Source organism: Oncorhynchus clarkii, chromosome 30, assembly GCF_045791955.1.
Source record: "Oncorhynchus clarkii lewisi isolate Uvic-CL-2024 chromosome 30, UVic_Ocla_1.0, whole genome shotgun sequence".
In the NCBI taxonomy this organism is placed as follows: domain Eukaryota; kingdom Metazoa; phylum Chordata; class Actinopteri; order Salmoniformes; family Salmonidae; genus Oncorhynchus; species Oncorhynchus clarkii.
Genome location: NC_092176.1, coordinates 46,884,866 through 46,956,954, shown reverse-complemented (window position 1 = coordinate 46,956,954; position 72,089 = coordinate 46,884,866). Strand labels below are relative to the sequence as shown.

At 52.5% G+C, this 72,089-nt stretch overlaps 3 protein-coding genes across 3 annotated transcripts; all 3 read left to right on the top strand.

Annotated features, from left to right (window-relative positions):
- The first annotated feature begins 39,622 nt into the window (after positions 1–39,622).
- On the top strand, positions 39,623–42,620 carry LOC139389568 (DNA-directed RNA polymerase II subunit RPB1-like). The gene is made up of 4 exons (XM_071136386.1): positions 39,623–40,362; positions 41,165–41,463; positions 41,585–41,704; positions 41,926–42,620. Exons 1-4 carry the CDS (start codon positions 39,623–39,625, stop codon positions 42,618–42,620), a joined length of 1,854 nt encoding a protein of 617 aa, XP_070992487.1.
- Positions 42,621–49,804: 7,184 nt separating this feature from the next.
- On the top strand, positions 49,805–54,338 carry LOC139389567 (uncharacterized). The gene is made up of 6 exons (XM_071136385.1): positions 49,805–49,862; positions 49,984–50,706; positions 50,828–50,946; positions 51,651–51,830; positions 53,257–53,395; positions 53,737–54,338. The coding sequence occupies exons 1-6, from the start codon at positions 49,805–49,807 to the stop codon at positions 54,336–54,338; spliced, it is 1,821 nt and encodes a 606-aa protein (XP_070992486.1).
- A 101-nt stretch (positions 54,339–54,439) lies between these two features.
- Positions 54,440–58,734, top strand: LOC139389566 (DNA-directed RNA polymerase II subunit RPB1-like). Its single transcript, XM_071136384.1, has 6 exons — positions 54,440–54,677; positions 54,779–54,937; positions 55,179–55,636; positions 56,160–56,399; positions 56,541–56,739; positions 57,911–58,734. Exons 1-6 carry the CDS (start codon positions 54,440–54,442, stop codon positions 58,732–58,734), a joined length of 2,118 nt encoding a protein of 705 aa, XP_070992485.1.
- The last annotated feature ends 13,355 nt before the right edge of the window (positions 58,735–72,089 follow it).

Here is a 72,089-nt window from a genome sequence, read left to right as displayed (position 1 = left end):
CTAGCTGTTCTCCCTGTTCGGGTGACGCTCGGCGGTCGTCGTCGCCGGTCTACTAGCTGTTCTTCCTGTTCGGGCGGCGCTCGGCGGTCGTCGTTACCGGTCTACTAGCTGTTCTTCCTGTTCGGGCGGCGCTCGGCGGTCGTCGTCACCGGTCTACTAGCTGTTCTTCCTGTTCAGGCGGCGCTCGGCGGTCGTCGTCACCGGTCTACTAGCTGCCACCGATCCCTTTTCCTTTTCTGTTGGTTTTGTCTTATTAGTTACACCTGTTTCGTGTTTAGTTTTTTTAGTTGGGCTATTTAAGCCGGTAGGCCCGCCTGCTCTTTGTGCGGGATTGTTGCGTTTCTCACTGTGTATTTTGTGTGGTAGTGCTGGTTATTTTGAATTTTCCCTCTGGGCTGGTGTGGTCCTGGTTTTGGCCAACTGTTTATGTGCGCCCAGTTTCTTGGCGAGTACATTTTTCCCGGTGCGTAATTAAAGCGCCACTCTGTATCTTCTGCCTCCCGCGTCTGACTTCGCACCCACTACGCCCAGTGTGTTACAATCACTTAGCGCTGCTATGGCCCCTCTAGCTTGTGGTTCCATCGAACTATGTGTTAGAGGATCTTTAGCCAGAGGTAATCAAGCTCCAACCCAGCCCTTCTGCCTAGGATCCCTCAGCCCTGCTGTGGCCACTCTAGCTTTTAGTTCCATCCAGCTATGTGTTAGAGGATCTTTAGCCAGAGGTTATCAAGCCCCAACCCAGCCCTTCTGCCTAGGATCCCCAGCCCTGTTGTGGCCACTCTAGCTTTTAGTTCCATCCAGCTATGTGTTAGAGGATCTTTAGCCAGAGGTCACCCTACCCTGTTATCCCCTACAATACCTTTCCTTAGGTCCTCAGGATCACTGGCATCAAACACCTCAGTTCCTCTCCAACAAGAAGAGAATACCTTCTAACGCTGGCATCACCACTCTCTGCCCTTTCTGTATTTGTGGACTCTATCATAGTTACTGTCTGTTCTCTGTCTTTGTGGACTCTATCATAGTTACTGTCTGTTCTCTGTCTTTGTGGACTCTATCATAGTTACTGTCTGTTCTCTGTCTTTGTGGACTCTATCATAGTTATTGTCTGTGCTCTGTCTTTGTGGACTCTATCATAGTTACTGTCTGTTCTCTGTCTTTGTGGACTCTATCATAGTTACTGTCTGTTCTCTGTCTTTGTGGCCTCTATCATAGTTACTGTCTGTTCTCTGTCTTTGTGGACTCTATCATAGTTACTGTCTGTTCTCTGTCTTTGTGGACTCTATCATAGTTACTGTCTGTTCTCTGTCTTTGTGGACTCTATCATAGTTACTGTCTGTTCTCTGTCTTTGTGGACTCTATCATAGTTACTGTCTGTTCTCTGTCTTTGTGGACTCTATCATAGTGACTCTTTTTTCTCTGTGCTGGAATCAGACCGAGATTGAATCCCAAATCTGTTGTAGCACGCTTGACATATAAAGGTTATTTCCAATTGAGCCAACAACTGAAGAGTTGACCTTGAATGTGGGAACATTGAGCTGACATCTGAACAGTTATCCTTGAATGTGGGAACATTGAGCTGACATCTGAACAGTTAACCTTGAATGTGGGAACATTGAGCTGACATCTGAACAGTTAACCTTGAATGTGGGAACATTGAGCTGACATCTGAACAGTTAACCTTGAATGTGGGAACATTGAGCTGACATCTGAACAGTTAACCTTGAATATGTGAACATTGAGCTGACATCTGAACAGTCATCCTTGAATGTGGGAACATTGAGCTGAAATCTGAACAGTCATCCTTGAATGTGGGAACATTGAGCTGACATCTGAACAGTTATCCTTGAATGTGGGAACATTGAGCTGACAAATGAACAGTTATCCTTGAATGTGGGAACATTGAGCTGACATCTGAACAGTTAACCTTGAATGTGGGAACATTGAGCTGACATCTGAACAGTTATCCTTGAATGTGGGAACATTGAGCTGACATCTGAACAGTTATCCTTGAATGTGGGAACATTGAGCTGACATCTGAACAGTTAACCTTGAATGTGGGAACATTGAGCTGACATCTGAACAGTTAACCTTGAATGTGGGAACATTGAGCTGACATCTGAACAGTTAACCTTGAATGTGGGAACATTGAGCTGACATCTGAACAGTTAACCTTGAATGTGGGAACATTGAGCTGACATCTGAACAGTTAACCTTGAATGTGGGAACATTGAGCTGACATCTGAACAGTTAACCTAAATGTGTGAACATTGAGCTGACATCTGAACAGTCATCCTTGAATGTGGGAACATTGAGCTGAAATCTGAACAGTTATCCTTGAATGTGGGAACATTGAGCTGACATCTGAACAGTTATCCTTGAATGTGGGAACATTGAGCTGACATCTGAACAGTTATCCTTGAATGTGGGAACATTGAGCTGACATCTGAACAGTTATCCTTGAATGTGGGAACATTGAGCTGACATCTGAACAGTTATCCTTGAATGTGGGAACATTGAGCTGACAAATGAACAGTTATCCTTGAATGTGGGAACATTGAGCTGACATCTGAACAGTTAACCTTGAATGTGGGAACATTGAGCTGACATCTGAACAGTTATCCTTGAATGTGGGAACATTGAGCTGACATCTGAACAGTTATCCTTGAATGTGGGAACATTGAGCTGACATCTGAACAGCTAACCTTGAATGTGGGAACATTGAGCTGACATCTGAACAGTTAACCTTGAATGTGGGAACATTGAGCTGACATCTGAACAGTTAACCTTGAATGTGGGAACATTGAGCTGACATCTGAACAGTTAACCTTGAATGTGGGAACATTGAGCTGACATCTGAACAGTTAACCTTGAATGTGGGAACATTGAGCTGACATCTGAACAGTTAACCTAAATGTGTGAACATTGAGCTGACATCTGAACAGTCATCCTTGAATGTGGGAACATTGAGCTGAAATCTGAACAGTTATCCTTGAATGTGGGAACATTGAGCTGACATCTGAACAGTTATCCTTGAATGTGGGAACATTGAGCTGACATCTGAACAGTTATCCTTGAATGTGGGAACATTGAGCTGACATCTGAACAGTTATCCTTGAATGTGGGAACATTGAGCTGACATCTGAACAGTTATCCTTGAATGTGGGAACATTGAGCTGACATCTGAACAGTTAACCTTGAATGTGGGAACATTGAGCTGACATCTGAACAGTTATCCTTGAATGTGGGAACATTGCCTTTAAAAGGCACATTGTTGACAGCACTCCACGGATGGAATCCTGGCCTCAGTTTTTATCTGCACATCTCAGAGCTCTGAGAGAAACATCACAACTACAGACATGAGCAGAGAAGGTTAGCGGAAGGAAATTAATCGTTAATCTTTGTTGCCTCCTTTTCAATTAGTTTATCTCTCTTCGTTTATCTCGCTCCCTTTTCCTTTGTCCCTTGCTTCCACACAGGAAGTGATTTAAATGAATGTTCCTGTCTGCGCTAGTAAAAAAAAGCCCTACGGGAGTCCAACAGGACCATTTCCACAATCCAGGACAATGCCAGGATTTGAATATGAATTCTAACAGGATTTTTTATTGGAATCCAAAATTATATTTTTTTACTATTGTAAAATGTTTAAGGAGAGTTAGTTATTTTCTTGACAGGCCAAATGTACGTACAGATAGAGGTACAGAAACCTGTTAAAAACAGTCTTCAAGGGGCATATGTGGCCTGGAGTCAGGCGCTTAGACCACTACATCAAACTCCAGCCCACTGATAGGTTGTTTCTATTGCTATATGTACAATTCTATAGGAAAGAATCCCAATGAGTCCAATAGGACTGGTTCTGAAATCTGATAAGATTTTCCTATTGGATTCTAATTGGATCCTTGTATTGGAATCTTGTGTTTTTTTCCTCTCATAAAGACCTATATAGATTTTGTCTATGGGAATTGTAGAGATGTTTACATTACATACTGAAGGAATGTGCTGTACACTATAGTTAACTTAGCTGCTTAACATGTGGATCACCCACCCTACAAACCTCTTAGACAATTACCTATGAAGGTGGACAGTGGACATGTGAACTATAATAACATCAAAAGCAACCAACATTGAACTGCCACCCTATAGTGGGGAACCCCTATATCCAGTATGGAACCCCTCTACCCAGTATGGAACCCTTCTACCCAGAATGGAACCCCTCTACTCAGAATGGAACCCCTCTACTCAGAATGGAACCCCTCTACCCAGAATGGAACCCCTCTACCCAGAATGGAACCCCTCTACCCAGAATGGAACCCCTCTACCCAGAATGGAACCCCTCTAACCAGAATGGAACCCCTCTACCCAGAATGGAACCCCTCTAATCAGAATGGAACACCTCTAACCAGTATGGAACCCCTCTACCCAGAATGGAACCCCTCTACCCAGAATGGAACCCCTCTACTCAGAATGGAACCCCTCTACTCAGAATGGAACCCCTCTACCCAGAATGGAACCCCTCTACCCAGAATGGAACCCCTCTACCCAGAATGGAACCCCTCTAACCAGTATGGAACCCCTCGGACAAGTATGGAACCCCTGGACCCAGTTTGGAACCTCTGGACCCAGTATGGAACCCCTCTACCCAGAATGGAACCATTCTACCCAGTATGGAACCCCTCTACCCAGTATGGAACCCCTGGACCCAGTATGGAAGCCCTCTACCCAGTATGGAATCCCTCTACCCAGTATGGAACCCCTCGACCCAGTATGTAACCAATCGAACAAGTATGGAACCCCTGGACCCAGTATGGAACCCCTGGACCCAGTATGGAACCTCTGGACCCAGTATGGAACCCCTCTATCCAGTATGGAACCCCTGGACCCAGTATGGAACCCCTCGACCCAGTATGGAACCTCTCGAACAAGTATGGAACCCCTGGAAACGTATGGAACCCCTCGAACAAGTATGGAACCACTGGACCCAGTATGGAACCCCTCGACCCAGTATGGAACCTCTGGACCCAGTATGGAACCCCTCTACCCAGTATGGAACCCCTGGACCCAGTATGGAACCCCTATACCCAGTATGGAACCCCTCTACCCAGTATGGAACCCCTCAGACCAGTATGGAACCACACGACCCAGTATGGAACACTTCGACCCAGTATGGAACTCTTCTACCAAGTATGGAACCGCTCAACCCAGTATGGAACCCCTCGACCCAGTATGGAAACCCTCGACCCAGTATGGAAACCCTCGACCCAGTATGGAAACCCTCTGCCCAGTATGGAACCCCTCTACCCAGAATGGAAACCCTCTACCCAGAATGGAACCCCTCTAACCCAGAATGGAAACCCTCTACTCAGAATGGAACCCCTCTACCCAGTATGGAACCCCTCGAACAAGTATGGAACCCCTCGCCCCAGGATGGAACCCCTCGACCCAGTATGGAACCCCTTGATCCAGTATGGAAAACCCTCGACCCAGTATGGAACCCCTCGATCCAGTATGGAACCCCTCGCCCCAGTATGGAACCCCTCTACCCAGAATGGAAACCCTCTACCCAGAATGGAACACCTCTACCCAGAATGGAAACCCTCTACTCAGAATGGAACCCCTCTACCCAGTATGGAACCCCTCGAACAAGTATGGAACCCCTCGCCCCAGGATGGAACCCCTCGACCCAGTATGGAACCCCTCGATCCAGTATGGAAAACCCTCGACCCAGTATGGAACCCCTCGATCCAGTATGGAACCCCTCGCCCCAGTATGGAACCCCTCGACCCAGTATGGAAACCCTCTACCCATTATGGAACCCCTCGACCCAGTATGAAACCCCTGGACAAGGTATGGAACCCCTCGACCCAGTATGGAAGCCCTCTAATCAGTATGGAACCCCTCGACCCAGTATGGAATCCATCGACCCAGTATGGAACCCCTCGGCCTAGTAAGGAACCACACGAGACAGTATGGAACCCCTGGACCCAGTATGGAACCCCTCTACCCTGTATCAAACAACTCTACCCAGTATGGAACCCTTCTACCCAGTTTGGAAACCCTCTACCCATTATGGAACCCCTCAACCCAGTATGGAACCCCTGGACCAGGTATGGAACCTCTCGACCCAGTATGGAAGCCCTCTAATCAGTATGGAACCCCTCGACCAAGTATGGAACCCTTCTACACAGTTTGGAACCCCTCGAACAAGTATGGAATCCCTCGACCCCGTATGGAACCCCTCGACCCAGTATGGAACCACACGAGACAGTATGGAACCCCTGGACCCAGTATGGAACCCCTCTACCCAGTATGGAACAACTCTACCTAGTATGGAACCCTTCTACCCAGAATGGAACCCCTATACCCGGAATGGAACCCCTCTACCCAGTATGGAACCCCTCGAACGAGTATGGAACCCCTGAACCAGGTATGGAACGCCTCGACCCAGTATGGAACCCCTTTACCCAGAATGGAACCCCTGGACCCAGTATGGAACCCCTCTACCCAGTATGGAACACCTCTACCCATTATGGAACCCCTCGACCCAGTATCGAACCCCTGGACCCAGAATGGAACCCCTCTAATAAGTATGGAACCCCTGGACCCAGTATGGAACCCCTGGATCCAGTATAGAACCCATCTACCCAGTATGGAACCCCTCTACCCAGAATGGAAACCCTCTACCCAGTATGGAACCCCTCGACCCAGAATGAAACCCCTCGAACCAGAATGTAACCTCCTGACCCAGTATGGAAACCCTTCTACCCAGTATGGAACCCCTCTACCCAGTCTGGAACCCCTCTTCCCAGAATGGAAACCCTCTACCCAGTATGGAACCCCTCGACCCAGTATGGAACCCTTCTACCCGGTATGGAACCCCTTGATCCAGTATGGCAACCTCTCGACCCAGTATGGAACCCCTCGACCCGGAATGGAACCCCTCGATCCAGTATGGAACCCCTCGACCCAGTATGGAACCCCTCAATTCATTATGGAAACCTCTCGACCCAGTATGGAACCCCTCTTCCCAGAATGGAAACCCTCTACCTAGTATGGAACCCCTTGACCCAGTATGGAACCCTTCTACCCGGTATGGAACCCCTCGATCCAGTATGGAACCCTTCTACCCGGTATGGAACCCCTTGATCCAGTATGGAAACCTCTCGACCCAGTATGGAACCCCTCTTCCCAGAATGGAAACCCTCTACCTAGTATGGAACCCCTCGACCCAGTATGGAACCCTTCTACCCGGTATGGAACCCCTCGATCCAATATGGAACCCTTCTACCCGGTATGGAACCCCTCTTCCCAGAATGGAAACCCTCTACCCAGTATGGAACCCCTCGACCCAGTATGGAACCCTTCTACCTGGTATGGAACCCCTCGATCCAGTATGGAAACTTCTCGACCCAGTATGGAACCCCTCGACCCAGAATGGAAGCCCTCGATCCAGTATGGAACCCCTCGACCCAGTATGGAACCCCTCGATCCATTATGGAACCCCTCTACCCATTATGGAACCTTCTCGACCCAGTATGGAACCCCTGGACCCAGTATGGAACCCCTCGACCCGGAATGGAACCCCTCAATCCAGTATGGAACCCCTCGACCCAGTATGGAACCCCTCGATCCATTATGGAACCCCTCTACCCATTATGGAACCTTCTCGACCCAGTATGGAACCCCTGGACCCAGTATGGAACCCCTCGACCCGGAATGGAACCCCTCGATACAGTATGGAACCCCTCGACCCAGTATGGAACCCCTCGATCCATTATGGAACCCCTCTACCCATTATGGAACCACATGACCCAGTATGGAACCCTTCGACCCAGTATGGAACCCTTCTACCCAGTATGGAACCCCTTCAGCCAGTATGGAAACCCCTCGATCCAGTGTGGAACCGCTCGACCAAGTATGGAACCCATCGACCCAGTATGGAAACCCTCTACCCAGTATTGGAACCCCTCTACCCTCAACCCAGTATGGAAACCCTCGACCCAGTATGCAAACCCTCTACCCAGTATGGAACCCCTCTGCCCAGTATGGAACCACTCTACCCAGTATGGAACAACTCTACCCAGTATGGAACCCTTCTACCCATTATGGAACCCCTCAACCCAGTATGGAACCCCTGGACCAGGTTTGGAACCTCTCGACCCAGTATGGAAGCCCTCTAATCAGTATGGAACCCCTCGACCCAGTATGGAAACCCTCAACCCAGTATGGAACCCTTCTACACAGTTTGGAACCCCTCGAACAAGTATGGAATCCCTCGACCCGGTATGGAACCCCTCGGCCCAGTATGGAACCACACGAGACAGTATGGAACCCCTGGACCCAGTATGGCACCCCTCTACCCAGTATGGAACAACTCTACCTAGAATGGAACCCTTCTACCCAGAATGGAACCCCTCGACCCAGAATGGAACCCCTATACCCGGAATGGAACCCCTCTACCCAGTATGGAACCCCTCGAACAAGTATGGAACCCCTGGACCAGGTATGGAATGCCTGGACCCAGTATGGAACCCCTTTGCCCAGTATGGAACACCTCTACCCATTATGGAACCCCTCAACCCAGTATGGAACCCCTGGACCCAGTATGGAACCCCTCTAATCAGTATGGAAGCTCTGGACCCAGTATGGAACCCCTGGACCCAGTATAGAACCCATCTACCCAGTATGGAACCCTTCTACCCAGAATGGAACCCCTTTACTCAGAATGGAACACCTCTACTCAGAATGGAACCCCTCTACCCAGAATGGAACCCCTCTACCCAGAATGGAACCCCTCTAACCAGTATGGAATCCCTCGAACAAGTATGGAACCCCTGGACCCAGTTTGGAACCTCTGGACCCAGTATGGAACCCCTCTACCCAGAATGGAACCCTTCTACCCAGTATGGAACCCCTCTACCCAGTATGGAACCCCTGGACCCAGTATGGAAGCCCTCTACCCAGTATGGAATCCCTCTACCCAGTATGGAACCCCTCGACCCAGTATGTAACCAATCGAACAAGTATGGAACCCCTGGACCCAGTATGGAACCCCTGGACCCAGTATGGAACCTCTGGACCCAGTATGGAACCCCTCTATCCAGTATGGAACCCCTGGACCCAGTATGGAACCCCTCAACCCAGTATGGAACCTCTCGAACAAGTATGGAACCCCTGGAAACGTATGGAACCCCTCGAACAAGTATGGAACCACTGGACCCAGTATGGAACCCCTCGACCCAGTATGGAATCTCTGGACCCAGTATGGAACCCCTCTACCCAGTATGGAACCCCTGGACCCAGTATGGAACCCCTCTACCCAGTATGGAACCCCTCTACCCAGTATGGAACCCCTCAGACCAGTATGGAACCACACGACCCAGTATGGAACACTTCGACCCAGTATTGAACTCTTCTACCAAGTATGGAACCGCTCAACCCAGTATGGAACCCCTCGACCCAGTATGGAAACCCTCGACCCAGTATGGAAACCCTCGACCCAGTATGGAAACCCTCGACCCAGTATGGAAACCCTCTGCCCAGTATGGAACCCCTCTACCCAGAATGGAAACCCTCTACCCAGAATGGAACCCCTCTAACCCAGAATGGAAACCCTCTACTCAGAATGGAACCCCTCTACCCAGTATGGAACCCCTCGAACAAGTATGGAACCCCTCGCCCCAGGATGGAACCCCTCGACCCAGTATGGAACCCCTTGATCCAGTATGGAAAACCCTCGACCCAGTATGGAACCCCTCGATCCAGTATGGAACCCCTCGACCCTGTATGGAACCCCTCAAACCCAGAATGGAAACCCTCTACCCAGAATGGAACCCCTCTACCCAGAATGGAAACCCTCTACTCAGAATGGAACCCCTCTACCCAGTATGGAACCCCTCGAACAAGTTTGGAACCCCTCGCCCCAGGATGGAACCCCTCGACCCAGTATGGAACCCCTCGATCCAGTATGGAAAACCCTCGACCCAGTATGGAACCTCTCGATCCAGTATGGAACCCCTCGCCCCAGTATGGAACCCCTCGACCCAGTATGGAAACCCTCTACCCATTATGGAACCCCTCGACCCAGTATGGAACCCCTGGACAAGGTATGGAACCCCTCGACCCAGTATGGAAGCCCTCTAATCAGTATGGAACCCCTCGACCCAGTATGGAATCCATCGACCCAGTATGGAACCCCTCGGCCTAGTAAGGAACCACACGAGACAGTATGGAACCCCTGGACCCAGTATGGAACCCCTCTACCCTGTATCGAACAACTCTACCCAGTATGGAACCCTTCTACCCAGTTTGGAAACCCTCTACCCATTATGGAACCCCTCAACCCAGTATGGAACCCCTGGACCAGGTATGGAACCTCTCGACCCAGTATGGAAGCCCTCTAATCAGTATGGAACCCCTCGACCAAGTATGGAACCCTTCTACACAGTTTGGAACCCCTCGAACAAGTATGGAATCCCTCGACCCCGTATGGAACCCCTCGACCCAGTATGGAACCCCTCTACCCAGTATGGAACCCCTCAGACCAGTATGGAACCACACGACCCAGTATGGAACACTTCGACCCAGTATGGAACTCTTCTACCAAGTATGGAACCGCTCAACCCAGTATGGAACCCCTCGACCCAGTATGGAAACCCTCGACCCAGTATGGAAACCCTCGACCCAGTATGGAAACCCTCGACCCAGTATGGAAACCCTCTACCCTGTATCAAACAACTCTACCCAGTATGGAACCCTTCTACCCAGTTTGGAAACCCTCTACCCATTATGGAACCCCTCAACCCAGTATGGAACCCCTGGACCAGGTATGGAACCTCTCGACCCAGTATGGAAGCCCTCTAATCAGTATGGAACCCCTCGACCAAGTATGGAACCCTTCTACACAGTTTGGAACCCCTCGAACAAGTATGGAATCCCTCGACCCCGTATGTAACCCCTCGACCCAGTATGGAACCACACGAGACAGTATGGAACCCCTGGACCCAGTATGGAACCCCTCTACCCAGTATGGAACAACTCTACCTAGTATGGAACCCTTCTACCCAGAATGGAACCCCTATACCCGGAATGGAACCCCTCTACCCAGTATGGAACCCCTCGAACAAGTATGGAACCCCTGAACCAGGTATGGAACGCCTCTACCCAGTATGGAACCCCTTTACCCAGAATGGAACCCCTGGACCCAGTATGGAACCCCTCTACCCAGTATGGAACACCTCTACCCATTATGGAACCCCTCGACCCAGTATCGAACCCCTGGACCCAGAATGGAACCCCTCTAATAAGTATGGAACCCCTGGACCCAGTATGGAACCCCTGGACCCAGTATAGAACCCATCTACCCAGTATGGAACCCCTCTACCCAGAATGGAAACCCTCTACCCAGTATGGAACCCCTCGACCCAGAATGAAACCCCTCGAACCAGAATGTAACCTCCTGACCCAGTATGGAAACCCTTCTACCCAGTATGGAACCCCTCTACCCAGTCTGGAACCCCTCTTCCCAGAATGGAAACCCTCTACCCAGTATGGAACCCCTCGACCCAGTATGGAACCCTTCTACCCGGTATGGAACCCCTCGATCCAGTATGGAAACCTCTCGACCCAGTATGGAACCCCTCGACCCGGAATGGAACCCCTCGATCCAGTATGGAACCCCTCGACCCAGTATGGAACCCCTCAATCCATTATGGAAACCTCTCGACCCAGTATGGAACCCCTCTTCCCAGAATGGAAACCCTCTACCTAGTATGGAACCCCTTGACCCAGTATGGAACCCTTCTACCCGGTATGGAACCCCTCGATCCAGTATGGAACCCTTCTACCCGGTATGGAACCCCTCGATCCAGTATGGAAACCTCTCGACCCAGTATGGAACCCCTCTTCCCAGAATGGAAACCCTCTACCTAGTATGGAACCCCTCGACCCAGTATGGAACCCTTCTACCCGGTATGGAACCCCTCGATCCAATATGGAACCCTTCTACCCGGTATGGAACCCCTCTTCCCAGAATGGAAACCCTCTACCCAGTATGGAACCCCTGGACCCAGTATGGAACCTCTGGACCCAGTATGGAACCCCTCTATCCAGTATGGAACCCCTGGACCCAGTATGGAACCCCTCGACCCAGTATGGAACCTCTCGAACAAGTATGGAACCCCTGGAAACGTATGGAACCCCTCGAACAAGTATGGAACCACTGGACCCAGTATGGAACCCCTCGACCCAGTATGGAATCTCTGGACCCAGTATGGAACCCCTCTACCCAGTATGGAACCCCTGGACCCAGTATGGAACCCCTCTACCCAGTATGGAACCCCTCTACCCAGTATGGAACCACTCAGACCAGTATGGAACCACACGACCCAGTATGGAACACTTCGACCCAGTATGGAACTCTTCTACCAAGTATGGAACCGCTCAACCCAGTATGGAACCCCTCGACCCAGTATGGAAACCCTCGACCCAGTATGGAAACCCTCGACCCAGTATGGAAACCCTCGACCCAGTATGGAAACCCTCTGCCCAGTATGGAACCCCTCTACCCAGAATGGAAACCCTCTACCCAGAATGGAACCCCTCTAACCCAGAATGGAAACCCTCTACTCAGAATGGAACCCCTCTACCCAGTATGGAACCCCTCGAACAAGTATGGAACCCCTCGCCCCAGGATGGAACCCCTCGACCCAGTATGGAACCCCTTGATCCAGTATGGAAAACCCTCGACCCAGTATGGAACCCCTCGATCCAGTATGGAACCCCTCGACCCTGTATGGAACCCCTCAAACCCAGAATGGAAACCCTCTACCCAGAATGGAACCCCTCTACCCAGAATGGAAACCCTCTACTCAGAATGGAACCCCTCTACCCAGTATGGAACCCCTCGAACAAGTATGGAACCCCTCGCCCCAGGATGGAACCCCTCGACCCAGTATGGAACCCCTCGATCCAGTATGGAAAACCCTCGACCCAGTATGGAACCTCTCGATCCAGTATGGAACCCCTCGCCCCAGTATGGAACCCCTCGACCCAGTATGGAAACCCTCTACCCATTATGGAACCCCTCGACCCAGTATGGAACCCCTGGACAAGGTATGGAACCCCTCGACCCAGTATGGAAGCCCTCTAATCAGTATGGAACCCCTCGACCCAGTATGGAATCCATCGACCCAGTATGGAACCCCTCGGCCTAGTAAGGAACCACACGAGACAGTATGGAACCCCTGGACCCAGTATGGAACCCCTCTACCCTGTATCGAACAACTCTACCCAGTATGGAACCCTTCTACCCAGTTTGGAAACCCTCTACCCATTATGGAACCCCTCAACCCAGTATGGAACCCCTGGACCAGGTATGGAACCTCTCGACCCAGTATGGAAGCCCTCTAATCAGTATGGAACCCCTCGACCAAGTATGGAACCCTTCTACACAGTTTGGAACCCCTCGAACAAGTATGGAATCCCTCGACCCCGTATGGAACCCCTCGACCCAGTATGGAACCCCTCTACCCAGTATGGAACCCCTCAGACCAGTATGGAACCACACGACCCAGTATGGAACACTTCGACCCAGTATGGAACACTTCGACCCAGTATGGAACTCTTCTACCAAGTATGGAACCGCTCAACCCAGTATGGAACCCCTCGACCCAGTATGGAAACCCTCGACCCAGTATGGAAACCCTCGAACCAGTATGGAAACCCTCGACCCAGTATGGAAACCCTCTACCCTGTATCGAACAACTCTACCCAGTATGGAACCCTTCTACCCAGTTTGGAAACCCTCTACCCATTATGGAACCCCTCAACCCAGTATGGAACCCCTGGACCAGGTATGGAACCTCTCGACCCAGTATGGAAGCCCTCTAATCAGTATGGAACCCCTCGACCAAGTATGGAACCCTTCTACACAGTTTGGAACCCCTCGAACAAGTATGGAATCCCTCGACCCCGTATGTAACCCCTCAACCCAGTATGGAACCACACGAGACAGTATGGAACCCCTGGACCCAGTATGGAACCCCTCTACCCAGTATGGAACAACTCTACCTAGTATGGAACCCTTCTACCCAGAATGGAACCCCTATACCCGGAATGGAACCCCTCTACCCAGTATGGAACCCCTCGAACAAGTATGGAACCCCTGAACCAGGTATGGAACGCCTCTACCCAGTATGGAACCCCTTTACCCAGAATGGAACCCCTGGACCCAGTATGGAACCCCTCTACCCAGTATGGAACACCTCTACCCATTATGGAACCCCTCGACCCAGTATCGAACCCCTGGACCCAGAATGGAACCCCTCTAATAAGTATGGAACCCCTGGACCCAGTATGGAACCCCTGGACCCAGTATAGAACCCATCTACCCAGTATGGAACCCCTCTACCCAGAATGGAAACCCTCTACCCAGTATGGAACCCTTCGACCCAGAATGAAACCCCTCGAACCAGAATGTAACGTCCTGACCCAGTATGGAAACCCTTCTACCCAGTATGGAACCCCTCTACCCAGTCTGGAACCCCTCTTCCCAGAATGGAAACCCTCTACCCAGTATGGAACCCCTCGACCCAGTATGGAACCCTTCTACCCGGTATGGAACCCCTCGATCCTGTATGGAAACCTCTCGACCCAGTATGGAACCCCTCGACCCGGAATGGAACCCCTCGATCCAGTATGGAACCCCTCGACCCAGTATGGAACCCCTCAATCCATTATGGAAACCTCTCGACCCAGTATGGAACCCCTCTTCCCAGAATGGAAACCCTCTACCTAGTATGGAACCCCTTGACCCAGTATGGAACCCTTCTACCCGGTATGGAACCCCTCGATCCAGTATGGAACCCTTCTACCCGGTATGGAACCCCTCGATCCAGTATGGAAACCTCTCGACCCAGTATGGAACCCCTCTTCCCAGAATGGAAACCCTCTACCTAGTATGGAACCCCTCGACCCAGTATGGAACCCTTCTACCCGGTATGGAACCCCTCGATCCAATATGGAACCCTTCTACCCGGTATGGAACCCCTCTTCCCAGAATGGAAACCCTCTACCCAGTATGGAACCCCTCGACCCAGTATGGAACCCTTCTACCTGGTATGGAACCCCTCGATCCAGTATGGAAACCTCTCGACCCAGTATGGAACCCCTCAACCCAGAATGGAAGCCCTCAATCCAGTATGGAACCCCTCGACCCAGTATGGAACCCCTCGATCCATTATGGAACCCCTCTACCCATTATGGAACCTTCTCTACCCAGTATGGAACCCCTGGACCCAGTATGGAACCCCTCGACCCGGAATGGAACCCCTCGATACAGTATGGAACCCCTCGACCCAGTATGGAACCCCTCGATCCATTATGGAACCCCTCTACCCATTATGGAACCACATGACCCAGTATGGAACCCTTCGACCCAGTATGGAACCCTTCTACCCAGTATGGAACCCCTTCAGCCAGTATGGAAACCCCTCGATCCAGTGTGGAACCGCTCGACCAAGTATGGAACCCATCGACCCAGTATGGAAACCCTCTACCCAGTATTGGAACCCCTCTACCCTCAACCCAGTATGGAAACCCTCGACCCAGTATGGAAACCCTCTACCCAGTATGGAACCCCTCTGCCCAGTATGGAACCACTCTACCCAGTATGGAACAACTCTACCCAGTATGGAACCCTTCTACCCATTATGGAACCCCTCAACCCAGTATGGAACCCCTGGACCAGGTATGGAACCCCTCGACCCAGTATGGAAGCCCTCTAATCAGTATGGAACCCCTCGACCCAGTATGGAAACCCTCAACCCAGTATGGAACCCTTCTACACAGTTTGGAACCCCTCGAACAAGTATGGAATCCCTCGACCCGGTATGGAACCCCTCGGCCCAGTATGGAACCACACGAGACAGTATGGAACAACTCTACCTAGAATGGAACCCTTCTACCCAGAATGGAACCCCTCGACCCAGAATGGAACCCCTATACCCGGAATGGAACCCATCTACCCAGTATGGAACCCCTCGAACAAGTATGGAACCCCTGGACCAGGTATGGAATGCCTGGACCCAGTATGGAACCCCTTTGCCCAGTATGGAACACCTCTACTCATTATGGAACCCCTCAACCCAGTATGGAACCCCTGGACCCAGTATGGAACCCCTCTAATCAGTATGGAAGCTCTGGACCCAGTATGGAACCCCTGGACCCAGTATAGAACCCATCTACCCAGTATGGAACCCTTCTACCCAGAATGGAAACCCTCTACCCAGTATGGAACCCCTCTACCCAGAATGGAACCCCTCTACCCAGTATAGAAGCCCTCGACCCAGAATGGAACCCCTCGAACCAGAATGTAACCTCCTGACCCAGTATGGAAACCCTTCTACCCAGTATGGAACCCCTCTACCCAGTCTGGAACCCCTCTTCCCAGAATGGAAACCCTCTACCCAGTATGGAACCCCTCGACCCAGTATGGAACCCTTCTACCCGGTATGGAACCCCTCGATCCAGTATGGAAACCTCTCGACCCAGTATGGAACCCCTCGACCCAAAATTATATTTTTTTACTATTGTAAAATGTTTAAGGAGAGTTAGTTATTTTCTTGACAGGCCAAATGTACGTACAGATAGAGGTACAGAAACCTGTTAAAAACAGTCTTCAAGGGGCATATGTGGCCTGGAGTCAGGCGCTTAGACCACTACATCAAACTCCAGCCCATTGATAGGTTGTTTCTATTGCTATATATACAATTCTATAGGAAAGAATCCCAATGGAGTCCAATAGGACTGGTTCTGAAATCTGATAAGATTTTCCTATTGGATTCTAATTGGATCCTTGTATTGGAATCTTGTGTTTTTTTCCTCTCATAAAGACCTATATAGATTTTGTCTATGGGAATTGTAGAGATGTTTACATTACATACTGAAGGAATGTGCTGTACACTATAGTTAACTTAGCTGCTTAACATGTGGATCACCCACCCTACAAACCTCTTAGACAATTACCTATGAAGGTGGACAGTGGACATGTGAACTATAATAACATCAAAAGCAACCAACATTGAACTGCCACCCTATAGTGGGGAACCCCTATATCCAGTATGGAACCCCTCTACCCAGTATGGAACCCTTCTACCCAGAATGGAACCCCTCTACTCAGAATGGAACCCCTCTACTCAGAATGGAACCCCTCTACCCAGAATGGAACCCCTCTACCCAGAATGGAACCCCTCTACCCAGAATGGAACCCCTCTAACCAGAATGGAACCCCTCTACCCAGAATGGAACCCCTCTAATCAGTATGGAACCCCTCGAACAAGTATGGAACCCCTGGACCCAGTTTGGAACCTCTGGACCCAGTATGGAACCCCTCTACCCAGAATGGAACCCTTCTACCCAGTATGGAACCCCTCTACCCAGTATGGAACCCCTGGACCCAGTATGGAAGCCCTCTACCCAGTATGGACCCCTCTACCCAGTATGGAACCCCTCGACCCAGTATGTAACCAATCGAACAAGTATGGAACCCCTGGACCCAGTATGGAACCCCTGGACCCAGTATGGAACCTCTGGACCCAGTATGGAACACCTCTATCCAGTATGGAACCCCTGGACCCAGTATGGAACCCCTCGACCCAGTATGGAACCCCTCGAACAAGTATGGAACCCCTGGAACAGTATGGAACCCCTCGAACAAGTATGGAACCACTGGACCCAGTATGGAACCCCTCGACCCAGTATGGAACCTCTGGACCCAGTATGGAACCCCTCTACCCAGTATGGAACCCCTGGACCCAGTATGGAACCCCTCTACCCAGTATGGAACCCCTCTACCCAGTATGGAACCCCTCAGACCAGTATGGAACCACACGACCCAGTATGGAACACTTCGACCCAGTATGGAACTCTTCTACCAAGTATGGAACCGCTCAACCCAGTATGGAACCCCTCGACCCAGTATGGAAACCCTCGACCCAGTATGGAAACCCTCTGCCCAGTATGGAACCCCTCTACCCAGAATGGAAACCCTATACCCAGAATGGAACCCCTCTAACCAGAATGGAAAACCTCTACTCAGAATGGAACCCCTCTACCCAGTATGGAACCCCTCGAACAAGTATGGAACCCCTCAACCCAGTATGAAATCCCTCGACCCAGTATGGAAACCCCTCTACCCAGAATGGAAACCCTCTACCCAGAATGGAACCCCTCTACCCAGTATGGAACCCCTCAAACAAGTATGGAACCCCTCGCCCCAGGATGGAACCCCTCGACCCAGTATGGAACCCCTCGATCCAGTATGGAAAACCCTGGACCCAGTATGGAACCCCTCGATCCAGTATGGAACCCCTCGCCCCAGTATGGAACTTCTCGTCCCAGTATGGAAACCCTCTACCCATTATGGAAACCCTCGACCCATTATGGAACCCCTGGACAAGGTATGGAACCCCTCGACCCAGTATGGAACCCCACTAATCAGTATGGAACCCTCGACCCAGTATGGAACCCCTCGACCCAGTATGGAACCCTTCGACCCAGCATGGAACCCCTCGAACAAGTATGGAATCCCTCGACCCAGTATGGAACCACACGACCCAGTATGGAACCCCTCTACCCAGTATGGAACAACTCTACCCAGTATGGAACCCTTCTACCCAGAATGGAACCCCTCGACCCAGAATGGAACCCCTTGACCCAGTAAGGAAACCCCTCGGCCCAGTATGGAACCCCTCGATCCAGTTTGGAACCCCTCACCCCAGTATGGAACTTCTCGTCCCAGTATGGAAACCCTCTACCCATTATGGAACCCCTCGACCCATTATTGAACCCCAGGACCCGGTATGGAACCCCTCGACCCAGTATGGAACCCCTCTAATCAGTATGGAACCCCTAGCCCCAATATGGAACCCCTCGACCCAGTATGGAACCCTTCGACCCAGCATGGAACCCCTCGAACAAGTATGGAATCCCTCGACCCAGTATGGAACCACACGACCCAGTATGGAACCCCTGGACCCAGTATGCAACCCCTCTACCCATTATGGAACAACTCTACCCAGTATGGAACCATTCTACCCAGAATGGAACCCCTCGGCCCAGTATGGAACCCCTCGATCCAGTTTGGAACCCCTCACCCCAGTATGGAACTTCTCGTCCCAGTATGGAAACCCTCTACCCATTATGGAACCCCTCGACCCATTATTGAACCCCAGGACCCGGTATGGAACCCCTCGACCCAGTATGGAACCCCTCTAATCAGTATGGAACCCCTAGCCCCAATATGGAACCCCTCGACCCAGTATGGAACCCTTCGACCCAGCATGGAACCCCTCGAACAAGTATGGAATCCCTCGACCCAGTATGGAACCACACGACCCAGTATGGAACCCCTGGACCCAGTATGCAACCCCTCTACCCATTATGGAACAACTCTACCCAGTATGGAACCATTCTACCCAGAATGGAACCCCTCGACCCAGAATGGAACCCCTCTACCCAGAATGGAACCCCTCTACCCAGTATGGAATCCCTTTAACAAGTATGGAACCCCTTCACCCAGTATGGAACCCCTCGAACCAGTATGGAACCACACGACCCAGTATGGAACCCTTCGACCCAGTATGGAACCCTTCTACCCAGTATGGAACCCCTTCAGCCAGTATGGAAACCCCTCGACCAAGTATTGAACCCCTCGATCAAGTATGGAACCGCTCGACCAAGTATGGAACCCCTCGACCCAGTATGGAAACCCTCTACCCAGTATTGGAACCCCTCTACCCTCGACCCAGTATGGAAACCCTCGACCCAGTATGGAAACCCTCTACCCAGTATGGAACCCCTCTGCCCAGTATGGAACCCCTCTACCCAGAAAGGAAACTCTCTACCCAGAATGGAACCCCTCTACCCAGTATGGAACCCCTCGAACAAGTATGGAACCCCTCGCCCCAGTATGGAACTTCTAGTCCCAGTATGGAAACCCTCAACCCATTATGGAACCCCTGGACAAGGTATGGAACCCCTTGACCCAGTATGGAACCCCACTAATCAGTATGGAACCCTCGACCCAGTATGGAACCCCTCGACCCAGTATGGAACCCTTCGACCCAGCATGGAACCCCTCGAACAAGTATGGAATCCCTCGACCCAGTATGGAACCACACAACCCAGTATGGAACCCCTGGACCCAGTATGGAACCCCTCTACCCAGTATGGAACAACTCTACCCATTATGGAACCCTTCTACCCAGAATGGAACCCCTCGACCCAGAATGGAACCCTTCGACCCAGTATGGAAACCCCTCGACCCAGTATGGAACCCCTCGATCCAGTATGGAACCCCTCGCCCCAGTATGGAACTTCTCATCCCAGTATGGAAACCCTCTACCCATTATGGAACCCCTCGACCCATTATTGAACCCCAGGACCCGGTATGGAACCCCTCGACCCAGTATGGAACCCCTCTAATCAGTATGGAAACCCTAGCCCCAATATGGAACCCCTCGACCCAGTATGGAACCCTTCGACCCAGTATGGAATCCCTCGACCCAGTATGGAACCACACGACCCAGTATGGAACCCCTGGACCCAGTATGCAACCCCTCTACCCAGTATGGAACAACTCTACCCAGTATGGAACCCTTCTACCCAGAATGGAACCCCTCGACCCAGAATGGAACCCCTCTACCCAGAATGGAACCCCTCTACCCAGTATGGAATCCCTTTAACAAGTATGGAACCACTCGCCCCAGTATGGAACCCCACGGCCGAGTATGGAACCCCTCGATCCAGTATGGAAACCCTCTACCCAGTATGGAACCCCTCTGCCCAGTATGGAACCCCTCTACCCAGAAAGGAAACCCTCTACCCAGAATGGAACCCCTCTACCCAGTATGGAACCCCTCGAACAAGTGTGGAACCACTCGCCCCAGTATGGAACCCCACGACCGAGTATGGAACCCCTCGATCCAGTATGGAAACCCCTCGTCCCAGTATGGAACCCCTCGATCCAGTATGGAACCCCTCGCCCCAGTATGGAACCCCTCGACCCAGTATGGAAACCCTCTACCCATTATGGAACCCCTCGACCCAGTATGGAAACCCTCTACCCAGTATGGAACCCCTCTGCCCAGTATGGAACCCCTCTACCCAGAAAGGAAACTCTCTACCCAGAATGGAACCCCTCTACCCAGTATGGAACCCCTCGAACAAGTATGGAACCCCTCGCCCCAGTATGGAACTTCTAGTCCCAGTATGGAAACCCTCAACCCATTATGGAACCCCTGGACAAGGTATGGAACCCCTTGACCCAGTATGGAACCCCACTAATCAGTATGGAACCCTCGACCCAGTATGGAACCCCTCGACCCAGTATGGAACCCTTCGACCCAGCATGGAACCCCTCGAACAAGTATGGAATCCCTCGACCCAGTATGGAACCACACAACCCAGTATGGAACCCCTGGACCCAGTATGGAACCCCTCTACCCAGTATGGAACAACTCTACCCATTATGGAACCCTTCTACCCAGAATGGAACCCCTCGACCCAGAATGGAACCCTTCGACCCAGTATGGAAACCCCTCGACCCAGTATGGAACCCCTCGATCCAGTATGGAACCCCTCGCCCCAGTATGGAACTTCTCATCCCAGTATGGAAACCCTCTACCCATTATGGAACCCCTCGACCCATTATTGAACCCCAGGACCCGGTATGGAACCCCTCGACCCAGTATGGAACCCCTCTAATCAGTATGGAAACCCTAGCCCCAATATGGAACCCCTCGACCCAGTATGGAACCCTTCGACCCAGTATGGAACCCCTCGAACAAGTATGGAATCCCTCGACCCAGTATGGAACCACACGACCCAGTATGGAACCCCTGGACCCAGTATGCAACCCCTCTACCCAGTATGGAACAACTCTACCCAGTATGGAACCCTTCTACCCAGAATGGAACCCCTCGACCCAGAATGGAACCCCTCTACCCAGAATGGAACCCCTCTACCCAGTATGGAATCCCTTTAACAAGTATGGAACCACTCGCCCCAGTATGGAACCCCACGGCCGAGTATGGAACCCCTCGATCCAGTATGGAAACCCTCTACCCAGTATGGAACCCCTCTGCCCAGTATGGAACCCCTCTACCCAGAAAGGAAACCCTCTACCCAGAATGGAACCCCTCTACCCAGTATGGAACCCCTCGAACAAGTGTGGAACCACTCGCCCCAGTATGGAACCCCACGACCGAGTATGGAACCCCTCGATCCAGTATGGAAACCCCTCGTCCCAGTATGGAACCCCTCGATCCAGTATGGAACCCCTCGCCCCAGTATGGAACCCCTCGACCCAGTATGGAAACCCTCTACCCATTATGGAACCCCTCGACCCAGTATGGAACCCCTGGACCCAGTATGGAACCCCTCTACCCAGTATGGAACCCCTCAGACCAGTATGGAACCACACGACCCAGTATGGAACACTTCGACCCAGTATGGAACTCTTCTACCAAGTATGGAACCGCTCAACCCAGTATGGAACCCCTCGACCCAGTATGGAAACCCTCGACCCAGTATGGAAACCCTCTGCCCAGTATGGAACCCCTCTACCCAGAATGGAAACCCTCTACCCAGAATGGAACCCCTCTAACCAGAATGGAAAACCTCTACTCAGAATGGAACCCCTCTACCCAGTATGGAACCCCTCGAACAAGTATGGAACCCCTCAACCCAGTATGAAATCCCTCGACCCAGTATGGAAACCCCTCTACCCAGAATGGAAACCCTCTACCCAGAATGGAACCCCTCTACCCAGTATGGAACCCCTCAAACAAGTATGGAACCCCTCGCCCCAGGATGGAACCCCTCGACCCAGTATGGAACCCCTCGATCCAGTATGGAAAACCCTGGACCCAGTATGGAACCCCTCGATCCAGTATGGAACCCTTCGCCCCAGTATGGAACTTCTCGTCCCAGTATGGAAACCCTCTACCCATTATGGAAACCCTCGACCCATTATGGAACCCCTGGACAAGGTATGGAACCCCTCGACCCAGTATGGAACCCCACTAATCAGTATGGAACCCTCGACCCAGTATGGAACCCCTCGACCCAGTATGGAACCCTTCGACCCAGCATGGAACCCCTCGAACAAGTATGGAATCCCTCGACCCAGTATGGAACCACACGACCCAGTATGGAACCCCTTGACCCAGTATGGAACCCCTCTACCCAGTATGGAACAACTCTACCCAGTATGGAACCCTTCTACCCAGAATGGAACCCCTCGACCCAGAATGGAACCCCTCGACCCAGTAAGGAAACCCCTCGGCCCAGTATGGAACCCCTCGATCCAGTTTGGAACCCCTCACCCCAGTATGGAACTTCTCGTCCCAGTATGGAAACCCTCTACCCATTATGGAACCCCTCGACCCATTATTGAACCCCAGGACCCGGTATGGAACCCCTCGACCCAGTATGGAACCCCTCTAATCAGTATGGAACCCCTAGCCCCAATATGGAACCCCTCGACCCAGTATGGAACCCTTCGACCCAGCATGGAACCCCTCGAACAAGTATGGAATCCCTCGACCCAGTATGGAACCACACGACCCAGTATGGAACCCCTGGACCCAGTATGCAACCCCTCTACCCATTATGGAACAACTCTACCCAGTATGGAACCATTCTACCCAGAATGGAACCCCTCGACCCAGAATGGAACCCCTCTACCCAGAATGGAACCCCTCTACCCAGTATGGAATCCCTTTAACAAGTATGGAACCCCTTCACCCCGTATGGAACCCCTCGAACCAGTATGGAACCACACAACCCAGTATGGAACCCTTCGACCCAGTATGGAACCCTTCTACCCAGTATGGAACCCCTTCAGCCAGTATGGAAACCCCTCGACCAAGTATTGAACCCCTCGATCAAGTATGGAACCGCTCGACCAAGTATGGAACCCCTCGACCCAGTATGGAAACCCTCGACCCAGTATGGAAACCCTCTACCCAGTATGGAACCCCTCTGCCCAGTATGGAACCCCTCTACCCAGAAAGGAAACTCTCTACCCAGAATGGAACCCCTCTACCCAGTATGGAACCCCTCGAACAAGTATGGAACCCCTCGCCCCAGTATGGAACTTCTAGTCCCAGTATGGAAACCCTCGACCCATTATGGAACCCCTGGACAAGGTATGGAACCCCTTGACCCAGTATGGAACCCCACTAATCAGTATGGAACCCTCGACCCAGTATGGAACCCCTCGACCCAGTATGGAACCCTTCAACCCAGCATGGAACCCCTCGAACAAGTATGGAATCCCTCGACCCAGTATGGAACCACACAACCCAGTATGGAACCCCTGGACCTAGTATGGAACCCCTCTACCCAGTATGGAGCAACTCTACCCATTATGGAACCCTTCTACCCAGAATGGAACCCCTCGACCCAGAATGGAACCCTTCGACCCAGTATGGAAACCCCTCGACCCAGTATGGAACCCCTCGATCCAGTATGGAACCCCTCGCCCCAGTATGGAACTTCTCATCCCAGTATGGAAACCCTCTACCCATTATGGAACCCCTCGACCCATTATTGAACCCCAGGACCCGGTATGGAACCCCTCGACCCAGTATGGAACCCCTCTAATCAGTATGGAAACCCTAGCCCCAATATGGAACCCCTCGACCCAGTATGGAACCCTTCGACCCAGTATGGAACCCCTCGAACAAGTATGGAATCCCTCGACCCAGTATGGAACCACACGACCCAGTATGGAACCCCTGGACCCAGTATGCAACCCCTCTACCCAGTATGGAACAACTCTACCCAGTATGGAACCCTTCTACCCAGAATGGAACCCCTCGACCCAGAATGGAACCCCTCTACCCAGAATGGAACCCCTCTACCCAGTATGGAATCCCTTTAACAAGTATGGAACCACTCGCCCCAGTATGGAACCCCACGGCCGAGTATGGAACCCCTCGATCCAGTATGGAAACCCTCTACCCAGTATGGAACCCCTCTGCCCAGTATGGAACCCCTCTACCCAGAAAGGAAACCCTCTACCCAGAATGGAACCCCTCTACCCAGTATGGAACCCCTCGAACAAGTGTGGAACCACTCGCCCCAGTATGGAACCCCACGACCGAGTATGGAACCCCTCGATCCAGTATGGAAACCCCTCGTCCCAGTATGGAACCCCTCGATCCAGTATGGAACCCCTCGCCCCAGTATGGAACCCCTCGACCCAGTATGGAAACCCTCTACCCATTATGGAACCCCTCGACCCAGTATGGAACCCCTGGACCCAGTAAGGAACCCCTCTACCCAGTATGGAACCCCTCTACCCAGTATGGAACCCCTCAGACCAGTATGGAACCACACGACCCAGTATGGAACACTTCGACCCAGTATGGAACTCTTCTACAAAGTATGGAACCGCTCAACCCAGTATGGAACCCCTCGACCCAGTATGGAAACCCTCGACCCAGTATGCAAACCCTCTGCCCAGTATGGAACCCCTCTACCCAGAATGGAAACCCTCTAACCAGAATGGAACCCCTCTAACCAGAATGGAAAACCTCTACTCAGAATGGAACCCCTCTACCCAGTATGGAACCCCTCGAACAAGTATGGAACCCCTCAACCCAGTATGAAATCCCTCGACCCAGTATGGAAACCCCTCTACCCAGAATGGAAACCCTCTACCCAGAATGGAACCCCTCTACCCAGTATGGAACCCCTCAAACAAGTATGGAACCCCTCGCCCCAGGATGGAACCCCTCGACCCAGTATGGAACCCCTCGGTCCAGTATGGAAAACCCTGGACCCAGTATGGAACCCCTCGATCCAGTATGGAACCCCTCGCCCCAGTATGGAACTTCTCGTCCCAGTATGGAAACCCTCTACCCATTATGGAAACCCTCGACCCATTATGGAACCCCTGGACAAGGTATGGAACCCCTCGACCCAGTATGGAACCCCACTAATCAGTATGGAACCCTCGACCCAGTATGGAACCCCTCGACCCAGTATGGAAACCTTCGACCCAGCATGGAACCCCTCGAACAAGTATGGAATCCCTCGACCCAGTATGGAACCACACGACCCAGTATGGAACCCCTTGACCCAGTATGGAACCCCTCTACCCAGTATGGAACAACTCTACCCAGTATGGAACCCTTCTACCCAGAATGGAACCCCTCGACCCAGAATGGAACCCCTCGACCCAGTAAGGAAACCCCTCGGCCCAGTATGGAACCCCTCGATCCAGTTTGGAACCCCTCACCCCAGTATGGAACTTCTCGTCCCAGTATGGAAACTCTCTACCCATTATGGAACCCCTCGACCCATTATTGAACCCCAGGACCCGGTATGGAACCCCTCGACCCAGTATGGAACCCCTCTAATCAGTATGGAACCCCTAGCCCCAATATGGAACCCCTCGACCCAGTATGGAACCCTTCGACCCAGCATGGAACCCCTCGAACAAGTATGGAATCCCTCGACCGAGTATGGAACCACACGACCCAGTATGGAACCCCTGGACCCAGTATGCAACCCCTCTACCCATTATGGAACAACTCTACCCAGCATGGAACCATTCTACCCAGAATGGAACCCCTCGACCCAGAATGGAACCCCTCTACCCAGAATGGAACCCCTCTACCCAGTATGGAATCCCTTTAACCTCTTTGATCTCTAGGGGCGCTATTTCATTTTTGGATAAAAAACGTTCCCGTTTTAAGCGCGATATTTTGTCACGAAAAGATGCTCGACTATGCATATTCTTGACAGTTTTTGAAAGAAAACACTCTGAAGTTTCAGAATCTGCAAAGATATTGTCTGTAAGTGCCCCAGAACTCATTCTACAGGCGAAACCAAGATGATGCATCAACCAGGAAATGAGCAGAATTTCTGAAGCTCTGTTTTCCATTGTCTCCTTATATGGCTGTGATTGCGCAAGGAATGAGCCTACACTTTCTGTCGTTCCCCCAAAGTGTTAGCAGCATTGTGACGTATTTGTAGGCATATCATTGGAAGATTGACCATAAGAGACTACATTTTCCAAGTGTCCGCCTGGTGTCCCTGCGTCGAAATTGGAGCGTAAAGCCAGGTGCAATTATTTTTCCATTTGAGAGCAAGGAGAAACCAGGCTTCCACGAAGGATATATCATTGAAGAGATATGTGGAAAAACACCTTGAGGATTGATTCTAAACCACGTTTGCCATGTTTCAGTCGATATTATGGAGTTAATTTGGAAAAAAGTTCGCGTTTTGAGGGCTGAATTTTCGTTTTTTTTTTTTTTTTTTTTTTTTTTTTTTTGGTAGCCAAATGTGATGTACAAAACGGAGCTATTTCTAATACACAAAGAATCTTTTTGGAAAAACGGAGCATCTGCTATCTAACTGAGAGTCTCCTCATTGAAAACATCAGAAGTTCTTCAAAGGTAAGTTATTTTATTTGAAGGCTTTACTTGTTTTTGTGATAGTTGCCTGCTAAATGCTAACGCTAATGCTAACGCTAATGCTAACGCTAAATGCTACGCTAGCTAGCTACTGTTACACAAATGATTGTTTTCCTATGGTTGAAAAGCATATTTTGAAAATCTGAGATGACAGTGTTGTTAACAAAAGGCTAAGCTTGAGAGCTAGCATATTTATTTCATTTCATTTGCGATTTTCATGAATAGTTAACGTTGCGTTATGGTAATGAGCTTAGGTCTATAAATAGAATCCCGGATCCGGGTTTGGTCGTCGCAACAGGTTAACAAGTATGGAACCCCTTCACCCAGTATGGAACCCCTCGAACCAGTATGGAACCACACGACCCAGTATGGAACCCTTCGACCCAGTATGGAACCCTTCTACCCAGTATGGAACCCCTTCAGCCAGTATGGAAACCCCTCGACCAAGTATTGAACCCCTCGATCAAGTATGGAACCGCTCGACCAAGTATGGAACCCCTCGACCCAGTATGGAAACCCTCTACCCAGTATTGGAACCCCTCTACCCTCGACCCAGTATGGAAACCCTCGACCCAGTATGGAAACCCTCTACCCAGTATGGAACCCCTCTGCCCAGTATGGAACCCCTCTACCCAGAAAGGAAACTCTCTACCCAGAATGGAACCCCTCTACCCAGTATGGAACCCCTCGAACAAGTATGGAACCCCTCGCCCCAGTATGGAACTTCTAGTCCCAGTATGGAAACCCTCGACCCATTATGGAACCCCTGGACAAGGTATGGAACCCCTTGACCCAGTATGGAACCCCACTAATCAGTATGGAACCCTCGACCCAGTATGGAACCCCTCGACCCAGTATGGAACCCTTCGACCCAGCATGGAACCCCTCGAACAAGTATGGAATCCCTCGACCCAGTATGGAACCACACGACCCAGTATGGAACCCCTGGACCCAGTATGGAACCCCTCTACCCAGTATGGAACAACTCTACCCATTATGGAACCCTTCTACCCAGAATGGAACCCCTCGACCCAGAATGGAACCCTTCGACCCAGTATGGAAACCCCTCGACCCAGTATGGAACCCCTCGATCCAGTATGGAACCCCTCGCCCCAGTATGGAACTTCTCATCCCAGTATGGAAACCCTCTACCCATTATGGAACCCCTCGACCCATTATTGAACCCCAGGACCCGGTATGGAACCCCTCGACCCAGTATGGAACCCCTCTAATCAGTATGGAAACCCTAGCCCCAATATGGAACCCCTCGACCCAGTATGGAACCCTTCGACCCAGTATGGAACCCCTCGAACAAGTATGGAATCCCTCGACCCAGTATGGAACCACACGACCCAGTATGGAACCCCTGAACCCAGTATGCAACCCCTCTACCCAGTATGGAACAACTCTACCCAGTATGGAACCCTTCTACCCAGAATGGAACCCCTCGACCCAGAATGGAACCCCTCTACCCAGAATGGAACCCCTCTACCCAGTATGGAATCCCTTTAACAAGTATGGAACCACTCGCCCCAGTATGGAACCCCACGGCCGAGTATGGAACCCCTCGATCCAGTATGGAAACCCTCTACCCAGTATGGAACCCCTCTGCCCAGTATGGAACCCCTCTACCCAGAAAGGAAACCCTTTACCCAGAATGGAACCCCTCTACCCAGTATGGAACCCCTCGAACAAGTGTGGAACCACTCGCCCCAGTATGGAACCCCACGACCCAGTATGGAACCCTTCGACCCAGCATGGAACCCCTCGAACAAGTATGGAATCCCTCGACCCAGTATGGAACCACACAACCCAGTATGGAACCCCTGGACCTAGTATGGAACCCCTCTACCCAGTATGGAGCAACTCTACCCATTATGGAACCCTTCTACCCAGAATGGAACCCCTCGACCCAGAATGGAACCCTTCGACCCAGTATGGAAACCCCTCGACCCAGTATGGAACCCCTCGATCCAGTATGGAACCCCTCGCCCCAGTATGGAACTTCTCATCCCAGTATGGAAACCCTCTACCCATTATGGAACCCCTCGACCCATTATTGAACCCCAGGACCCGGTATGGAACCCCTCGACCCAGTATGGAACCCCTCTAATCAGTATGGAAACCCTAGCCCCAATATGGAACCCCTCGACCCAGTATGGAACCCTTCGACCCAGTATGGAACCCCTCGAACAAGTATGGAATCCCTCGACCCAGTATGGAACCACACGACCCAGTATGGAACCCCTGGACCCAGTATGCAACCCCTCTACCCAGTATGGAACAACTCTACCCAGTATGGAACCCTTCTACCCAGAATGGAACCCCTCGACCCAGAATGGAACCCCTCTACCCAGAATGGAACCCCTCTACCCAGTATGGAATCCCTTTAACAAGTATGGAACCACTCGCCCCAGTATGGAACCCCACGGCCGAGTATGGAACCCCTCGATCCAGTATGGAAACCCTCTACCCAGTATGGAACCCCTCTGCCCAGTATGGAACCCCTCTACCCAGAAAGGAAACCCTCTACCCAGAATGGAACCCCTCTACCCAGTATGGAACCCCTCGAACAAGTGTGGAACCACTCGCCCCAGTATGGAACCCCACGACCGAGTATGGAACCCCTCGATCCAGTATGGAAACCCCTCGTCCCAGTATGGAACCCCTCGATCCAGTATGGAACCCCTCGCCCCAGTATGGAACCCCTCGACCCAGTATGGAAACCCTCTACCCATTATGGAACCCCTCGACCCAGTATGGAACCCCTGGACCCAGTAAGGAACCCCTCTACCCAGTATGGAACCCCTCTACCCAGTATGGAACCCCTCAGACCAGTATGGAACCACACGACCCAGTATGGAACACTTCGACCCAGTATGGAACTCTTCTACAAAGTATGGAACCGCTCAACCCAGTATGGAACCCCTCGACCCAGTATGGAAACCCTCGACCCAGTATGCAAACCCTCTGCCCAGTATGGAACCCCTCTACCCAGAATGGAAACCCTCTAACCAGAATGGAACCCCTCTAACCAGAATGGAAAACCTCTACTCAGAATGGAACCCCTCTACCCAGTATGGAACCCCTCGAACAAGTATGGAACCCCTCAACCCAGTATGAAATCCCTCGACCCAGTATGGAAACCCCTCTACCCAGAATGGAAACCCTCTACCCAGAATGGAACCCCTCTACCCAGTATGGAACCCCTCAAACAAGTATGGAACCCCTCGCCCCAGGATGGAACCCCTCGACCCAGTATGGAACCCCTCGGTCCAGTATGGAAAACCCTGGACCCAGTATGGAACCCCTCGATCCAGTATGGAACCCCTCGCCCCAGTATGGAACTTCTCGTCCCAGTATGGAAACCCTCTACCCATTATGGAAACCCTCGACCCATTATGGAACCCCTGGACAAGGTATGGAACCCCTCGACCCAGTATGGAACCCCACTAATCAGTATGGAACCCTCGACCCAGTATGGAACCCCTCGACCCAGTATGGAAACCTTCGACCCAGCATGGAACCCCTCGAACAAGTATGGAATCCCTCGACCGAGTATGGAACCACACGACCCAGTATGGAACCCCTGGACCCAGTATGCAACCCCTCTACCCATTATGGAACAACTCTACCCAGCATGGAACCATTCTACCCAGAATGGAACCCCTCGACCCAGAATGGAACCCCTCTACCCAGAATGGAACCCCTCTACCCAGTATGGAATCCCTTTAACCTCTTTGATCTCTAGGGGCGCTATTTCATTTTTGGATAAAAAACGTTCCCGTTTTAAGCGCGATATTTTGTCACGAAAAGATGCTCGACTATGCATATTCTTGACAGTTTTTGAAAGAAAACACTCTGAAGTTTCAGAATCTGCAAAGATATTGTCTGTAAGTGCCCCAGAACTCATTCTACAGGCGAAACCAAGATGATGCATCAACCAGGAAATGAGCAGAATTTCTGAAGCTCTGTTTTCCATTGTCTCCTTATATGGCTGTGATTGCGCAAGGAATGAGCCTACACTTTCTGTCGTTCCCCCAAAGTGTTAGCAGCATTGTGACGTATTTGTAGGCATATCATTGGAAGATTGACCATAAGAGACTACATTTTCCAAGTGTCCGCCTGGTGTCCCTGCGTCGAAATTGGAGCGTAAAGCCAGGTGCAATTATTTTTCCATTTGAGAGCAAGGAGAAACCAGGCTTCCACGAAGGATATATCATTGAAGAGATATGTGGAAAAACACCTTGAGGATTGATTCTAAACCACGTTTGCCATGTTTCAGTCGATATTATGGAGTTAATTTGGAAAAAAGTTAGCGTTTTGAGGGCTGAATTTTCGTTTTTTTTTTTTTTTTTTTTTTTTTTTTTGGTAGCCAAATGTGATGTACAAAACGGAGCTATTTCTAATACACAAAGAATCTTTTTGGAAAAACGGAGCATCTGCTATCTAACTGAGAGTCTCCTCATTGAAAACATCAGAAGTTCTTCAAAGGTAAGTTATTTTATTTGAAGGCTTTACTTGTTTTTGTGATAGTTGCCTGCTAAATGCTAACGCTAATGCTAACGCTAATGCTAACGCTAAATGCTACGCTAGCTAGCTACTGTTACACAAATGATTGTTTTCCTATGGTTGAAAAGCATATTTTGAAAATCTGAGATGACAGTGTTGTTAACAAAAGGCTAAGCTTGAGAGCTAGCATATTTATTTCATTTCATTTGCGATTTTCATGAATAGTTAACGTTGCGTTATGGTAATGAGCTTAGGTCTATAAATAGAATCCCGGATCCGGGTTTGGTCGTCGCAACAGGTTAACAAGTATGGAACCCCTTCACCCAGTATGGAACCCCTCGAACCAGTATGGAACCACACGACCCAGTATGGAACCCTTCGACCCAGTATGGAACCCTTCTACCCAGTATGGAACCCCTTCAGCCAGTATGGAAACCCCTCGACCAAGTATTGAACCCCTCGATCAAGTATGGAACCGCTCGACCAAGTATGGAACCCCTCGACCCAGTATGGAAACCCTCTACCCAGTATTGGAACCCCTCTACCCTCGACCCAGTATGGAAACCCTCGACCCAGTATGGAAACCCTCTACCCAGTATGGAACCCCTCTGCCCAGTATGGAACCCCTCTACCCAGAAAGGAAACTCTCTACCCAGAATGGAACCCCTCTACCCAGTATGGAACCCCTCGAACAAGTATGGAACCCCTCGCCCCAGTATGGAACTTCTAGTCCCAGTATGGAAACCCTCGACCCATTATGGAACCCCTGGACAAGGTATGGAACCCCTTGACCCAGTATGGAACCCCACTAATCAGTATGGAACCCTCGACCCAGTATGGAACCCCTCGACCCAGTATGGAACCCTTCGACCCAGCATGGAACCCCTCGAACAAGTATGGAATCCCTCGACCCAGTATGGAACCACACGACCCAGTATGGAACCCCTGGACCCAGTATGGAACCCCTCTACCCAGTATGGAACAACTCTACCCATTATGGAACCCTTCTACCCAGAATGGAACCCCTCGACCCAGAATGGAACCCTTCGACCCAGTATGGAAACCCCTCGACCCAGTATGGAACCCCTCGATCCAGTATGGAACCCCTCGCCCCAGTATGGAACTTCTCATCCCAGTATGGAAACCCTCTACCCATTATGGAACCCCTCGACCCATTATTGAACCCCAGGACCCGGTATGGAACCCCTCGACCCAGTATGGAACCCCTCTAATCAGTATGGAAACCCTAGCCCCAATATGGAACCCCTCGACCCAGTATGGAACCCTTCGACCCAGTATGGAACCCCTCGAACAAGTATGGAATCCCTCGACCCAGTATGGAACCACACGACCCAGTATGGAACCCCTGAACCCAGTATGCAACCCCTCTACCCAGTATGGAACAACTCTACCCAGTATGGAACCCTTCTACCCAGAATGGAACCCCTCGACCCAGAATGGAACCCCTCTACCCAGAATGGAACCCCTCTACCCAGTATGGAATCCCTTTAACAAGTATGGAACCACTCGCCCCAGTATGGAACCCCACGGCCGAGTATGGAACCCCTCGATCCAGTATGGAAACCCTCTACCCAGTATGGAACCCCTCTGCCCAGTATGGAACCCCTCTACCCAGAAAGGAAACCCTTTACCCAGAATGGAACCCCTCTACCCAGTATGGAACCCCTCGAACAAGTGTGGAACCACTCGCCCCAGTATGGAACCCCACGACCGAGTATGGAACCCCTCGATCCAGTATGGAAACCCCTCGTCCCAGTATGGAACCCCTCGATCCAGTATGGAACCCCTCGCCCCAGTATGGAACCCCTCGACCCAGTATGGAAACCCTCTACCCATTATGGAACCCCTCGACCCAGTATGGAACCCCTGGACCAGGTATGGAACCCCTCGACCCAGTATGGAAGCCCTCTAATCAGTATGGAACCCCTCGACCCGGTATGGAATCCCTCGACCCAGTATGGAACCCCTCGGCCTAGTATGGAACCACACGAGACAGTATGGAACCCCTGGACCCAGTATGGAACCCCTCTACCCAGTATGGAACAACTCTACCCAGTATGGAACCCTTCTACCCAGTATGGAAACCCTCTACCCATTATGGAACCCCTCAACCCAGTATGGAACCACTGAAACAGGTATGGAACCCCTCGACCCAGTATGGAACCACACGACCCAGAAAGGAAACCCTTTACCCAGAATGGAACCCCTCTACCCAGTATGGAACCCCTCGAACAAGTGTGGAACCACTCGCCCCAGTATGGAACCCCACTACCCAGTATGGAACCCTTCTACCCAGTATGGAACCCCTTCAGCCAGTATGGAAACCCCTCGACCAAGTATTGAACCCCTCGATCAAGTATGGAACCGCTCGACCAAGTATGGAACCCCTCGACCCAGTATGGAAACCCTCTACCCAGTATTGGAACCCCTCTACCCTCGACCCAGTATGGAAACCCTCGACCCAGTATGGAAACCCTCTACCCAGTATGGAACCCCTCTACCCTCGACCCAGTATGGAAACCCTCGACCCAGTATGGAAACCCTCTACCCAGTATGGAACCCCTCTGCCCAGTATGGAACCCCTCTACCCAGAAAGGAAACTCTCTACCCAGAATGGAACCCCTCTACCCAGTATGGAACCCCTCGAACAAGTATGGAACCCCTCGCCCCAGTATGGAACTTCTAGTCCCAGTATGGAAACCCTCGACCCATTATGGAACCCCTGGACAAGGTATGGAACCCCTTGACCCAGTATGGAACCCCACTAATCAGTATGGAACCCTCGACCCAGTATGGAACCCCTCGACCCAGTATGGAACCCTTCGACCCAGCATGGAACCCCTCGAACAAGTATGGAATCCCTCGACCCAGTATGGAACCACACGACCCAGTATGGAACCCCTGGACCCAGTATGGAACCCCTCTACCCAGTATGGAACAACTCTACCCATTATGGAACCCTTCTACCCAGAATGGAACCCCTCGACCCAGAATGGAACCCTTCGACCCAGTATGGAAACCCCTCGACCCAGTATGGAACCCCTCGATCCAGTATGGAACCCCTCGCCCCAGTATGGAACTTCTCATCCCAGTATGGAAACCCTCTACCCATTATGGAACCCCTCGACCCATTATTGAACCCCAGGACCCGGTATGGAACCCCTCGACCCAGTATGGAACCCCTCTAATCAGTATGGAAACCCTAGCCCCAATATGGAACCCCTCGAACCAGTATGGAACCCTTCGACCCAGTATGGAACCCCTCGAACAAGTATGGAATCCCTCGACCCAGTATGGAACCACACGACCCAGTATGGAACCCCTGAACCCAGTATGCAACCCCTCTACCCAGTATGGAACAACTCTACCCAGTATGGAACCCTTCTACCCAGAATGGAACCCCTCGACCCAGAATGGAACCCCTCTACCCAGAATGGAACCCCTCTACCCAGTATGGAATCCCTTTAACAAGTATGGAACCACTCGCCCCAGTATGGAACCCCACGGCCGAGTATGGAACCCCTCGATCCAGTATGGAAACCCTCTACCCAGTATGGAACCCCTCTGCCCAGTATGGAACCCCTCTACCCAGAAAGGAAACCCTTTACCCAGAATGGAACCCCTCTACCCAGTATGGAACCCCTCGAACAAGTGTGGAACCACTCGCCCCAGTATGGAACCCCACGACCGAGTATGGAACCCCTCGATCCAGTATGGAAACCCCTCGTCCCAGTATGGAACCCCTCGATCCAGTATGGAACCCCTCGCCCCAGTATGGAACCCCTCGACCCAGTATGGAAACCCTCTACCCATTATGGAACCCCTCGACCCAGTATGGAACCCCTGGACCAGGTATGGAACCCCTCGACCCAGTATGGAAGCCCTCTAATCAGTATGGAACCCCTCGACCCGGTATGGAATCCCTCGACCCAGTATGGAACCCCTCGGCCTAGTATGGAACCACACGAGACAGTATGGAACCCCTGGACCCAGTATGGAACCCCTCTACCCAGTATGGAACAACTCTACCCAGTATGGAACCCTTCTACCCAGTATGGAAACCCTCTACCCATTATGGAACCCCTCAACCCAGTATGGAACCACTGAAACAGGTATGGAACCCCTCGACCCAGTATGGAACCACACGACCCAGAAAGGAAACCCTTTACCCAGTATGGAAACCCTCTACCCAGTATGGAACCCCTCTGCCCAGTATGGAACCCCTCTACCCAGAAAGGAAACTCTCTACCCAGAATGGAACCCCTCTACCCAGTATGGAACCCCTCGAACAAGTATGGAACCCCTCGCCCCAGTATGGAACTTCTAATCCCAGTATGGAAACCCTCGACCCATTATGGAACCCCTGGACAAGGTATGGAACCCCTTGACCCAGTATGGAACCCCACTAATCAGTATGGAACCCTCGACCCAGTATGGAACCCCTCGACCCAGTATGGAACCCTTCGACCCAGCATGGAACCCCTCGAACAAGTATGGAATCCCTCGACCCAGTATGGAACCACACAACCCAGTATGGAACCCCTGGACCTAGTATGGAACCCCTCTACCCAGTATGGAGCAACTCTACCCATTATGGAACCCTTCTACCCAGAATGGAACCCCTCGACCCAGAATGGAACCCTTCGACCCAGTATGGAAACCCCTCGACCCAGTATGGAACCCCTCGATCCAGTATGGAACCCCTCGCCCCAGTATGGAACTTCTCATCCCAGTATGGAAACCCTCTACCCATTATGGAACCCCTCGACCCATTATTGAACCCCAGGACCCGGTATGGAACCCCTCGACCCAGTATGGAACCCCTCTAATCAGTATGGAAACCCTAGCCCCAATATGGAACCCCTCGACCCAGTATGGAACCCTTCGACCCAGTATGGAACCCCTCGAACAAGTATGGAATCCCTCGACCCAGTATGGAACCACACGACCCAGTATGGAACCCCTGGACCCAGTATGCAACCCCTCTACCCAGTATGGAACAACTCTACCCAGTATGGAACCCTTCTACCCAGAATGGAACCCCTCGACCCAGAATGGAACCCCTCTACCCAGAATGGAACCCCTCTACCCAGTATGGAATCCCTTTAACAAGTATGGAACCACTCGCCCCAGTATGGAACCCCACGGCCGAGTATGGAACCCCTCGATCCAGTATGGAAACCCTCTACCCAGTATGGAACCCCTCTGCCCAGTATGGAACCCCTCTACCCAGAAAGGAAACCCTCTACCCAGAATGGAACCCCTCTACCCAGTATGGAACCCCTCGAACAAGTGTGGAACCACTCGCCCCAGTATGGAACCCCACGACCGAGTATGGAACCCCTCGATCCAGTATGGAAACCCCTCGTCCCAGTATGGAACCCCTCGATCCAGTATGGAACCCCTCGCCCCAGTATGGAACCCCTCGACCCAGTATGGAAACCCTCTACCCATTATGGAACCCCTCGACCCAGTATGGAACCCCTGGACCCAGTAAGGAACCCCTCTACCCAGTATGGAACCCCTCTACCCAGTATGGAACCCCTCAGACCAGTATGGAACCACACGACCCAGTATGGAACACTTCGACCCAGTATGGAACTCTTCTACAAAGTATGGAACCGCTCAACCCAGTATGGAACCCCTCGACCCAGTATGGAAACCCTCGACCCAGTATGGAAACCCTCTGCCCAGTATGGAACCCCTCTACCCAGAATGGAAACCCTCTAACCAGAATGGAACCCCTCTAACCAGAATGGAAAACCTCTACTCAGAATGGAACCCCTCTACCCAGTATGGAACCCCTCGAACAAGTATGGAACCCCTCAACCCAGTATGAAATCCCTCGACCCAGTATGGAAACCCCTCTACCCAGAATGGAAACCCTCTACCCAGAATGGAACCCCTCTACCCAGTATGGAACCCCTCAAACAAGTATGGAACCCCTCGCCCCAGGATGGAACCCCTCGACCCAGTATGGAACCCCTCGATCCAGTATGGAAAACCCTGGACCCAGTATGGAACCCCTCGATCCAGTATGGAACCCCTCGCCCCAGTATGGAACTTCTCGTCCCAGTATGGAAACCCTCTACCCATTATGGAAACCCTCGACCCATTATGGAACCCCTGGACAAGGTATGGAACCCCTCGACCCAGTATGGAACCCCACTAATCAGTATGGAACCCTCGACCCAGTATGGAACCCCTCGACCCAGTATGGAAACCTTCGACCCAGCATGGAACCCCTCGAACAAGTATGGAATCCCTCGACCCAGTATGGAACCACACGACCCAGTATGGAACCCCTTGACCCAGTATGGAACCCCTCTACCCAGTATGGAACAACTCTACCCAGTATGGAACCCTTCTACCCAGAATGGAACCCCTCGACCCAGAATGGAACCCCTCGACCCAGTAAGGAAACCCCTCGGCCCAGTATGGAACCCCTCGATCCAGTTTGGAACCCCTCACCCCAGTATGGAACTTCTCGTCCCAGTATGGAAACTCTCTACCCATTATGGAACCCCTCGACCCATTATTGAACCCCAGGACCCGGTATGGAACCCCTCGACCCAGTATGGAACCCCTCTAATCAGTATGGAACCCCTAGCCCCAATATGGAACCCCTCGACCCAGTATGGAACCCTTCGACCCAGCATGGAACCCCTCGAACAAGTATGGAATCCCTCGACCCAGTATGGAACCACACGACCCAGTATGGAACCCCTGGACCCAGTATGCAACCCCTCTACCCATTATGGAACAACTCTTCCAGTATGGAACCATTCTACCCAGAATGGAACCCCTCGACCCAGAATGGAACCCCTCTACCCAGAATGGAACCCCTCTACCCAGTATGGAATCCCTTTAACAAGTATGGAACCCCTTCACCCAGTATGGAACCCCTCGAACCAGTATGGAACCACACGACCCAGTATGGAACCCTTCGACCCAGTATGGAACCCTTCTACCCAGTATGGAACCCCTTCAGCCAGTATGGAAACCCCTCGACCAAGTATTGAACCCCTCGATCAAGTATGGAACCGCTCGACCAAGTATGGAACCCCTCGACCCAGTATGGAAACCCTCTACCCAGTATTGGAACCCCTCTACCCTCGACCCAGTATGGAAACCCTCGACCCAGTATGGAAACCCTCTACCCAGTATGGAACCCCTCTGCCCAGTATGGAACCCCTCTACCCAGAAAGGAAACTCTCTACCCAGAATGGAACCCCTCTACCCAGTATGGAACCCCTCGAACAAGTATGGAACCCCTCGCCCCAGTATGGAACTTCTAGTCCCAGTATGGAAACCCTCGACCCATTATGGAACCCCTGGACAAGGTATGGAACCCCTTGACCCAGTATGGAACCCCACTAATCAGTATGGAACCCTCGACCCAGTATGGAACCCCTCGACCCAGTATGGAACCCTTCGACCCAGCATGGAACCCCTCGAACAAGTATGGAATCCCTCGACCCAGTATGGAACCACACGACCCAGTATGGAACCCCTGGACCCAGTATGGAACCCCTCTACCCAGTATGGAACAACTCTACCCATTATGGAACCCTTCTACCCAGAATGGAACCCCTCGACCCAGAATGGAACCCTTCGACCCAGTATGGAAACCCCTCGACCCAGTATGGAACCCCTCGATCCAGTATGGAACCCCTCGCCCCAGTATGGAACTTCTCATCCCAGTATGGAAACCCTCTACCCATTATGGAACCCCTCGACCCATTATTGAACCCCAGGACCCGGTATGGAACCCCTCGACCCAGTATGGAACCCCTCTAATCAGTATGGAAACCCTAGCCCCAATATGGAACCCCTCGACCCAGTATGGAACCCTTCGACCCAGTATGGAACCCCTCGAACAAGTATGGAATCCCTCGACCCAGTATGGAACCACACGACCCAGTATGGAACCCCTGAACCCAGTATGCAACCCCTCTACCCAGTATGGAACAACTCTACCCAGTATGGAACCCTTCTACCCAGAATGGAACCCCTCGACCCAGAATGGAACCCCTCTACCCAGAATGGAACCCCTCTACCCAGTATGGAATCCCTTTAACAAGTATGGAACCACTCGCCCCAGTATGGAACCCCACGGCCGAGTATGGAACCCCTCGATCCAGTATGGAAACCCTCTACCCAGTATGGAACCCCTCTGCCCAGTATGGAACCCCTCTACCCAGAAAGGAAACCCTTTACCCAGAATGGAACCCCTCTACCCAGTATGGAACCCCTCGAACAAGTGTGGAACCACTCGCCCCAGTATGGAACCCCACGACCGAGTATGGAACCCCTCGATCCAGTATGGAAACCCCTCGTCCCAGTATGGAACCCCTCGATCCAGTATGGAACCCCTCGCCCCAGTATGGAACCCCTCGACCCAGTATGGAAACCCTCTACCCATTATGGAACCCCTCGACCCAGTATGGAACTCCACGAGACAGTATGGAACCCCTGGACCCAGTATGGAACCCCTCTACCCAGTATGGAACAACTCTACCCAGTATGGAACCCTTCTACCCAGTATGGAAACCCTCTACCCATTATGGAACCCCTCAACCCAGTATGGAACCACTGAAACAGGTATGGAACCCCTCGACCCAGTATGGAACCACACGACCCAGAAAGGAAACCCTTTACCCAGAATGGAACCCCTCTACCCAGTATGGAACCCCTCGAACAAGTGTGGAACCACTCGCCCCAGTATGGAACCCCACGACCGAGTATGGAACCCCTCGATCCAGTATGGAAACCCCTCGTCCCAGTATGGAACCCCTCGATCCAGTATGGAACCCCTCGCCCCAGTATGGAACCCCTCGACCCAGTATGGAAACCCTCTACCCATTATGGAACCCCTCGACCCAGTATGGAACCCTTGGACCAGGTATGGAACCCCTCGACCCAGTATGGAAGCCCTCTAATCAGTATGGAACCCCTCGACCCGGTATGGAATCCCTCGACCCAGTATGGAACCCCTCGGCCTAGTATGGAACCACACGAGACAGTATGGAACCCCTGGACCCAGTATGGAACCCCTCTACCCAGTATGGAACAACTCTACCCAGTATGGAACCCTTCTACCCAGTATGGAAACCCTCTACCCATTATGGAACCCCTCAACCCAGTATGGAACCACTGAAACAGGTATGGAACCCCTCGACCCAGTATGGAACCACACGACCCAGTATGGAACCCCTGGACCCAGTATGCAACCCCTCTACCCAGTATGGAACAACTCTACCCAGTATGGAACCCTTCTACCCAGAATGGAACCCCTCGACCCAGAATGGAAGCCCTCTACCCAGAATGGAACCCCTCTACCCAGTATGGAATCCCTTTAACAAGTATGGAACCACTCGCCCCAGTATGGAACCCCACGACCGAGTATGGAACCCCTCGATCCAGTATGGAAACCCTCTACCCAGTATGGAACCCCTCTGCCCAGTATGGAACCCCTCTACCCAGAAAGGAAACCCTCTACCCAGAATGGAACCCCTCTACCCAGTATGGAACCCCTCGAACAAGTGTGGAACCACTCGCCCCAGTATGGAACCCCACGACTGAGTATGGAACCCCTCGATCCAGTATGGATACCCCTCGTCCCAGTATGGAACCCCTCGATCCAGTATGGAACCCCTCGCCCCAGTATGGAACCCCTCGAACAAGTATGGAAACCCTCTACCCATTATGGAACCCCTCGACCCAGTATGGAACCCCTGGACCAGGTATGGAACCCCTCGACCCAGTATGGAAGCCCTCTAATCAGTATGGAACCCCTCGACCCGGTATGGAATCCCTCGACCCAGTATGGAACCCCTCGGCCTAGTATGGAACCACTCGAGACAGTATGGAACCCCTGGACCCAGTATGGAACCCCTCTACCCAGTATGGAACAACTCTACCCAGTATGGAACCCTTCTACCCAGTATGGAAACCCTCTACCCATTATGGAACCCCTCAACCCAGTATGGAACCACTGGACCAGGTATGGAACCCCTCGACCCAGTATGGAAGCCCTCTAATCAGTATGGAACCCCTCAACCCAGTATGGAAACCCTCGACCAAGTATGGAACCACACGACCCAATATGGAACCACACGAGACAGTATGGAACCCCTGGACCCAGTATGGAACCCCTCTACCCAGTATGGAACAACTCTACCTAGTATGGAACCCTTCTACCCAGAATGGAACCCCTCGACCCATAATGGAACCCCTATACCCGGAATGGAACCCCTCTACCCAGTATGGAACCCCTCAAACAAGTATGGAACCCCTGAACCAGGTATGGAACGCCTGGACCCAGTTTGGAACCCCTTTACCCAGAACGGAACCCCTGGACCCAGCATGGAACCCCTCTACCCAGTATGGAAAACCTCTACCCATTATGGAACCCCTCGACCCAGTATGGAACCCCTGGACCCAGAATGGAACCCCTCTAATCAGTATGGAACCCCTGGACCCAGTATGGAACCCCTGGACCCAGTAAAGAACCCATCTACCCAGTTTGGAACCCCTCTACCCAGAATGGAAACCCTCTACCCAGTATGGAACCCCTCGACCCAGAATGAAACCTCCTGACCCAGTATGGAAACCCTTCTACCCATTATGGAACCCCTCTACCCAGTCTGGAACCCCTCTTCCCAGAATGGAAACCCTCTACCCAGTATGGAACCCCTCGACCCAGTATGGAACCCTTGTACCCGGTATGGAACCCCTCGATCCAGTATGGAAACCTCTCGACCCAGTATGGAACCCCTCGACCCGGAATGGAACCCCTCGATCCAGTATGGAACCCCTCGACCCAGTATGGAACCCCTCGATCCATTATGGAACCCCTCTACTCATTATGGAACCTCTCGACCCAGTATGGAACCCCTGGACCCAGTATGGAACCCCTTTAATCAGAATGGAACCCCTCGTCCCAGTGTGGAACCCCTCTTCCCAGAATGGCAACCCTCTACCTAGTATGGAACCCCTCGACCCAGTATGGAACCCTTCTACCCGGCATGGAACCCCTCGATCCAGTATGGAACCCTTCTACCCGGTATGGAACCCCTCGATCCAGTAAGGAAACCTCTCGACCCAGTATGGAACCCCTCTTCCCAGAATGGAAACCCTCTACCTAGTATGGAACCCCTCGACCCAGTATGGAACCCTTCTACCCGGTATGGAACCCCTCGATCCAGTATGGAACCCTTCTACCCGGTATGGAACCCCTCTTCCCAGAATGGAAACCCTCTACCCAGTATGGAACCCCTCGACCCAGTATGGAACCCTTCTACCCGGTATGGAACCCCTCGATCCAGTATGGAAACCTCTCGACCCAGTATGGAACCCCTCGACCCAGAATGGAACCCCTCGATCCAGTATGGAACCCCTCAACCAAGTATGGAACCCCTCGATCCATTATGGAACCCCTCTACACATTATGGAACCTTCTCGACCCAGAATGGAACCCCTGGACCCAGTATGGAACCCCTCGACCCGGAATGGAACCCCTCGATACAGTATGGAACCCCTCGACCCAGTATGGAACCCCTCAATCCATTATGGAACCCCTCTACCCATTATGGAACCACATGACCCAGTATGGAACCCTTCAACCCAGTATGGAACCCTTCTACCCAGTATGGAACCCCTTCAGCCAGTATGGAAACCCCTCGACCAAGTATTGAACCCCTCGATCCAGTATGGAACCGCTCGACCAAGTACGGAACCCATCGACCCAGTATGGAAACCCTCTACCCAGTATTGGAACCCCTCTACCCTCAACCCAGTATGGAAACCCTCGACCCAGTATGGAAACCCTCTACCCAGTATGGAACCCCTCTGCCCAGTATGGAACCCCTCTACCCAGTATGGAACAACTCTACCCAGTATGGAACCCTTCTACCCATTATGGAACCCCTCAACCCAGTATGGAACCCCTGGACCAGGTATTGAACCCCTCGACCCAGTATGGAAGTCCTCTAATCAGTATGGAACCCCTCGACCCAGTATGGAAACCCTCAACCCAGTATGGAACCCTTCTACACAGTTTGGAACCCCACAAACAAGTATGGAATCCCTCGACCCAGTATGGAACCCATCTACCCAGTATGGAACCCCTCTACCCAGAATGGAAACCCTCTACCCAGTATGGAACCCCTCTACCCAGAATGGAACCCCTCTACCCAGTATAGAAGCCCTCGACCCAGAATGGAACCCCTCGAACCAGAATGTAACCTCCTGACCCAGTATGGAAACCCTTCTACCCAGTTTGGAACCCCTCTACCCAGTCTGGAACCCCTCTTCCCAGAATGGAAACCCTCTACCCAGTATGGAACCCCTGGACCCAGTATGGAACCTCTCTACCCAGTCTGGAACCCCTCTTCCCAGAATGGAAACCCTCTACCCAGTATGGAACCCCTCTTCCCAGAATGGAAACCCTCTACCCGGTATGGAACCCCTCGACCCAGTATGGAACCCTTCTACCCGGTATGGAACCCCTCGACCCAGTATGGAACCCCTGGATCCAGTATGGAACCCCTTCACCCAGTATGGAACCCCTCGAACCAGTATGGAACCACACGACCCAGTATGGAACCCTTCGACCCAGTATGGAACCCTTCTACCCAGTATGGAACCCCTTCAGCCAGTATGGAAACCCCTCGACCAAGTATTGAACCCCTCGATCCAGTATGGAACCGCTCGACCAAGTATGGAACCCCTCGACCCAGTATGGAAACCCTCTGCCCAGTATTGGAACCCCTCTACCCTCGACCCAGTATGGAAACCCGCGCCCCAGTATAGAAACCCTCTACCCAGTATGGAACCCCTCTGCCCAGTATGGAACCCCTCTACCCAGAATGGAAACCCTCTACCCAGAATGGAACCCCTCTACCCAGTATGGAACCCCTCGAACAAGTATGGAACCACTCGCCCCAGTATGGAACCCCACGACCGAGTATGGAACCCCTCGATCCATTATGGAAACCCCTCGTCCCAGTATGGAACCGATCGATCCAGTATGGAACCCCTCGCCCCAGTATGGAACCCCTCGACCCAGTATGGAAACCCTATACCCATTATGGAACCCCTCGACCCAGTATGGAACCCCTGGACCAGGTATGGAACCCCTCGACCCAGTATGGAAGCCCTGTAATCAGTATGGAACCCCTCGACCCAGTATGGAATCCCTCGACCCAGTATGGAACCCCTCGGCCTAGTATGGAACCACACGAGACAGTATGGAACCCCTGGACCCAGTATGGAACCCCTCTACCCAGTATGGAACAACTCTACCCAGTATGGAAGCCTTCTACCCAGTATGGAAACCCTCTACCCATTATGGAAACCCTCTACCCAGTATGGAACCCCTGGGCCAGGTATGGAAACCCTCGACCCAGTATGGAAACCCTCTAATCAGTATGGAACCCCTCGACCCAGTATGGAAACCCTCGACCCAGTATGGAACCCTTCTACACAGTTTGGAACCCCTCGAACAAGTATGGAATCCCTCGACCCAGTATGGAACCCCTCGGCCCAGTATGGAACCCCTGGACCAGGTATGGAACCCCTAGACCCAGTATGTAGGCCCTCTAATCAGTATGGAACCCCTCGACCCAGTATGGAACCCCTATACCCGGAATGGAACCCCTCTACCCAGAATGGAACCCCTCAAACAAGTATGGAACCCCTGGACCAGGTATGGAACCCTTCTACCCAGAATGGAACCCCTCGACCCAGAATGGAACCCCTATACCCGGAATGGAACCCCTCTACCCAGTATGGAACCCCTCGAACAAGTATGGAACCCCTGGACCAGGTATGGAACCCTTCTACCCAGTATGGAAACCCTCGACCCAGTATGGAACCCCTCGGCCCAGTATGGAACCCCTGGACCAGGTATGGAACCCCTCGACCCAGTATGTAGGACCTCTAATCAGTATGGAACCCCTCGACCCAGTATGGAAACCCTCGACCCAGTATGGAACCCTTCTACACAGTTTGGAACCCCTCGAACAAGTATTGCATCCCTCGACCCATTATGGAAACCCTCGGCCCAGTATGGAACCACACGAGACAGTATGGAACCCCTGGACCCAGTATGGAACCCCTCTACCCAGTATGGAACAACTCTACCTAGTATGGAACCCTTCTACCCAGAATGGAACCCCTCGACCCAGAATGGAACCCCTATACCCGGAATGGAACCCCTCTACCCAGTATGGAACCCCTCAAACAAGTATGGAACCCCTGGACCAGGTATGGAACCCTTCTACCCTGTATGGAACCCCTCGACCCAGTATGGAAGCCCTCTAATCAGTATGGAACCCCTCGACCCAGTATGGAACCCTTCTACACAGTTTGGAACCCCTCGAACAAGTATTGCATCCCTCGAACCAGTATGGAAACCCTCGGCCCAGTATGGAACCACACGAGACAGTATGGAACCCCTGGACCCAGTATGGAACAACTCTACCTAGTATGGAACCCTTCTACCCAGAATTGAACCCCTCGACCCAGAATGGAACCCCTATACCCGGAATGGAACCCATCTACCCAGTATGCAACCCCTCGAACAAGTATGGAACCCCTGGACCAGGTATGGAACGCCTGGACCCAGTATGGACCCCTCTACCCAGTATGGAACACCTCTACCCATTATGGAACCCCTCGACCCAGTATGGAACCCCTGGACCCAGTATGGAACCCCTCTAATCAGTATGGAACCCCTGGACCCAGTATGGAACCCCTGGACCCAGTATAGAACCCATCTACCCAGTATGGAACCCCTCTACCCAGAATGGAAACCCTCTACCCAGTATGGAACCCCTCTACCCAGAATGGAACCCCTCTACCCAGTATAGAAGCCCTCCACCCAGATTGGAACCCCTCGAACCAGAATGTAACCTCCTGACCCAGTATGGAAACCCTTCTACCCAGTATGGAACCCCTCTACCCAATCTGGAACCCCTCTTCCCAGAATGGAAACCCTCTACCCAGTATGGAACCCCTCGACCCAGTATGGAACCCTTCTACCCGGTTTGGAACCCCTCGATCCAGTATGGAAACCTCTCGACCCAGTATGGAACCCCTCGACCCGGAATGGAACCCCTCGATCCAGTATGGAACCCCTCGACCCAGTATGGAACCCCTCGATCCATTATGGAACCCCTCTACCCATTATGGAACCTCTCGACCCAGTATGGAACCCCTGGACCCAGTATGGAACCCCTTTAATCAGAATGGAAACCCTCGTCCCATTGTGGAACCCCTCTTCCCAGAATGGAAACCCTCTACCTAGTATGGAACCACACGAGACAGTATGGAACCCCTGGACCCAGTATGGAACAACTCTACCTAGTATGGAACCCTTCTACCCAGAATGGAACCCCTCGACCCAGAATGGAACCCCTATACCCGGAATGGAACCCATCTACCCAGTATGCAACCCCTCGAACAAGTATGGAACCCCTGGACCAGGTATGGAACGCCTGGACCCAGTATGGACCCCTCTACCCAGTATGGAACACCTCTACCCATTATGGAACCCCTCGACCCAGTATGGAACCCCTGGACCCAGTATGGAACCCCTCTAATCAGTATGGAACCCCTGGACCCAGTATGGAACCCCTGGACCCAGTATAGAACCCATCTACCCAGTATGGAACCCCTCTACCCAGAATGGAAACCCTCTACCCAGTATGGAACCCCTCTACCCAGAATGGAACCCCTCTACCCAGTATAGAAGCCCTCCACCCAGATTGGAACCCCTCGAACCAGAATGTAACCTCCTGACCCAGTATGGAAACCCTTCTACCCAGTATGGAACCCCTCTACCCAATCTGGAACCCCTCTTCCCAGAATGGAAACCCTCTACCCAGTATGGAACCCCTCGACCCAGTATGGAACCCTTCTACCCGGTTTGGAACCCCTCGATCCAGTATGGAAACCTCTCGACCCAGTATGGAACCCCTCGACCCGGAATGGAACCCCTCGATCCAGTATGGAACCCCTCGACCCAGTATGGAACCCCTCGATCCATTATGGAACCCCTCTACCCATTATGGAACCTCTCGACCCAGTATGGAACCCCTGGACCCAGTATGGAACCCCTTTAATCAGAATGGAAACCCTCGTCCCATTGTGGAACCCCTCTTCCCAGAATGGAAACCCTCTACCTAGTATGGAACCCCTCGACCCGGTATGGAACCCTTCTACCCGGTATGGAACCCCTCGATCCAGTATGGAACCCTTCTACCCGGTATGGAACCCCTCGATCCAGTATGGAAACCTCTCGACCCAGTATGGAACCCCTCTTCCCAGAATGGAAACCCTCTACCTAGTATGGAACCCCTCGACCCAGTATGGAACCCTTATACCCGGTATGGAACCCCTCAATCCAGTATGGAACCCTTCTACGCGGTATGGAACCCCTCTTCCCAGAATGGAAACCCTCTACCCAGTTTGGAACCCCTCGACCCACTATGGAACCCTTCTACCCGGTATGGAACCCCTCTACCCATTATGGAACCTCTCGAACCAGTATGCAACCCCTGGACCCAGTATGGAACCCCTCGACCCGGAATGGAACCCCTCGATCCAGTATGGAACCCCTCGACCCAGTATAGAACCCCTCGATCCATTATGGAACACCTCTACCCATTATGGAACCACACGACCCAGTATGGAACCCTTCGACCCAGTATGGAACCCTTCTACCCAGTATGGAACCCCTTCAGCCAGTATGGAAACCCCTCGACCAAGTATTGAACCCCTCGATCCAGTATGGAACCGCTCGACCAAGTATGGAACCCCTCGACCAAGTATGGAAACCCTCTACCCAGTATTGGAACCCCTCTACCCTCGACCCAGTATGGAAACCCTCGACCCAGTATGGAAACCCTCTACCCAGTATGGAACCCCTCTACCCAGTATGGAACCCTTCTACCCAGAATGGAAACCCTCTACCCAGAATGGAACCCCTCTACCCAGTATGGAACCCCTCGAAAAAGTATGGAACCACTCGCCCCAGTATGGAACCCCACGACCGAGTATGGAACACCTCGATCCAGTATGGAAACCCCTCGTCCCAGTATGGAACCCCTCGATCCAGTATGGAACCCCTCGCCCCAGTATGGAACCCCTCGACCCAGTATGGAAACCCTCTACCCATTATGGAACCCCTCGACCCAGTATGGAACCCCTGGACCAGGTATGGAACCCATCGACCCAGTAGGGAAGCCCTCTAATCAGTATGGAACCCCTCGACCCAGTATGGAATCCCTCGAACCAGTATGGAACCCCTCGGCCTAGTATGGAACCACACGAGATAGTATGGAACCCCTGGACCCAGTATGGAACCCCTCTAACCAGTATGGAACAACTCTACCCAGTATGGAACCCTTCTACCCAGTATGGAAACCCTCTACCCATTATGGAACCCCTCAACCCAGAATGGAACCCCTGGACCAGGTATTGAACCCCTCGACCCAGTATGGAAGCCCTCTAATCAGTATGGAACCCCTCGACCCAGTATGGAAACCCTCGACCCAGTATGGAACCCTTCTACACAGTTTGGAACCCCTCGAACAAGTATGGAATCCCTCGACCCAGTATGGAACCCCTCGGCCCAGTATGGAACCACACGAGACAGTATGGAACCCCTGGACCCAGTATGGAACCCCTCTACCCAGTATGGAACAACTCTACCTAGTATGGAACCCTTCTACCCAGAATGGAACCCTTCGACCCAGAATGGAACCCCTATACCCGGAATGGAACCCCTCTACCCAGTATGGAACCCCTCGAACAAGTATGGAACCCCTGGACCAGGTATGGAACGCCTGGACCCAGTATGGAACCCCTCTACCCAGTATGGAACACCTCTACCCATTATTGAACCCCTCGACTCAGTATGGAACCCCTGGACCAAGTATGGAACCCCTCTAATCAGTATGGAACCCCTGGACCCAGTATGGAACCCCTGGACCCAGTATAGAACCCATCTACCCAGTATGGAACCCGTCTACCCAGAATGGAAACCCTCTACCCAGTATGGAACCCCTCTACCCAGAATGGAACCCCTCTACCCAGTATAGAAGCCCTCGACCCAGAATGGAACCCCTCGAACCAGGAGGTAACCTCCTGACCCAGTATGGAAACCCTTCTACCCAGTATGGAACCCCTCTACCCGGTATGGAACCCCTGTTCCCAGAATGGAAACCCTCTACCCAGTATGGAACCGCTCGACACAGTATGGAACCCTTCTACCCGGTATGGAACCCCTCGATCCAGTATGGAAACCTCTCAACCCAGTATGGAACCCCTCGACCCGGAATGGAACTCCTCGATCCAGTATGGAACCCCTCGACCCAGTATGGAACCCCTCGATCCATTATGGAACCACTCTACCCATTATGGAACCTTTTCGACCCAGTATGGAACTCCTGGACCCAGTATGGAACCCCTTTAATCAGAATGGAACCCCTCGTCCCAGTGTGGAACCCCTCTTCCCAGAATGGAAACCCTCTACCTAGTATGGAACCCCTCGATCCAGTATGGAACCCTTCTACCCGGTATGGAAACCCTCGATCCAGTATGGAAACCCCTCGACCCAGTATGGAACACCTCGAACCGGAATGGAACCCCTCGACGCGGAATGGAACCCCTCGAACAAGTATGGAATCGTTCTACCCATTATTGAACCTCTCGACCCAGTATTTAACCTCTGGACCCAGTATGGAACCCCTCTACCCAGTATTGAACCCCTTGAACATGTATGGAACCCCCCTACCCAGTATGGAACCCCTCTACCCAGAATGGAACCCTTCTATCCAGTATAGAAGCCCTGGACCCAGAATGGAACCCCTCGAACCAGAATGGAACCCCTCTACCCAGTATGGAACCCCTCGACCCAGTATGGAACCTGCTGACCCAGTATGGAACCTCCTGACCCAGTATGGAAACCCTTCTACCCAGAATGGAAACCCTCTACCCAGTATGGAACCCCTCGACCCAGTATGGAAACCCTGTGCCCAGTATGGAACCCCTCTACCCAGAATGGAAACCCTCTACCCAGAATGGAACCCCTCTACCCAGAATGGAAACCCTCTACTCAGAATGGAACCCCTCTACCCAGTATGGAACCCCTCGAACAAGTATGGAACCCCTCAACCCAGTATGAAACCCCTCGACCCATTATGGAAACCCCTCGACCCAGAATGGAAACCCTCTAAACAGAATGGAACCCCTCTACCCAGTATGGAACCCCTCGAACAAGTATGGAACCCCTCGACCCAGGATGGAACCCCTCAACCCAGTATGGAACCCCTCGATCCAGTATGGAAAACTCTCGACCCAGTATGGAACCCCTCGATCCAGTATGGAACCCCTCGCCCCAGTATGGAACCACACGACCCAGTATGGAACCCCTGGACCCAGTATGGAACCCCTCTACCCAGTATGGAACAACTCTACCCAGTATGGAACCCCTCGAACAAGTATGGAATCCCTCGACCCAGTATGGACCCACACGACCCAGTATGGAACCCCTGGACCCAGTATGGAACCCCTCTACCCAGTATGGAACAACTCTACCCAGTATGGAATCCTTCTACCCAGAATGGAACCCCTCGATCCAGTATGGAAACCCCTCGACCCAGTATGGAACACCTCGAACCGGAATGGAACCCCTCGACGCGGAATGGAACCCCTCGAACAAGTATGGAATCGTTCAACCCAGTATGGAGCCCCTCGGCCCAGTATGGAAACCCTCTACCCAGTATGGAACCCCTCGACCCAGTATGGAATCCTTCTACCCATTATTGAACCTCTCGACCCAGTATTTAACCTCTGGACCCAGTATGGAACCCCTCTACCCAGTATTGAACCCCTTGAACATGTATGGAACCCCCCTACCCAGTATGGAACCCCTCTACCCAGAATGGAACCCTTCTATCCAGTATAGAAGCCCTGGACCCAGAATGGAACCCCTCGAACCAGAATGGAACCCCTCTACCCAGTATGGAACCCCTCGACCCAGTATGGAACCTGCTGACCCAGTATGGAACCTCCTGACCCAGTATGGAAACCCTTCTACCCAGAATGGAAACCCTCTACCCAGTATGGAACCCCTCGACCCAGTATGGAAACCCTGTGCCCAGTATGGAACCCCTCTACCCAGAATGGAAACCCTCTACCCAGAATGGAACCCCTCTACCCAGAATGGAAACCCTCTACTCAGAATGGAACCCCTCTACCCAGTATGGAACCCCTCGAACAAGTATGGAACCCCTCAACCCAGTATGAAACCCCTCGACCCATTATGGAAACCCCTCGACCCAGAATGGAAACCCTCTAAACAGAATGGAACCCCTCTACCCAGTATGGAACCCCTCAAACAAGTATGGAACCCCTCGACCCAGGATGGAACCCCTCAACCCAGTATGGAACCCCTCGATCCAGTATGGAAAACTCTCGACCCAGTATGGAACCCCTCGATCCAGTATGGAACCCCTCGCCCCAGTATGGAACCACACGACCCAGTATGGAACCCCTGGACCCAGTATGGAACCCCTCTACCCAGTATGGAACAACTCTACCCAGTATGGAACCCCTCGAACAAGTATGGAATCCCTCGACCCAGTATGGACCCACACGACCCAGTATGGAACCCCTGGACCCAGTATGGAACCCCTCTACCCAGTATGGAACAACTCTACCCAGTATGGAATCCTTCTACCCAGAATGGAACCCCTCGACCCAGAATGGAACCCCTCGACCCAGTATGGAAACCCCTCGAACAAGTATGGAATCCCTCGACCCAGTATGGAACCACACGACCCAGTATGGAACCCCTGGACCCAGTATGGAACCCCTCTACCCAGTATGGAACAACTCTACCCAGTATGGAATCCTTCTACCCAGAATGGAACCCCTCGACCCAGAATGGAACCCCTCGACCCAGTATGGAAACCCCTCGACCCAGTATGGAACCCCTCGACCCAGTATGGAAACCCTCTACCCATTATGGAACCCCTCGACCCAGTATGGAACCCCTGGACCAGGTATGGAACCCCTCGACCCAGTAGGGAAGCCCTCTAATCAGTATGGAACCCCTCGACCCAGTATGGAATCCCTCGAACCAGTATGGAACAACTCTACCCAGTATGGAACCCTTCTACACAGTATGGAAACCCTCTACCCATTATGGAACCCCTCAACCCAGTATGGAACCCCTGGACCAGGTATGGAACCCCTCGACTCAGTATGGAAGCCCTCTAATCAGTATGGAACCCCTCGACCCAGTATGGAAACCCTCGACCCAGTATGGAACCCTTCTACACAGTTTGGAACCCCTCGAACAAGTATGGAATCCCTCGACCCAGTATGGAACCCCTCGGCCCAGTATGGAACCACACGAGACAGTATGGAACCCCTGGACCCAGTATGGAACCCCTCTACCCAGTATGGAACAACTCTACCTAGTATGGAACCCTTCTACCCAGAATGGAACCCTTCGACCCAGAATGGAACCCCTATACCCGGAATGGAACCCCTCTACCCAGTATGGAACCCCTCGAACAAGTATGGAACCCCTGGACCAGGTATGGAACCCCTCTACCCAGTATGGAACACCTCTACCCATTATTGAACCCCTTGACTCAGTATGGAACCCCTGGACCCAGTATGGAACCCCTCTAATCAGTATGGAACCCCTGGACCCAGTATGGAACCCCTGGACCCAGTATAGAACCCATCTACCCAGTATGGAACCCGTCTACCCAGAATGGAAACCCTCTACCCAGTATGGAACCCCTCTACCCAGAATGGAACCCCTCTACCCAGTATAGAAGCCCTCGACCCAGAATGGAACCCCTCGAACCAGGAGGTAACCTCCTGACCCAGTATGGAAACCCTTCTACCCAGTATGGAACCCCTCTACCCGGTATGGAACCCCTGTTCCCAGAATGGAAACCCTCTACCCAGTATGGAACCCCTCGAACAAGTATGGAACCACTCGCCCCAGTATGGAACCCCACGACCGAGTATGGAACCCCTCGATCCAGTATGGAAACCCCTCGTCCCAGTATGGAACCGATCGATCCAGTATGGAACCCCTCGCCCCAGTATGGAACCCCTCGACCCAGTATGGAAACCCTATACCCATTATGGAACCCCTCGACCCAGTATGGAACCCCTGGACCAGGTATGGAACCCCTCGACCCAGTATGGAAGCCCTGTAATCAGTATGGAACCCCTCGACCCAGTATGGAATCCCTCGACCCAGTATGGAACCCCTCGGCCTAGTATGGAACCACACGAGACAGTATGGAACCCCTGGACCCAGTATGGAACCCCTCTACCCAGTATGGAACAACTCTACCCAGTATGGAAGCCTTCTACCCAGGATGGAAACCCTCTACCCATTATGGAAACCCTCTACCCAGTATGGAACCCCTGGACCAGGTATGGAAACCCTCGACCCAGTATGGAAACCCTCTAATCAGTATGGAACCCCTCGACCCAGTATGGAAACCCTCGACCCAGTATGGAACCCTTCTACACAGTTTGGAACCCCTCGAACAAGTATGGAATCCCTCGACCCAGTATGGAACCCCTCGGCCCAGTATGGAACCCCTGGACCAGGTATGGAACCCCTAGACCCAGTATGTAGGCCCTCTAATCAGTATGGAACCCCTCGACCCAGTATGGAACCCCTATACCCGGAATGGAACCCCTCCACCCAGTATGGAACCCCTCAAACAAGTATGGAACCCCTGGACCAGGTATGGAACCCTTCTACCCAGAATGGAACCCCTCGACCCAGAATGGAACCCCTATACCCGGAATGGAACCCCTCTACCCAGTATGGAACCCCTCGAACAAGTATGGAACCCCTGGACCAGGTATGGAACCCTTCTACCCAGTATGGAAACCCTCGACCCAGTATGGAACCCCTCGGCCCAGTATGGAACCCCTGGACCAGGTATGGAACCCCTCGACCCAGTATGGAAACCCTCGACCCAGTATGGAACCCCTATACCCGGAATGGAACCCCTCTACCCAGTATGGAACCCCTCGAACAAGTATGGAACCCCTGGACCAGGTATGGAACCCTTCTACCCAGTATGGAACCCCTCGACCCAGTATGGAAGCCCTCTAATCAGTATGGAACCCCTCGACCCAGTATGGAACCCTTCTACACAGTTTGGAACCCCTCGAACAAGTATTGCATCCCTCGAACCAGTATGGAAACCTTCGGCCCAGTATGGAACCACACGAGACAGTATGGAACCCCTGGACCCAGTATGGAACAACTCTACCTAGTATGGAACCCTTCTACCCAGAATGGAACCCCTCGACCCAGAATGGAACCCCTATACCCGGAATGGAACCCATCTACCCAGTATGCAACCCCTCGAACAAGTATGGAACCCCTGGACCAGGTATGGAACGCCTGGACCCAGTATGGACCCCTCTACCCAGTATGGAACACCTCTACCCATTATGGAACCCCTCGACCCAGTATGGAACCCCTGGACCCAGTATGGAACCCCTCTAATCAGTATGGAACCCCTGGACCCAGTATGGAACCCCTGGACCCAGTATAGAACCAATCTACCCAGTATGGAACCCCTCTACCCAGAATGGAAACCCTCTACCCAGTATGGAACCCCTCTACCCAGAATGGAACCCCTCTACCCAGTATAGAAGCCCTCCACCCAGATTGGAACCCCTCGAACCAGAATGTAACCTCCTGACCCAGTATGGAAACCCTTCTACCCAGTATGGAACCCCTCTACCCAATCTGGAACCCCTCTTCCCAGAATGGAAACCCTCTACCCAGTATGGAACCCCTCGACCCAGTATGGAACCCTTCTACCCGGTTTGGAACCCCTCGATCCAGTATGGAAACCTCTCGACCCAGTATGGAACCCCTCGACCCGGAATGGAACCCCTCGATCCAGTATGGAACCCCTCGACCCAGTATGGAACCCCTCGATCCATTATGGAACCCCTCTACCCATTATGGAACCTCTCGACCCAGTATGGAACCCCTGGACCCAGTATGGAACCCCTTTAATCAGAATGGAAACCCTCGTCCCATTGTGGAACCCCTCTTCCCAGAATGGAAACCCTCTACCTAGTATGGAACCCCTCGACCCGGTATGGAACCCTTCTACCCGGTATGGAACCCCTCGATCCAGTATTGAACCCTTCTACCCGGTATGGAACCCCTCGATCCAGTATGGAAACCTCTCGACCCAGTATGGAACCCCTCTTCCCAGAATGGAAACCCTCTACCTAGTATGGAACCCCTCGACCCAGTATGGAACCCTTATACCCGGTATGGAACCCCTCAATCCAGTATGGAACCCTTCTACCCGGTATGGAACCCCTCTTCCCAGAATGGAAACCCTCTACCCAGTTTGGAACCCCTAGACCCACTATGGAACCCTTCTACCCGGTATGGAACCCCTCTACCCATTATGGAACCTCTCGAACCAGTATGCAACCCCTGGACCCAGTATGGAACCCCTCGACCCGGAATGGAACCCCTCGATCCAGTATGGAACCCCTCGACCCAGTATAGAACCCCTCGATCCATTATGGAACACCTCTACCCATTATGGAACCACACGACCCAGTATGGAACCCTTCGACCCAGTATGGAACCCTTCTACCCAGTATGGAACCCCTTCAGCCAGTATGGAAACCCCTCGACCAAGTATGGAACCCCTCGACCAAGTATGGAAACCCTCTACCCAGTATTGGAACCCCTCTACCCTCGACCCAGTATGGAAACCCTCGACCCAGTATGGAAACCCTCTACCCAGTATGGAACCCCTCTACCCAGTATGGAACCCCTCTACCCAGAATGGAAACCCTCTACCGAGAATGGAACCCCTCTACCCAGTATGGAACCCCTCGAAAAAGTATGGAACCACTCGCCCCAGTATGGAACCCCACGACCGAGTATGGAACCCCTCGATCCAGTATGGAAACCCCTCGTCCCAGTATGGAACCCCTCGATCCAGTATGGAACCCCTCGCCCCAGTATGGAACCCCTCGACCCAGTATGGAAACCCTCTACCCATTATGGAACCCCTCGACCCAGTATGGAACCCCTGGACCAGGTATGGAACCCATCGACCCAGTAGGGAAGCCCTCTAATCAGTATGGAACCCCTCGACCCAGTATGGAATCCCTCGAACCAGTATGGAACCCCTCGGCCTAGTATGGAACCACACGAGATAGTATGGAACCCCTGGACCCAGTATGGAACCCCTCTAACCAGTATGGAACAACTCTACCCAGTATGGAACCCTTCTACCCAGTATGGAAACCCTCTACCCATTATGGAACCCCTCAACCCAGAATGGAACCCCTGGACCAGGTATTGAACCCCTCGACCCAGTATGGAAGCCCTCTAATCAGTATGGAACCCCTCGACCCAGTATGGAAACCCTCGACCCAGTATGGAACCCTTCTACACAGTTTGGAACCCCTCGAACAAGTATGGAATCCCTCGACCCAGTATGGAACCCCTCGGCCCAGTATGGAACCACACGAGACAGTATGGAACCCCTGGACCCAGTATGGAACCCCTCTACCCAGTATGGAACAACTCTACCTAGTATGGAACCCTTCTACCCAGAATGGAACCCTTCGACCCAGAATGGAACCCCTATACCCGGAATGGAACCCCTCTACCCAGTATGGAACCCCTCGAACAAGTATGGAACCCCTGGACCAGGTATGGAACGCCTGGACCCAGTATGGAACCCCTCTACCCAGTATGGAACACCTCTACCCATTATTGAACCCCTCGACTCAGTATGGAACCCCTGGACCAAGTATGGAACCCCTCTAATCAGTATGGAACCCCTGGACCCAGTATGGAACCCCTGGACCCAGTATAGAACCCATCTACCCAGTATGGAACCCGTCTACCCAGAATGGAAACCCTCTACCCAGTATGGAACCCCTCTACCCAGAATGGAACCCCTCTACCCAGTATAGAAGCCCTCGACCCAGAATGGAACCCCTCGAACCAGGAGGTAACCTCCTGACCCAGTATGGAAACCCTTCTACCCAGTATGGAACCCCTCTACCCGGTATGGAACCCCTGTTCCCAGAATGGAAACCCTCTACCCAGTATGGAACCGCTCGACACAGTATGGAACCCTTCTACCCGGTATGGAACCCCTCGATCCAGTATGGAAACCTCTCAACCCAGTATGGAACCCCTCGACCCGGAATGGAACCCCTCGATCCAGTATGGAACCCCTCGACCCAGTATGGAACCCCTCGATCCATTATGGAACCACTCTACCCATTATGGAACCTTTTCGACCCAGTATGGAACCCCTGGACCCAGTATGGAACCCCTTTAATCAGAATGGAACCCCTCGTCCCAGTGTGGAACCCCTCTTCCCAGAATGGAAACCCTAGTATGGAACCCCTCGATCCAGTATGGAACCCTTCTACCCGGTATGGAAACCCTCGATCCAGTATGGAAACCCCTCGACCCAGTATGGAACACCTCGAACCGGAATGGAACCCCTCGACGCGGAATGGAACCCCTCGAACAAGTATGGAATCGTTCAACCCAGTATGGAGCCCCTCGGCCCAGTATGGAAACCCTCTACCCAGTATGGAACCCCTCGACCCAGTATGGAATCCTTCTACCCATTATTGAACCTCTCGACCCAGTATTTAACCTCTGGACCCAGTATGGAACCCCTCTACCCAGTATTGAACCCCTTGAACATGTATGGAACCCCCCTACCCAGTATGGAACCCCTCTACCCAGAATGGAACCCTTCTATCCAGTATAGAAGCCCTGGACCCAGAATGGAACCCCTCGAACCAGAATGGAACCCCTCTACCCAGTATGGAACCCCTCGACCCAGTATGGAACCTGCTGACCCAGTATGGAACCTCCTGACCCAGTATGGAAACCCTTCTACCCAGAATGGAAACCCTCTACCCAGTATGGAACCCCTCGACCCAGTATGGAAACCCTGTGCCCAGTATGGAACCCCTCTACCCAGAATGGAAACCCTCTACCCAGAATGGAACCCCTCTACCCAGAATGGAAACCCTCTACTCAGAATGGAACCCCTCTACCCAGTATGGAACCCCTCGAACAAGTATGGAACCCCTCAACCCAGTATGAAACCCCTCGACCCATTATGGAAACCCCTCGACCCAGAATGGAAACCCTCTAAACAGAATGGAACCCCTCTACCCAGTATGGAACCCCTCAAACAAGTATGGAACCCCTCGACCCAGGATGGAACCCCTCAACCCAGTATGGAACCCCTCGATCCAGTATGGAAAACTCTCGACCCAGTATGGAACCCCTCGATCCAGTATGGAACCCCTCGCCCCAGTATGGAACCACACGACCCAGTATGGAACCCCTGGACCCAGTATGGAACCCCTCTACCCAGTATGGAACAACTCTACCCAGTATGGAACCCCTCGAACAAGTATGGAATCCCTCGACCCAGTATGGACCCACACGACCCAGTATGGAACCCCTGGACCCAGTATGGAACCCCTCTACCCAGTATGGAACAACTCTACCCAGTATGGAATCCTTCTACCCAGAATGGAACCCCTCGACCCAGAATGGAACCCCTCGACCCAGTATGGAAACCCCTCGAACAAGTATGGAATCCCTCGACCCAGTATGGAACCACACGACCCAGTATGGAACCCCTGGACCCAGTATGGAACCCCTCTACCCAGTATGGAACAACTCTACCCAGTATGGAATCCTTCTACCCAGAATGGAACCCCTCGACCCAGAATGGAACCCCTCGACCCAGTATGGAAACCCCTCGACCCAGTATGGAACCCCTCGACCCAGTATGGAAACCCTCTACCCATTATGGAACCCCTCGACCCAGTATGGAACCCCTGGACCAGGTATGGAACCCCTCGACCCATTAGGGAAGCCCTCTAATCAGTATGGAACCCCTCGACCCAGTATGGAATCCCTCGAACCAGTATGGAACAACTCTACCCAGTATGGAACCCTTCTACACAGTATGGAAACCCTCTACCCATTATGGAACCCCTCAACCCAGTATGGAACCCCTGGACCAGGTATGGAACCCCTCGACCCAGTATGGAAGCCCTCTAATCAGTATGGAACCCCTCGACCCAGTATGGAAACCCTCGACCCAGTATGGAACCCTTCTACACAGTTTGGAACCCCTCGAACAAGTATGGAATCCCTCGACCCAGTATGGAACCCCTCGGCCCAGTATGGAACCACACGAGACAGTATGGAACCCCTGGACCCAGTATGGAACCCCTCTACCCAGTATGGAACAACTCTACCTAGTATGGAACCCTTCTACCCAGAATGGAACCCTTCGACCCAGAATGGAACCCCTATACCCGGAATGGAACCCCTCTACCCAGTATGGAACCCCTCGAACAAGTATGGAACCCCTGGACCAGGTATGGAACCCCTCTACCCAGTATGGAACACCTCTACCCATTATTGAACCCCTTGACTCAGTATGGAACCCCTGGACCCAGTATGGAACCCCTCTAATCAGTATGGAACCCCTGGACCCAGTATGGAACCCCTGGACCCAGTATAGAACCCATCTACCCAGTATGGAACCCGTCTACCCAGAATGGAAACCCTCTACCCAGTATGGAACCCCTCTACCCAGAATGGAACCCCTCTACCCAGTATAGAAGCCCTCGACCCAGAATGGAAAACTCTCGACCCAGTATGGAACCCCTCGATCCATAATGGAACCCCTCGCCCCAGTATGGAACCACACAACCCAGTATGGAACCCCTGGACCCAGTATGGAACCCCTCTACCCAGTATGGAACAACTCTACCCAGTATGGAACCCCTCGAACAAGTATGGAATCCCTCGACCCAGTATGGACCCACACGACCCAGTATGGAACCCCTGGACTCAGTATGGAACCCCTCTACCCAGTATGGAACAACTCTACCCAGTATGGAATCCTTCTACCCAGAATGGAACCCCTCGACCCAGAATGGAACCCCTCGACCCAGTATGGAAACCCCTCGAACAAGTATGGAATCCCTCGACCCAGTATGGAACCACACGACCCAGTATGGAACCCCTGGACCCAGTATGGAACCCCTCTACCCAGTATGGAACAACTCTACCCAGTATGGAATCCTTCTACCCAGAATGGAACCCCTCGACCCAGAATGGAACCCCTCGACCCAGTATGGAAACCCCTCGACCCAGTATGGAACCCCTCGACCCAGTATGGAAACCCTCTACCCATTATGGAACCCCTCGACCCAGTATGGAACCCCTGGACCAGGTATGGAACCCCTCGACCCAGTAGGGAAGCCCTCTAATCAGTATGGAACCCCTCGACCCAGTATGGAATCCCTCAAACCAGTATGGAACAACTCTACCCAGTATGGAACCCTTCAACACAGTATGGAAACCCTCTACCCATTATGGAACCCCTCAACCCAGTATGGAACCCCTGGACCAGGTATGGAACCCCTCGACCCAGTATGGAAGCCCTCTAATCAGTATGGAACCCCTCGACCCAGTATGGAAACCCTCGACCCAGTATGGAACCCTTCTACACAGTTTGGAACCCCTCGAACAAGTATGGAATCCCTCGACCCAGTATGGAACCCCTCGGCCCAGTATGGAACCACACGAGACAGTATGGAACCCCTGGACCCAGTATGGAACCCCTCTACCCAGTATGGAACAACTCTACCTAGTATGGAACCCTTCTACCCAGAATGGAACCCTTCGACCCAGAATGGAACCCCTATACCCGGAATGGAACCCCTCTACCCAGTATGGAACCCCTCGAACAAGTATGGAACCCCTGGACCAGGTATGGAACCCCTCTACCCAGTATGGAACACCTCTACCCATTATTGAACCCCTTGACTCAGTATGGAACCCCTGGACCCAGTATGGAACCCCTCTAATCAGTATGGAACCCCTGGACCCAGTATGGAACCCCTGGACCCAGTATAGAACCCATCTACCCAGTATGGAACCCCTCTACCCAGAATGGAAACCCTCTACCCAGTATGGAACCCCTCTACCCAGAATGGAACCCCTCTACCCAGTATAGAAGCCCTCGACCCAGAATGGAACCCCTCGAACCAGGAGGTAACCTCCTGACCCAGTATGGAAACCCTTCTACCCAGTATGGAACCCCTCTACCCGGTATGGAACCCCTGTTCCCAGAATGGAAACCCTCTACCCAGTATGGAACCCCTCGACACAGTATGGAACCCTTCTACCCGATATGGAACCCATCGATCCAGTATGGAAACCTCTCAACCCAGTATGGAACCCCTCGACCCGGAATGGAACCCCTCGATCCAGTATGGAACCCCTAGACCCAGTATGGAACCCCTCGATCCATTATGGAACCCCTCTACCCATTATGGAACCTTTTCGACCCAGTATGGAACCCCTGGACCCAGTATGGAACCCCTTTAATCAGAATGGAACCCCTCGTCCCAGTGTGGAACCCCTCTTCCCAGAATGGAAACCCTCTACCTAGTATGGAACCCCTCGATCCAGTATGGAACCCTTCTACCCGGTATGGAACCCCTCGATCCAGTATGGAAACCCCTCGACCCAGTATGGAACACCTCGAACCGGAATGGAACCCCTCGACGCGGAATGGAACCCCTCGATCCAGTATGGAAACCCCTCGACCCAGTATGGAATGCCTCGACACAGTATGGAACCCCTCTACCCAGTATGGAACCCCTCGAACAAGTATGGAATCGTTCAACCCAGTATGGAGCCCCTCGGCCCAGTATGGAAACCCTCTACCCAGTATGGAACCCCTCGACCCAGTATGGAACCCTTCTACCCATTATTGAACCTCTCGACCCAGTATTTAACCTCTGGACCCAGTATGGAACCCCTCTACCCAGTGTTGAACCCCTTGAACATGTATGGAACCCCCCTACCCAGTATGGAACCCCTCTACCCAGAATGGAACCCTTCTATCCAGTATAGAAGCCCTCGACCCAGAATGGAACCCCTCGAACCAGAATGGAACCCCTCTACCCAGTATGGAACCCCTCGACCCAGTATGGAACCTGCTGACCCAGTATGGAACCTCCTGACCCAGTATGGAACCCCTCTACCCAGAATGGAAACCCTCTACCCAGAATGGAACCCCTCTACCCAGAATGGAAACCCTCTACTCAGAATGGAACCCCTCTACCCAGTATGGAACCCCTCGAACAAGTATGGAACCCCTCAACCCAGTATGAAACCCCTCGACCCATTATGGAAACCTCTCGACCCAGAATGGAAACCCTCTAAACAGAATGGAACCCCTCTACCCAGTATGGAACCCCTCGAACAAGTATGGAACCCCTCGACCCAGGATGGAACCCCTCAACCCAGTATGGAACCCCTCGATCCAGTATGGAAAACTCTCGACCCAGTATGGAACCCCTCGATCCAGTATGGAACCCCTCGCCCCAGTATGGAACCACACGACCCAGTATGGAACCCCTGGACCCAGTATGGAACCCCTCTACCCAGTATGGAACAACTCTACCCAGTATGGAAACCCCTCGAACAAGTATGGAATCCCTCGACCCAGTATGGAACCACACGAACCAGTATGGAACCCCTGGACCCAGTATGGAACCCCTCTACCCAGTATGGAACAACTCTACCCAGTATGGAATCCTTCTACCCAGAATGGAACCCCTCGACCCAGAATGGAACCCCTCGACCCAGTATGGAAACCCCTCGACCCAGAATGGAACCCCTCGATCCAGTATGGAACCCCTCGCCCCAGTATGGAACTTCTCGTCCCAGTATGGAAACCCTCTACCCATTATGGAACCCCTCGACCCATTATTGAACCCCTGGACCCGGTATGGAACCCCTCGACCCAATATGGAACCCCTCTAATCAGTATGGAACCCCTCGCCCCAATATGGAACCCCTCGACCCAGTATGGAACCCTTCGACCCAGTATGGAACCCCTCGAACAAGTATGGAATTCCTCGACCCAGTATGGAACCACACGACCCACTATGGAACCCCTGGACCCAGTATGGAACCCCTCTACCCAGTATGGAACAACTCTACCCAGTATGGAACCCTTCTACCCAGAATGGAACACCTCGAACCAGAATGGAACCCCTCTACACAGAATGGAACCCCTCTACCCAGTATGGAATCCCTTTAACAAGTATGGAACCCCTGGACCCAGTATGGAACCCCTGGACCCAGTATGGAACCCCTTCACCCAGTATGGAACCCCTCGAACCAGTATGGAACCACACGACCCAGTATGGAACCCTTCGACCCAGTATGGAACCCTTCTACCCAGTATGGAACCCCTTCAGCCAGTATGGAAACCCCTCGACCAAGTATTGAACCCCTCGATCCAGTATGGAACCGCTCGACCCAGTGTGGAACCCCTCGACCCAGTATGGAAACCCTCTACCCAGTATTGGAACCCCTCTACCCTCGACCCAGTATGGAAACCCTCGACCCAGTATGGAACAACTCTACCCAGTATGGAACCCCTCTGCCCAGTATGGAACCCCTATACCCAGAATGGAAACCCTCTACCCAGAATGGAACCCCTCTACCCAGTATGGAACCCCTCGAACAAGTATGGAACCCCTCGCCCCAGTATGGAACCCCACGACCGAGTATGGAACCCCTCGATCCAGTATGGAACCCCTCGCCCCAGTATGGAACCCCTCGACCCAGTATGGAAACCCTCTACCCATTATGGAACACCTCGACCCAGTATGGAACCCCTGGACCAGGTAGGGAGCAGCTTCTGGAGATGGAGATAGGGAAGATGGGTAGGGAGCAGCTTCTAGAGATGGAGATAGGAAAGATGGGTAGGGAGCAGCTTCTGGAGATGGAGATAGGGAAGAAGAGTAGGGAGCAGCTTCTAGAGATGGAGATAGGGAAGATGGGTAGGGAGCAGCTTCTGGAGATGGAGATAGGGAAGATGGGTAGGGAGCAGCTTCTAGAGATGGAGATAGGGAAGATGGGTAGGGAGCAGCTTCTAGAGATGGAGATAGGGAAGATGGGTAGGGAGCAGCTTCTGGAGATGAAGATGGGTAGGGAGCAGCTTCTAGAGATGGAGATAGGGAAGATGGGTAGGGAGCAGCTTCTGGAGATGGAGATAGGGAAGATGGGTAGGGAGCAGCTTCTAGAGATGGAGATAGGGAAGATGGGTAGGGAGCAGCTTCTGGAGATGAAGATGGGTAGGGAGCAGCTTCTAGAGATGGAGATAGGGAAGATGGGTAGAGAGCAGCTTCTGGAGATAGAGATAGGGAAATGGGTAGGGAGCAGCTTCTGGAGATGGAGATAGGGAAGATGGGTAGGGAGCAGCTTCTGGAGATGGAGATGGGTAGGGAGCAGCTTCTAGAGATGGAGATAGGGAAGATGGGTAGAGAGCAGCTTCTGGAGATGAAGATGGGTAGGGAGCAGCTTCTAGAGATGGAGATAGGGAAGATGGGTAGGGATCAGCTTCTGGAGATGGAGATAGGGAAGATGGGTAGGGAGCAGCTTCTGGAGATGAAGATGGGTAGGGAGCAGCTTCTAGAGATGGAGATATGGAAGATGGGTATGGAGCAGCTTATAGAGATGGAGATAGTGAAGATGGGTAGAGAGCAGCTTCTGGAGATGGAGATAGGGAAAATGGGTAGGGAGCAGCTTCTGGAGATGGAGATAGGGAAGATGGGTAGGGAGCAGCTTCTAGAGATGGAGATAGGGAAGATGGGTAGAGAGCAGCTTCTGGAGATGGGGAGGGAGCAGCTTCTAGAGATGGAGATAGGGAAGATGGGTAGGGAGCAGCTTCTGGAGATGGAGATAGGAAAGATGGGTAGGGAGCAGCTTCTAGAGATGGAGATAGGGAAGATGGGTAGGGAGCAGCTTCTAGAGATGGAGATAGGGAAGATGGGTAGGGAGCAGCTTCTGGAGATGGAGATAGGGAAGATGGGTAGGGAGCAGCTTCTAGAGATGGAGATAGGGAAGATGGGTAGAGAGCAGCTTCTGGAGATGAAGATGGGTAGGGAGCAGCTTCTAGAGATGGAGATAGGGAAGATGGGTAGGGAGCAGCTTCTGGAGATGGAGATAGGGAAGATGGGTAGGGAGCAGCTTCTGGAGATGAAGATGGGTAGGGAGCAGCTTCTAGAGATGGAGATATGGAAGATGGGTATGGAGCAGCTTATAGAGATGGAGATAGTGAAGATGGGTAGAGAGCAGCTTCTGGAGATGGAGATAGGGAAAATGGGTAGGGAGCAGCTTCTGGAGATGGAGATAGGGAAGATGGGTAGGGAGCAGCTTCTAGAGATGGAGATAGGGAAGATGGGTAGAGAGCAGCTTCTGGAGATGGGGAGGGAGCAGCTTCTAGAGATGGAGATAGGGAAGATGGGTAGGGAGCAGCTTCTGGAGATGGAGATAGGAAAGATGGGTAGGGAGCAGCTTCTAGAGATGGAGATAGGGAAGATGGGTAGGGAGCAGCTTCTAGAGATGGAGTTAGGGAAGATGGGTAGGGAGCAGCTTCTGGAGATGGAGATAGGGAAGATGGGTAGGGAGCAGCTTCTAGAGATGGAGATAGGGAAGATGGGTAGGGAGCAGCTTCTGGAGATGAATATGGGTGGGGAGCAGCTTCTAGAGATGGAGATAGGGAAGATGGGTAGAGAGCAGCTTCTGGAGATGGAGATAGGGAAGATGGGTAGGGAGCAGCTTCTGGAGATGGAGATAGGGAAGATTGGTAGGGAGCAGCTTCTAGAGATGGAGATAGGGAAGATGGGTAGGGAGCAGCTTCTGGAGATGAAGATGGGTAGGGAGCAGCTTCTAGAGATGGAGGGAGGGAAGATGGGTAGGGCGCAGCTTCTAGAGATGGAGATAGGGAAGATGGGTAGGGAGCAGCTTCTAGAGATGGAGATAGGGAAGATGGGTAGGGAGCAGCTTCTAGAGATGGAGATAGGGAAGATTGGTTGGGGGCAGCTTCTAGAGATGCAGATAGGGAAGATGGGTAGAGAGCAGCTTCTGGAGATGAAGATGGGTAGGGAGCAGCTTCTAGAGATGGAGATAGGGAAGATGGGTAGAGAGCAGCTTCTGGAGATGAAGATGGGTAGGGAGCATCTTCTAGAGATGGAGATAGGGAAGATGGGTAGGGAGCAGCTTCTGGAGATGGAGATAGGGAAGATGGGTAGGGAGCAGCTTCTAGAGATGGAGATATGGAAGATGGGTAGGGAGCAGCTTCTGGAGATGAAGATGGGTAGGGAGCAGCTTCTAGAGATGGAGATAGGGAAGATGGGTAGAGAGCAGCTTCTGGAGATGGAGATAGGGAAGATGGGTAGGGAGCAGCTTCTGGAGATGGAGATAGGGAAGATGGGTAGGGAGCAGCTTCTAGAGATGGAGATAGGGAAGATGGGTAGGGAGCAGCTTCTGGAGATGAAGATGGGTGGGGAGCAGCTTCTCGAGATGGAGATAGGGAAGATGGGTAGAGAGCAGCTTCTGGAGATGGAGATAGGGAAGATGGGTAGGGAGCAGCTTCTGGAGATGGAGATAGGGAAGATTGGTAGGGAGCAGCTTCTAGAGATGCAGATAGGGAAGATGGGTAGAGAGCAGCTTCTGGAGATGAAGATGGGTAGGGAGCAGCTTCTAGAGATGGAGATAGGGAAGATGGGTAGAGAGCAGCTTCTGGAGATGAAGATGGGTAGGGATCATCTTCTAGAGATGGAGATAGGGAAGATGGGTAGGGAGCAGCTTCTGGAGATGGAGATAGGGAAGATGGGTAGGGAGCAGCTTCTAGAGATGGAGATATGGAAGATGGGTAGGGAGCAGCTTCTAGAGATGGAGATATGGAAGATGGGTAGGGAGCAGCTTCTGGAGATGGAGATAGGGAAGATGGGTAGGGAGCAGCTTCTGGAGATGGAGATAGGGAAGATGGGTAGGGAGCAGCTTCTGGAGATGAAGATGGGTAGGGAGCAGCTTCTAGAGATGGAGATAGGGAAGATGGGTAGAGAGCAGCTTCTGGAGATGGAGATAGGGAAGATGGGTAGGGAGCAGCTTCTGGAGATGGAGATAGGGAAGATGGGTAGGGAGCAGCTTCTAGAGATGGAGATAAGGAAGATGGGTAGGGAGCAGCTTCTGGAGATGAAGATGGGTGGGGAGCAGCTTCTAGAGATGGAGATATGGAAGATGGATAGAGAGCAGCTTCTGGAGATGGAGATAGGGAAGATGGGTAGGGAGCAGCTTCTGGAGATGGAGATAGGGAAGATGGGTAGGGAGCAGCTTCTAGAGATCGAGATAGGGAAGATGGGTAGGGAGCCGCTTCTGGAGATGAAGATGGGTAGGGAGCAGCTTCTAGAGATGGAGATAGGGAAGATGGGTAGGGAGCAGCTTCTGGAGATGGAGATAGGGAAGATGGGTAGGGAGCAGCTTCTAGATATTGAGATAGGGAAGATGGGTAGGGAGCAACTTCTAGAGATGGAGATAGGGAAGATGGGTAGGGAGCAACTTCTAGAGATGGAGATAGGGAAGATGGGTAGGGAGCAGCTTCTAGAGATGGAGGGAGGGAAGATGGGTAGGGTGTAGCTTCTAGAGATGGAGATAGGGAAGATGGGTAGGGAGCAGCTTCTAGAGATGGAGATAGGGAAGATGGGTAGGGAGCAGCTTCTAGAGATGGAGATAGGGAAGATTGGTTGGGGGCAGCTTCTAGAGATGCAGATAGGGAAGATGGGTAGGGAGCAGCTTCTGGAGATGAAGATGGGTAGGGAGCAGCTTCTAGAGATGGAGATAGGGAAGATGGGTAGAGAGCAGCTTCTGGAGATGAAGATGGGTAGGGAGCATCTTCTAGAGATGGAGATAGGGAAGATGGGTAGGGAGCAGCTTCTGGAGATGGAGATAGGGAAGATGGGTAGGGAGCAGCTTCTGGAGATGAAGATGGGTAGGGAGCAGCTTCTAGAGATGGAGATATGGAAGATGGGTAGGGAGCAGCTTCTGGAGATGGATATAGGGAAGATGGGTAGGGAGCAGCTTCTGGAGATGGAGATAGGGAAGACGGGTAGGGAGCAGCTTCTGGAGATGAAGATGGGTAGGGAGCAGCTTCTAGAGATGGAGATAGGGAAGATGGGTAGAGAGCAGCTTCTGGAGATGGAGATAGGGAAGATGGGTAGGGAGCAGCTTCTGGAGATGGAGATAGGGAAGATGGGTAGGGAGCAGCTTCTAGAGATGGAGATATGGAAGATGGGTAGGGAGCAGCTTCTAGAGATGGAGATAGTGAAGATGGGTAGAGAGCAGCTTCTGGAGATGGAGATAGGGAAGATGGGTAGGGAGCAGCTTCTGGAGATGGAGATAGGGAAGATGGGTAGGGAGCAGCTTCTAGAGATGGAGATATGGAAGATGGGTAGGGAGCAGCTTCTGGAGATGGAGATAGGGAAGATGGGTAGGGAGCAGCTTCTGGAGATGGAGATAGGGAAGATGGGTAGGGAGCAGCTTCTGGAGATGAAGATGGGTAGGGAGCAGCTTCTAGAGATGGAGATAGGGAAGATGGGTAGAGTGCAGCTTCTGGAGATGGAGATAGGGAAGATGGGTAGGGAGCAGCTTCTGGAGATGGAGATAGGGAAGATGGGTAGGGAGCAGCTTCTAGAGATGGAGATAGGGAAGATGGGTAGGGAGCAGCTTCTGGAGATGAAGATGGGTGGGGAGCAGCTTCTAGAGATGGAGATAGGGAAGATGGGTAGAGAGCAGCTTCTGGAGATGGAGATAGGGAAGATGGGTAGGGAGCAGCTTCTGGAGATGGAGATAGGGAAGATGGGTAGGGAGCAGCTTCTAGAGATGGAGATAGGGAAGATGGGTAGGGAGCAGCTTCTGGAGATGAAGATGGGTAGGGAGCAGCTTCTAGAGATGGAGATAGGGAAGATGGGTAGGGAGCAGCTTCTGGAGATGGAGATAGGGAAGATGGGTAGGGAGCAGCATCTAGAGATGGAGATAGGGAAGATGGTTAGGGAGCAGCTTCTAGAGATGGAGATAGGGAAGATGGGTAGGGAGCAGCTTCTAGAGATTTAGGGAGGGAAGATGGGTAGGGCGCAGCTTCTAGTGGAGATAGGGAAGATGGGTAGGGAGCAGCTTCTAGAGATGGAGATAGGGAAGATGGGTAGGGAGCAGCTTCTAGAGATGGAGATAGGGAAGATTGGTAGGGAGCAGCTTCTGGAGATGGTGCGGGGGCAGCTCTGGGGGGAGGGAGGGTGGGGGGGAGCAGCTTCTATAGATGGACGGAGGGTGGGGGGGAGGGAGGTTGGGGGGTTGGAGGGTGGGGGGGGGCAGCTTCTAGAGATGGAGGGAGGGTGGGGGGGCAGCTCTGGTGGGAGGGAGGGTGAGGGGGAGCAGTTTCTAGAGATGGAGATAGGGAAGATGGGTAGGGAGCAGCTTCTAGAGATGGAGGGAAGGAAGATGGGTAGGGAGCAGCTTCTGGAGATGGAGTGAGGGAAGATGGGTAGGGAGCAGCTTCTGGAGATGGAGTGAGGGAAGATGGGTAGGGAGCAGCTTCTAGAGATGGAGATTGGGAAGATGGGTAGGGAGCAGCTTCTAGAGATGGAGGGAGGGAAGATGGGTAGGGAGCAGCTTCTGGATATGGAGTGAGGGAAGATGGGTAGGGAGCAGCTTCTAGAGATGGAGATAGGGAAGATGGGTAGGGAGCAGCTTCTAGAGATGGAGATAGGGAAGATTGGTAGGGAGCAGCTTCTGGAGATGGTGCGGGGGCAGCTCTTGGGGGAGGGAGGGTGGGGGGGGCAGCTTCTATAGATGGATGGAGGGTGGGGGGGGGGGGGGGGGGTTGGGGGGTTGGAGGGTGGGGGGGGGCAGCTTCTAGAGATGGAGGGAGGGTGGGGGGGCAGCTCTGGTGGGAGGGAGGGTGAGGGGGAGCAGCTTCTAGAGATGGAGATAGGGAAGATGGGTAGGGAGCAGCTTCTAGAGATGGAGGGAAGGAAGATGGGTAGGGAGCAGCTTCTGGAGATGGAGTGAGGGAAGATGGGTAGGGAGCAGCTTCTAGAGATGGAGATTGGGAAGATGGGTAGGGAGCAGCTTCTAGAGATGGAGGGAGGAAAGATGGGTAGGGAGCAGCTTCTGGATATGGAGTGAGGGAAGATGGGTAGGGAGCAGCTTCTGGAGATGGAGTGAGGGAAGATGGGTAGGGAGCAGCTTCTGGAGATGGAGATAGGGAAGATGGGTAGAGAGCAGCTTCTGGAGATGGAGATAGGGAAGATGGGTAGGGAGCAGCTTCTGGAGATGGAGATAGGGAAGATGGGTAGGGAGCAGCTTCTAGAGATGAAGATGGGTGGGGAGCAGCTTCTAGAGATGGAGATAGGGAAGATGGGTAGAGAGCAGCTTCTGGAGATGGAGATAGGGAAGATGGGTAGGGAGCAGCTTCTGGAGATGGAGATAGGGAAGATGGGTAGGGAGCAGCTTCTGGAGATGGAGATAGGGAAGATGGGTAGGGAGCAGCTTCTGGAGATGAAGATGGGTAGGGAGCAGCTTCTAGAGATGGAGATAGGGAAGATGGGTAGGGAGCAGCTTCTAGAGATGGAAATAGGGATGATGGGTAGGGAGCAGATTCTAGAGATGGAGATAGGGAAGATGGGTAGGGAGCAACTTCTAGAGATGGAGATAGGGAAGATGGGTAGGGAGCAACTTCTAGAGATGGAGGGAGGGAAGATGGGTAGGGAGCAGCTTCTAGAGATGGAGGGAGGGAAGATGGGTAGGGAGCAGCTTCTGGAGATGGAGTGAGGGAAGATGGGTAGGGAGCAGCTTCTAGAGATGGAGGGAGGGAAGATGGGTAGGGAGCAGCTTCTGGAGATGGAGATAGGGAAAATGGGTAGGGAGCAGCTTCTAGAGATGGAGGGAGGGAAGATGGGTAGGGAGCAGCTTCTGGAGATGGAGTGAGGGAAGATGGGTAGGGAGCAGCTTCTGGAGATGGAGTGAGGGAAGATGGGTAGGGGGCTGCTTCTAGAGATGAAGATGGGTGGGGAGCAGCTTCT

Bases quoted from the DNA above. Each gene is read 5' to 3' on its own strand.
- LOC139389567 (XM_071136385.1), top strand. From the start codon at position 49,805: ATGGAACCCCTCTACCCAGTATGGAACCCCTCGAACAAGTATGGAACC. The intron at 49,863-49,983 runs GTATGGAACGCC...CCCTCTAATCAG, and splicing joins GTATGGAACCCCTGGACCAG to TATGGAACCCCTGGACCCAG. The intron at 51,831-53,256 runs GTATGGAATCCT...CCCTCAACCCAG, and splicing joins GTATGGAACCCCTCGACCCA to TATGGAACCCCTGGACCAGG.
- LOC139389566 (XM_071136384.1), top strand. From the start codon at position 54,440: ATGGAAACCCTCTACCCATTATGGAAACCCTCTACCCAGTATGGAACC. The intron at 54,678-54,778 runs GTATGGAACCCC...CCCTCCACCCAG, and splicing joins GTATGGAACCCCTGGACCAG to TATGGAACCCCTCAAACAAG. The intron at 56,400-56,540 runs GTATGGAACCCT...CTCTCGAACCAG, and splicing joins GTATGGAACCCCTCAATCCA to TATGCAACCCCTGGACCCAG.
- LOC139389568 (XM_071136386.1), top strand. From the start codon at position 39,623: ATGGAACCCTTCGACCCAGTATGGAAACCCCTCGACCCAGTATGGAAC. The intron at 40,363-41,164 runs GTATGGAACCCC...CCCTCAACCCAG, and splicing joins TATGGAAACCCCTCGTCCCA to TATGGAACCACTGAAACAGG. The intron at 41,464-41,584 runs GTATGGAACCCC...CACTCGCCCCAG, and splicing joins GTATGGAAACCCTCTACCCA to TATGGAACCCCACGACTGAG.